This window comes from Nicotiana tabacum, chromosome 19 (assembly GCF_000715075.1).
Source record: "Nicotiana tabacum cultivar K326 chromosome 19, ASM71507v2, whole genome shotgun sequence".
Classification (NCBI taxonomy): domain Eukaryota; kingdom Viridiplantae; phylum Streptophyta; class Magnoliopsida; order Solanales; family Solanaceae; genus Nicotiana; species Nicotiana tabacum.
This window is the reverse complement of record NC_134098.1, coordinates 73,133,022-73,205,110: the sequence shown is the minus strand read 5'-3', so window position 1 is coordinate 73,205,110 and position 72,089 is coordinate 73,133,022. Positions and strand designations below refer to the sequence as shown.

The window sequence follows — 72,089 nt, the reverse complement described above, 5'->3', positions numbered from 1 at the left end:
ATCCAAGCTCCGATAAACTCAGTTTGCTGGACTCGGGCAACAAAACAGTACATGGCCTTTCCATTAACAATGTGATGGAGAGAAAGCACTAAAGGAGCAAAGGAACTTGCCAAGTTTGCACATATGCAATTCCTCTCCTTAAAAAGGATATTAGATAGTCTCCAGGAAATTCATTGCAGATACATACATTTGTTATTAGAAGTAAAATCATAGAAAGGTATCATGGGTGACAAATGCAGTTCTAATGATATTCAATACAAAAGATAACTATGTTCAGTTGATTTTCAATCGCGTTTCTTCAGTTCATCGATTATTTCTTATTTGGAACTTAGTTTTATCAGTATATATATAACTTTTGATATTGTAGATTGAGATGCTGAAAGTTGTGATTTCATTCTTACTATAACATGATCCTGATTCACATAATTCTAGTTTCAACTTTCAGCTGCTCTTCTATATTTAGCACTTCAATTACTTACTCTGATCGCAACTTTTCTTCAAGAGTATAGTAACATGTTGCAGTTACTTCTTGTATATAGTAACATGTTGCAGTTACTTCAAGAGTTTCTGACTCCTACAATTGTATTTTTTCCTCTAAGAGAAATATTTTACTCAAATGGGGAAAATACAAATGTCATTTTCAATACAAGTCAATTTCCTCTCGAAGTATCTGAATTTATTTTTAAGGAGGCTTGCTTCAATTAACAGGCAAATAGTGTATTTATAACTTTTAGTGTCTCTTATGCCTCACCTTCTAGTATTACTATATATATGGCATATTTTATTGCTGATTTTTTAACAAGCAATATTTGAAAAAATATCTTACGTTATTGGGAGAACTGATTAGACAGAACATGGTATGTCTCTAGCTTACCGAGGATATGACCCTAGATAGGAAGATATGAAGGTCGAAGATTAGAGTAGAGGATTAGTAGGTCATCGAGTTTAGGACTTCGTATCTGCTACATTTATTTCGGTTATTTGTTTTTTGTTTTCCGTACCAATACTAGTATTATCGTTTCAGTATTTTCTTATTCTTGGTGTCCAGTAACATCTGTTGTTCCCCTTGATTGGTTTTATTAATACTTTGTTATTTTATTGTTAATGTTCTTATCTTTAGTATTTCCGATATGACCAGAAAATTATTTTTCTTGAGCAAAAGGTCTTTCGGAAACAGCCTCTTAGTCCATCCTGATCTCATAACGTGGGATTACACTGGTTATATTGTTGTTGTTATTTAATAATTCCATTGAAGGGTCATGTTGAGTCTTCCTACGCCTGTTAGATAAACTAGGATGGCCAATGGCTTCCACGATAGATCTATCAACTTTACAAATACTAAAGAAAGTGCTATCTTAATATCTTTTCTTTAGATACAAGTGTAGGGGTCCAAAATTACCTTTGATATGATCAAACCATGTTAATATTAAAGAGGCATTCACGGACTGTCACGTGTCGTCTGTGCAACTTCGGTAAAGACCAAAGGACTGTCACGTGCCGATGAAGCTATTGAAGACCAAGGTCGAAGAGTCGGCAAGATCAAGATCGAAGATTAGGGTCGAGTTCGAACACTCACCGTAAATAGAGTGAATAATATCTAGTTTTAGGATAAGACATTAGAGAAGAATATTCTAGTGGATATTCTCTGTACCTGTACTATTAGGGTATTCTAGGTATATGTTTCCTATAAATAGAAAGAGACACAAGGGTACGAGTGAGAAAATATTCACTTGTAAGAAAACACATGGACTTTATAGAGAGAATCTGGCTTTATTGCAAGCACACGAGACATACCTTGTCACGACCCAAAATCCAATTAAAGGCCGTGATGGCGTCGGACACCACTGTCAGGCAAGCCAACCATAATCAATTAACTTAATTACCCATTTTAGTATTTTTGAAATAAAAATTTCTTCAATGAACTTGTAAAGATAAAACTCATAGAGTAAATGATAAATATTTTTAGCAACTAATTTCTAAACAATTCACAACCATTCCCAAAATCCGGTGTCACAAGTACATGAGCATTTACTAGGGAATTAAAAATAAAATACAACATCTCTCCAGAATACAAATTAGACAGGAAAATATAATAACTCTGAAGGAGACTCTGTTAGCTGTGGATTGTAATATATAATCCAACTCACCTATGTCCCCATAATTATTAACCACACCTCTGCGCCCACAAGGCCGCTATACATATATGTACCTGCACAATAAAACGTGCAGCAAGTACAGTATGAGTACGAAAACAACGTGTACCCAGTAAGTATCAAACCTAATCTCGAAGTGGTAGAGACGAGATAGCCGACTTTGACACTCACTATGGGTCAATAATAATAATTGGAATAAATTGTAATTATTCAAATCAGCATGGTTCACAGAGTTAAAAATAATTTTATTCAATTAGCAGAAATAATAAAAATCCTTCAAATGCAACAATTTTCCAATTTATTTATTTAAATCATGCAATTTCAATAAAACTTCCAATTTATCAAATAGCTTTACAAGCTGCAATTTAATTTCAATAAAATTTTAATTTATCAATTAAATATCATTTACAGGAATAACAATTAATTCCTTAACAAGCAAGAATAATAATTCATTAAATTCTAGGGACTTTCCAATTTATCAATTAGCTTCGCAAGCTGAAATAAATTATTAAAGTATCATGTAATTATTAATATTAAGCACGATTTCTGCCGAGGACGTACGACCCGATCCAGAGTGTCGTGTACACTGCCGAGGGACGTGCGGCGCGATCCATAGATGCATCTATCCTGACGAGGCGTTCGGCCCGCTCCACAAGAAAGGAGGACATTTTCTTATGTACCTCCGGAAGGAGAGTATATTTATTATGAGATAAATTCGGGAGGAGAATAATTTTTTTAACAATTAATTAATTTCAACAAAAAATCAAGCTTATGAGATTTTCATCCTTTAATATCTTTATCTAACAATTCACAATATATTCATATATATCAATTAATATTAATTAATCAAAGAATACAATTTACACAAGTAATTCATGCTTTGAGTCCTAAACTACCGGGACTTTAGCATTAATAGTAGCTATGCACAGACTCTCTTCACCTCGTGCGTACGTAGCCCCCGCAATTAGCAATAATTATTCAATTTAATCCCTATGGAGTAATTTTTCCCTCACAAGATTAGACAAGAGACTTACCTCGTCTCAAAGTCCACTTTTCAATTATTGCGTCACGTAAAATTCTCGATTCGATGCCGAAAAATCCGAAACTATCCAAAAGTTATATAAAATAATTAATATATGTTCAATAAATTCGAAATTCATCTATTAAATAAATTACCCTATCCAAAATGGTAAAATTCCTAAAATTCACCCCGGGCCCACGTACTCGGATTCTCAAAATTTTTGGATGAAAACGTTACCCATAATCTCAAGAACTTGAATATACAATTTCTACCCAATTCCATAACTATTTTCATGGTCAAAATCTCATTTTTATAAAAATCTAGGTTTTTCATCTAACTCTTTGATTTCTATGATTTACTAGTTATAATCTAATTATAATCTATGTATTTAACTCAAAGAGTGTAGAATTAACTTACCTCCAAGTTGATAGTTGAAACTCCTCACAAAGAGCTCTGAAATCGCCCAACAATGAATGAAAAATAGAAAGAAATGGACTGAGTTTTCGTCCGTTTTAAGGTTCTGCCAAGACAGATTTTTCGCACCTGCGGAAGGAGTACCGCACAGGCGGCTTTCGCACCTGCGGAAATTCCTCGCAGGTGCGCATTTTCCTTCTTTTCCTGGTTCCGCACCTGCGGAAGAAATGCTCACTTCTGCGCAAGCGCAGGTGCGCCCATCCCTTCGCACATTCACATTATTCCGCTTCTGCGCACAAGGCCATCGCACCTGCGCGTTCGCATGTGCGCCAAATGCTTCGCATCTACGATGGCTGGGCAGGTTTCTCTCGTTCGCACCAGCGAGCTCGCACCTACGGTTGTCCAAGCGCATGTGCGATTATGACAGTAGCTGGGAGCTTCAGTCCTTGCTCAATTTTCCAAAATTGGTCCGAGCCTCGTCCGGTTAACACTCGGGACCCCATGGGGCCCCTCCCGAACATACCAACAGGTTTGAAATCATAAAACGGACTTGCTAGAACTCTCGGAACGCGTAAAACAACATCAAATCTAAGAATTATACCCTAAACCAAATTGATTTAAACTTAAGAATTTCAAGTTCTTCAATTTACTTTCAACGCGCCGAAATATACTTAAACTACTCGGAATGACACGAGAATTTGCGTGCAAGTCTTAAATCAATATACGGAACTATTCCCAAACTCGGAATTCCAAACGGACTTCAATTACTCAAAATCCTACTCCAAACCAAATTTAAAGAATTTTAAACCTTCAAATAGTTAATTTTCACTATTAAGCACCAAAACGCTCTCGGGTTATCCAAAACCCGATTCGAACATACGCCCAAGTCCGAAATCATCATACGAACCTATTGGAACCGTCAAATCCCGATTCTGAGGTCGTTTTCTCAAAATGTTGACCGAAGTCAAACTTGTCCATTTAAAGTTAACTTAAGGAACCAAGTATTCCGATTTCAACCCAAACACTTTTAAATCCCAAACCAACCATCCCCGCGAGTCATAAATTAATAAAAGCATGTTCAGGGAGTTTTATTTTAGGGAACGGGTTTCTAAAAGTCGAAACGATCAGTTGTGTCATTACATTCTCTCCCACTTAAATATACGTTCGTCCTCGAACATGCTAAGGAGTGTTCGAGAGTTATCCAAAATTATTGTTTAACACCTCGCGCACCTACCCGTGCTACAACACCCAGTTGAGCATATTAACTCGAGCCAATCTGAAAATCCTCCCCTTTATTTAGTCAAATAAGCCTTAGAGCCCAATTCTAACATCCAGAATTCTCCACCATGCCTGTTTCCAACCTATGAATGTCGTATCAATCATTACACGATGCACCAATACAGGATTGCACACCTTTGTTGAATTTAGACCATGCATCGCATCATTCACATGACTATAATAACATTCTCCGATAACAATATCCAAAATTCCACGAATCTGATGTTCACAACACACCTCATGATATATATATGTCCTGTTCCAGCTCTTGAACTGCTTCCACGATGGAAGAAATGTATAGAAATTCATAACCAACTGCTGAGTCAACAAATTATTGAGTTTCTCCTTCTGGCAAGAACCGTTGCCATATTATGGACCAAATAATGGTATTTGCTATTTATTATACTTCATATAATCCGATGATACTGATCCCGGATCCAATAACCTCGTCTTACTTAGTATAAGCTGCTCAGGCAATAAGTCACCTCAGACATGACAAAAAGTCTCATATAACGCCACAATGAGCTAATAAGCTACGGACTCGATTGCGATACATAAGGAAAACAGACTATGGAAAGGATTACTCAACCCACGTGACTAATTAAACAACTGAAAAGGTGTCATGAACCTTCCTCAGAAAAATGGGACACAAAAACACACAAAAAAGAATATAGGGAACTGTACTCAACATCACACTGTTGCAGCGTGCAACCCGATCCGCAAAAAAGAATCTATATAAAAAAAATACTTACCGAGCTAGGATGCTCATTACTTACAAAATATACGAACATCGGACACAAGCACGCTAAGTGCATAATACCATCTTTGGAAGGACCGACAACGCCATACGCTACAAAACTTAAGCACAACTAAGGTGCGATATATGATCTGAATCTCGAGAGCCATCCTGCTCACATAACACTATCGCTATGCGGAACCTCAACACATAAGAATTTTATCAAGTCGCTTCATAACTCACACGACACAATATAGTATTACATGAAATAACCAACGACGAAACGACATCCAACGTCCGAATACTCCTCCATAGGGAGCTTTTATGCTGAAATGAACACATCCGGCCTGATATAGAGCCCGTATTCATATTTAAATCTATCCACAGACCTCAAGTTGATTCTGATCGCACTGTACTAGGCTAATAACCTTTCAAGGATCCATAATAAACCTTTTTCCCATAACACACAAGAATAGCCATCATAATGGGAACAAACTTCCACAGTCCACAGCCAAATGAACCGAGCGCCCTCTATGCATAAATTCTCGAATCAGCGATATTACCACAATCTTCATACTTGGTTTCAATCTTTACTCAATCAAGTGACTACATATCACTCTTACACAATCTTTCCATGAAACACACTCCCACGACCTTCCGCACCAGGTAACAAGTCTGCACATCCATGCTACCAGTTACACTAATGATGTAAAGTATATCAAGAATCCACAAATTAATACACAAGGTCTCTTACGCCTGACATCGACTTTAGATGATGCCAAAAACAATACCATCTTACTTTAAACATCTAAATCCCTTTCCTGCTCATCCGAGCTCATGACATCCTTGTCAACACCGGACCGAAATCTTAAATCCTCAACTTTCGAATCCTATGCTACTTAGTACCCTTAACCACACCAATGCGCAGGAGTACAAGAATTTCATCATAACTCCCGAACCACTAATAGGGTAAACACTTCATCATATAGAAACCATCTTCTTAACTCATTTCAAGAGAATCATTGCAACACGTGACTGAATTCCCATATCCGTAGAAAATACCTGCCTCAAGTAGTGGTCTAAACCACTATAACTCTTCTGGGATCCCTCTACACATAACATGTCATAATACTTAAATTTCTCCAAATAAAATCAATTACGGTGGCCGTCAAGCCTCGCACGTACCGTCAGAAATCACATGCATAGTTCAATGTGCTGAAGGAACTGATCATTGCCACCATCATGCCGATTCAACCATTGTTAGTCGACCCGTCTTTTCTCAATTTATTCTCAACTTGCCTTAGAAATAATAATAGCTCCATTCATTACATCATGAACTCAAATCCGTACTCATCCCGAGTGACCTTATTTCACGAGACCACGCTATTTCAAAACTCACTAATCATCTCATATCCCTCCTTGTGCGCACTTTCACATCTTCAATTGGTATACCCATTCTGATACTTATTTTATGAATCCGAAGTTATTTTCTTCCGTTTCTCTATTGCTACACCACAACCTGAAGATAACGCAGAGTACTCCAAGCCCCATTTCATAATTTGTTGCAAAAGCTCGATACTCAACCATACTATAGACTCGAGATCCTTAGACACCACACTTTAAATTTTTGAATCCACTAGGACCATTATTGAGAGTCACTTGCTCTGACTTGTTCCCAAACATGATCAATTCCAAGGCCCTGCTAGCTCATGGACACTTTATCAAGGAAACATCCGACTATTTCACTTTCCTGTGCATTATATATACACGAAGCATAAACTCTGAGTCTTCCAAAAAAAAATTAAATATGAATTAATAAGGCCAAATATGGCACACATTCCCTAAATACTTTGCTCAAATTACCATTGATGTTTTCTTTCCTTTAGTTGCAATGACCCACCAATACACCGATAACCAGAAACCGCACAAGTTGATACTACGCAATCCAATCATAGACGGTGGGGCTCTCCCACTTAGCTTGAAGCTACAATTACAATTTTTTTTTTGGGAATCCATCGAGATTCTTTCTTTATTGTTAACATGATCCTGCACACGCAACTCGCCAAATTTTTCTCAAAATCCTTCTATTAACCTTTAATAAATACTCCGAACTACTAGCCACATTTACATATTAAATCTCTTACCGGGTAGCCAGTAGAATTCTTCACAGAAGCTTCGTCAACACCACACGACCGCTAACCTGCTCACAGGAGATAGCCCACTTGTGAAAATTACATGCTGATATATTCCAATGTCGCTGCACTGAGTGCAATTACTACGAAATCAATAGATCATCCTGAGTCCGAGCTCATTCACTAGCTGCACAAGTCCGTTCACTCCTCATGGACGTCAACTAGAGGTGCGACAATACCTTCCAATCCAAAGTCATGTTGTATCCTTCTTCATATCAAGCAACTCCCTCCTGTTGTATCCAATCTTCCTCAATATAGCAGCTAATATTACAACTTAAGTCCGTAGACCTAGTCATTATCCATTCTACATCCCAAATCACTCCAAACGTTCCTCAAGACGTGTAATCATCCTACCACGTAACCCATGTGCTACCTTGGCACTCCCCCACTTTGGTCAACCATCTCCTTTAAGCAACTACTCTGCTTCTATTTTCTTACACTTGGCCTTTTCAGAGCCTAACCACCCCAGGGCACCTACTATATGTCCTTCCTCATCCTTCGCTGCCCAGTTGTTGTTTTAACTCAAAATCCGTCTCTATAGCACTTGAACCAATAGCTCGTTACCAGCTTTAAACCTTTCTGACGATCATCCTTCTTGAGACATCAACACTAAAAACGCTGCTTCGATCCTGAATCACTGCACACCACGACCTCTAACGATTGTTTCCCCTATACAAATTCCTAACATCCCGTCGTGAAGGCGAGTTGAAGAAAACCATAACACCGGTGAACTTTAACGCATTTTACAAGGCGATGACACCATATCAAAATTGAGAATTCTACCACACTCGAAAATATCAAGCTTCGTTACTTCATCAACCTCAAACCCGAATATTCATAGTTCGGTTGCCTTTTCTCTGCTGGAATTAAAACATGGAACCTATGAATTATGCACTGAGAAAAACCATCTTTCAAGTCGTTTACTGCCCTGACACATAGATAGGCATTCTACCATTACATAAACACTATGCGATAACAACGCATGAATCGTCATAACAATCAATGCCAAATCTCAGAACCTTAGGTACTGTTGATACTGAACTGAAACGATAGAGCGGCCTTTCGCAAGGCGACGGCAATAGCCCAATTAATTACACAGGGAGAATCATCCTGTACTACATCTATAGTACCATTAAAAATTTCCTCGATCCCCCAATTTATAACAAGCACTTCACGTCGCATAAGATTGAATAGGAAGGAAATGTAGGCACAAGCCTCAAAGGAATCGAATCGCACGATGAGGAATCAAAAAGGAAAGTATTCCTAACAACCCTGTAGCCTCTCGAAGATAAGCACACACATCTCCATACCGATCCGCAAGACTCTACTAGACTCGCTCATGACTCGTGAGACCTACGTGAACCTAATGCTCTAATACCATGTTGTCACGACCCAAAATCTAATTAAAGGCCATAATGGCACCGGACACCACTGTCAGGCAAGCCAACCATAATCAATTAACTTAATTACCCATTTTAGTATTTTTGAAATAAAAGTTTCTTCAATGAACTTGTAAAGATAAAACTCATAGAGTAAATGATAAATATTTTTAGCAACTAATTTCTAAACAATTCACAACCATTTCCAAAACCCGGTATCACAAGTGCATGAGCATTTACTAGGGAATTAAAAATAAAATACAACATCTCTCCAGAATACAAATTAGACAGGAAAATATAATAACTCTGAAGGAGACTCTGTTAGCTGCGGATTGTAATATATAATCCAACTCACCTATGTCCCCATAATTATTAACCACACCTCTGCGCCCACAAGGCCGCTATACATATATGTACCTGCACAATAAAACGTGCAGCAAGTACAGTATGAGTACGAAAATAACGTGTACCCAGTAAGTATCAAGCCTAATCTCGAAGTGGTAGAGACGAGATAGCCGACTTTGACACTCACTATGGGTCAATAATAATAATTAGAATAAATTATAATTATTCAAATCAGCATGCTCACAGAGTTAACAATAATTTTATTCAATTAGCAGAAATAATAAAAATCCTTTAAATGCAACAATTTTCCAATTTATTTATTTAAATCATGCAATTTCAATAAAACTTCCAATTTATCAAATAGCTTTACAAGCTGCAATTTAATTTCAATAACTTTTTAATTTATCAATTAAATCTCATTTACAGGAATAACAATTAATTCCTTAACAAGCAAGAATAATAATTCATTAAATTCCAAGGATTTTCCAATTTATCAATTAGCTTCGCAAGCTGAAATAAATTATTAAAGTATCGTGCAATTATTATTATTAAGCACGATTTCTGCCGAGGACATACGACCCGATCCAGAGTGTCGTGTACACTGCCGAGGGACGTGCGACGCGATCCATAGATGCATCTATCCTGCCGAGGCGTTCGGCCCGCTCCACAAGAAAGGAGGACATTTTCTTATGTACCTCCGGAAAGAGAGTATATTCATTATAAGATAAATTCAGGAGGAAGAACAATTTCTTTTAATAATTAATTAATTTAAACATAAAATCAAGCATATGAGATTTTCATCCTTTAATATCTTTATCTAACAATTCACAATATATTCATATATATCAATTAATATTAATTAATCAAGGAATACAATTTACACAAGTAATTCATGTTTTGAGTCCTAAACTACCCGGACTTTAGCATTAATAGTAGCTACGCACGGACTCTCGTCACCTCGTGCGTACGTAGCCCCCACAATTCGCAACAATTATTCAATTTAATCCCTATGAGGTAATTTTCCCCTCACAAGATTAGACAAGAGACTTACCTCGTCTCAAACTCCAATTTCCAATTATCGCGTCATGTAAAATTCTCGATTCGATGCCGAAAAATCCGAAACTATCCAAAAGTTATATATAATAATTAATATACGCTCAATAAATTCAAAATTCATCTATTAAATAAATTACCCTATCCAAAATGGTAAAATTCCTAAAATTCACCCCGGGCCCACGTGCTCGGATTCTGAAAATTTTCGGATGAAAACGTTACTCATAATCTCAAGAACTTGAATATACAATTTCTACCCAATTCCATAACTATTTTCGTGGTCAAAATCTCATTTTTATAAAAATCTAGGTTTTTCATCTAACTCTTTGATTTCTAAGATTTACTAGTTATAATCTACTTATAATCTATGTATTTAACTCAAAGGGTGTAGAATTAACTTATCTCCAAGTTGATAGTTGAAACTCCTCACAAAGAGCTCTGAAATCACCCAACAATGGATGAAAAATAGAAAGAAATGGACTGAGTTTTCGTCCGTTTTAAGGTTCTGCCCATACAGGTTTTTCGCACCTGCGGAAGGAGTACTGCACATGCGGCTTTCGCACCTGCGGAAATTTCTCGCAGGTGCGCATTTTCCTTCTTTTCCTGGTTCCACACCTGCGGAAGAAATGCTCGCTTCTGCGCAAGCGCAGATGCGCCCATCCCTTCGCACCTGCACATTATTCCGCTTCTGCGCACAAGGCCATCGCACCTGTGCGTTCGCAGGTGCGCCAAATGCTTCGCATCTGCGATGGCTGGGCAGGTTTCTCTTGTTCGCACCTGCGAGCTCGCACCTGCGGCTGTCCAAGCGCATGTGCGATTATAACAGTAGCTGGGAGCTTCAGTCCTTGCTCAATTTCCCAAAATTGGTCTGAGCCTCGTCCGGTTAACACTCAGGACCCCCGGGGCCCCGTCCGAACATACCAACAGGTTTGAAATCATAAAACGGACTCGCTAGAACTCTCGTAACGCGTAAAACAATATCAAATCTAAGAATTATACCCTAAACCAAATTGATTCAAACTTAAGAATTTTAAGTTCTTCAATTTACTTCCAATGCGCCGAAATATACTTAAACTATTCGAAATAACACGAGAATTTGCGTGCAAGTCTTAAATCAATATACAGAACTATTCCCAAACTCGAAATTCCAAACGGATTTCAATTACTCAAAATCCTACTCCAAACCAAATTTAAAGAATTTTAAACCTTCAAATAGTTAATTTTCACTATTAAGCGCCAAAATGCTCTCGGGTTATCCAAAACCCGATTCGAACATACGCCCAAGTCCGAATTCATCATAAGAACCTATTGGAACCGTCAAATCCCGATTCCGATGTTGTTTTCTTAAAATGTTAACCGAAGTCAAACTTATCCATTTAAAGTTAACTTAAGGAACCAAGTGTTCCGATTTCAACCCAAACACTTCCAAATCCCCAACCAACCATCCCCGCGAGTCATAAATTAATAAAAGCATGTTTGGGGAGTTTTATTTTAGGGAACAGGTTTCTAAAAGTCGAAACGACCGGTTGGGTCGTTACATACCTTTTTACTAAGATTCTTGCATAACTTTTCCACTTGATCCAAGAACTACTTGAATATTCGAAAGCTCATCAATCATTCATCACTGTCAGAAGGAATATCCACAAATCTCATCCCTTTTCAGGTGACTCGCATGTTCTTATTTACTTAAATATCATTCATTGCTGTTTATTATTATTTAATGTTATCTTTCACCTTTTGGGCCGTTGAATATTGTTAGAGTTGTCCACATTTATTGCTATTCGGTCAAATATACACATTATCTACTACAAAATCGGTTATCCTGTCTTTTGGATATTAATATTAGCTAAGATTGACTTTACTTTATTTAAACCTAATTGGTTGAACCCGAATCTAAATTTTGGATCAAACAACAAGCATATTAAGAAATAGCAAGATCATCCATTTAGTATAATGAATCACATAGTCACCTAAAATTCAAATAGAGGTTCTTTTCTTGAAAATTATTGTTTTATTTTTAAATTTCTTAAGTTAGAGACTCTATTTCCATCAAGCGATATCATGTATTAAATGAATCCTTCACAAAATTTTATAATCGCCATAACTACCTAGAACTCGCTTATCTCGTTACTTCAAAAGAAGTTGTCTTACAATTAGGTGATTTTCTCAATTACGCAGAGTAGGTGAGATTAATTTGTTTAGTATTTAAACAGCTTGGTCAATTTCTTCACCCAATCAAGACTGCTGAGACTGTTCAAATTATATATTCGACCTTGAATCACTTAGAATTTGTGGAAGGTTCATAATTTAAGTACTATGCTAAATTGTTATTTACCACTCCAACTAAAAACACCTATCTCATGTTTCATTTAAATTGTTCCTTAATTACATTCACTAACTTAAAAGGAAAATATTTTCTGCACCCTTCGATAGTTTGGTTTATTCTATTATAAAATGAGTATTTGGAGACCTACTTTTATACATAAACAAATTATCTCTACTTTTAATATCATTTTCATTTTATAATAAAATTTTAATTCTTATAGTATGTTGCAATATTGTATAAATTCGCCAATGATTGATACGAGCTAACAACAAGAAAACAAACCAAGGCTGTGAATCTCACGGGCCTTTTCAAGCGCGTGTAGCATTGAATTCTGAATATGAAACGTTAACAAACAAAACTGTCGGCGATTAAAGAGAGACTCAGTGTGTGTTTCTGTACGAATTCCCTGTTGACTGATTGAGTGAAGCTGTGATTCAAGTTCAAGAGCCCCTTCTACTGCCAAAGGTGAGACTCACAGTCTCAGATCAGAATATACTTTTTAATTTTATCCATATAAAGTATAGCATTTACATCAGTTCAAGTTGAAAGTAGTAATCTGTGTAAATCTTGTAAATTTTCTTCTTATTTGATTTGAAGAAGAGGGTGTTGCATCAATGAGTTTTAAAGCTAATACCCATTTCAGAAATTAGTTTAGATTTTGTAATATTGATTCAATTATGGTTAATCAAGATCATTCATCTCCTAAACCCTCAAAACCCCATTTCTTGAAACACAAAGCTGCACATTATTCTGAGACTAAAAATCTTGACTTTTCCACATGGGTATCTGAGAACTCTGTTAAACTCATTGTTATTTCACTATTGACTCTTAGTGTGGCAGCCCTTTTTTATTTTCGTACTTCCAGTGTACCCTCCTCACTCCTATGCTTCCAGAATTCTCACCAAAGCCAAATTAAAAAACCAGAGTTACCAAAACTTGATCTTGATTCAGTAAAGCCAATTTTAGATAAGTCCTCTCCGTTTTCGTCGTTTCGCTCAGAGCAATGGATTGTTGTAGCTGTATCAAATTACCCCTCCAGTTCACTCCAAAGTCTTGTTAGGTTAAAGGGTTGGCAAGTTCTTGCAATAGGCAATTCAAGAACCCCGAAAGATTGGAGCTTGAAAGGTGCAATTTTTCTTTCTCTGGAGCAACAAGCGAGTTTGGGGTTTAGAGTGGTGGATTTCCTTCCTTATGATTCGTATGTGAGGAAGAGCGTCGGGTATCTTTTTGCAATCCAACATGGTGCAAAGAGAATATTTGATGCTGATGATCGCGGGGAAGTGATTGGTGGGGATCTGGGGAAACATTTTGATTTGGAGTTGGATGACGCCACTGTTAAGAAGCAAACGATTTTGCAGTACAGTCTTGAGATTGAGAATAAGACTGTTGTCAATCCTTATATACATTTTGGGCAAAGGTCAGTTTGGCCTAGAGGATTGCCACTGGAAAGTGTTGGTTTTGTAAATCATGAAGAGTTCTATACTGAAGTGTCGGGAGGAAGGCAATACATACAACAAGGAATATCAAATGGGCTACCTGATGTTGATTCAGTTTTTTATTCTACAAGAAAGACTGGGTCAGAAGCATTTGATATTATATTTGATGAACATGCCCCGAAAGTGGCATTGCCTCAAGGTCTAATGGTGCCAATCAATTCATTCAACACATTGTTTCACTATAATGCGTTTTGGTCGTTGATGCTCCCAGTGTCAGTCAGCACCATGGCTTCTGATGTCTTAAGAGGTTATTGGGCACAAAGGTTGTTATGGGAGATTGGCGGCTTTGTTGTGGTGTATCCTCCTACTCTACATAGGGATGACAATGTTGAAGCATATCCATTTTCAGACGAAAAAGATTTGCATGTAAATGTGGGTCGCTTAATCAGATTTTTAGTTTCTTGGAAATCTGAAAAACAAAGGTCGTTTGAGAAAATCTTAGAATTGAGCCATTCAATGGCACTAGAAGGGTTTTGGAGCGAGAATGATGTCAAATTTACAGCTGCATGGTTGCAAGACTTGGCCGCTGTTGGGTATCAGCAGCCAAGACTGATGGCAGTACAGTTAGATCTGCAAAAGGCAGCTGTCAAACGTGGAGATAAAAAGGAGTTTGTCCCCCGAAAACTACCTTCTGTACATCTTGGTGCTGAGGAATCAGGTACAGTAAATTACGAAATTGGGAACTTGATAAGGTGGAGGAAGAATTTTGGCAATGTTGTGCTAATTATGTTTGTTACTGGGCCCGTGCAACAAACCGCATTAGAATGGAGATTGTTATATGGCAGGATCTTCAAAACTGTGGTTATACTGTCAACACAAGCTGATGCAGATCTTGCTGTTGAGCAAGGACAATTGGATCAAGCATACAAGTAAGTTAACGACATCATTATTTTCTATTTACACATTCATAACACAAAGTATTTCTTCCCATCAGTTTGCATCATATTTTGTATGTCCAGCTAATTCTTCGATACTTACATTTTGATATCACCGAAAACACACTCCCTTCCAGGAAAAAATGGCCTACTTTATCTTTTCCAAGTAAACTTGACATGTTTCCTTAATGAAATTGTTTTTCTCCCTCCAGCTTTCAAACTAATCAATCAACTATGTCTAACCCATTAAGTTGGTCGGGTATATGAATCGTCTGTACACTTTTTTTCTCTATTTGCAACCATTTCATCCCTATACGAGGTAATTTTCTTAAGACATAGCAGGGGTTATCTAAAACCAGTGTTGTCAAAGGTGCGCTTATAACGTGCTTACGCCCTAAAGCGAGGCCCAAAATATGTTTAACGCTTCGCGTCACTTAGTGGGCACTTTAGTGTCGTCATCAAGACTCTAAGGCATACTTTTCCTTGCCAATGAGTGTAATATTGAAGAGGAGACGCTAAACAATTGATATTTTACTTTATCGTGATTTTTTCCCAATTTCGTTTTCCATATATTTTTTATTCATGCTTATAATTATTAGTCTTGGACGACACATACATATTTGCATTTTTTCTCCCTTTGCGCCTTTTTTCATTAAAAAAGCCTACGCTTTATTTGCGCTTTGCGCTTAAAGCCCCAACGGATCTTAGAGTTTTTTTGCGTTTTTCGCCTTTGATAACACTGTCGGTATTCATGTGATCTTGCACATGTGATCCCTGCATTCATATATAGTCTCTCAGTCTAGAAAGAGCTTTTAGACTTCTGATAAATACCAGGCTTAACATAAGTATAACAACTAGAAGCTTTAATCCGTCCTAGTTGGTATCGCTTATATGGATCCTTTGCTTCCATTAGGTTTTTTCGTCCACTAGGTATGCATTGATTCCGAGATATTGTTGGTCTTTTGAGACAACCTTCCTCCATTGGCACCTTCAATCGTCATAATATGGTACCGTGTATTTGGAAATGTACGATATGGCCAAACAATCTTCGGTTTTCCTTATCATTTTATCCTTTAAGTGTGCTACTTGTATCATTTGTTTAGTGTGATCATTTCTACTTGTCCAATTTTGTATACCATACAACCAAAACCTAACATCTGTATTTTTACGACATTCATCTTGTGGAAATGGGCAGGCTGAATTTCCATGTAACATTATTGGTTGCCTCTGATCTGTAACTCTACGTAGATTGTTTTTATATTGAATCTCGAGTAGCAATGTGCTTAGGGTGGGAAACAGAGTTACAGAGGTTTGCGCATTTATTAAAAACGGCTGGGATGGGAGCCCAGGGGTTGTATGAGCTGGCTAACAGTTATAGGTAGTATTCCTTAATGAAGAATATGTTAAGTCCTATTTATGGTAATCTAGCGACACCTTCGTATGAAACTGGTCCTTCTGCAAAATATTCTAGTAAGTAGTATCAACACATTCCCTTTTTGGGGGTAAATGGTTCATGTTGATTTGTGCATTTCATACTACTGTATGGCCATTTTCTGTAATTCATAATAAGACGTGTTTAATACAATTAGTACTTTGAATTTGTTTGTTACTTTTGTAAAGGTTGATTGGTTCCATGTGAAAGGAGCCGATTTGTACATTTGTTGCTGACACTCAAATCCATTCTCAGGTATCTTCCAAGGATATTCGAAAGATTTAATAGCACAGAAGGATTTCTCTTCCTACAGGACAATACAATTTTGAACTACTGGAACCTTTTGCAAGCCGACAAATCTAAGTTGTGGATCGCCAATAAGGTAACATATATGACCTTTGCATCATGAAAAATAATTATCCTAAAAACAAATATTCATCCCTCAATCAATTGAATCAGATGCCTACATCTCGAAACATGATCAACGGAAAGGACTCCTCATGGTTTGTTAAGCAAGCAGAGATGGTGAAGAAAGTAGTAAGCACAATGCCAGTTCACCTACAAGTCAATTACAAGGAGAATGGCCCAACTGATCAGACCATCGCCTTGTGCGGCTCTGAGGTGTTCTATGTTCCTCAACGTTTCGTTCAGGACTTTGTTGATCTTGTAGACTTAGTTGGTGATCTTGATATACACCACAAAATTGCTGTACCCATGTTCTTCATGGCCATGGATTTACCTCAGAACTTTGACACCTTGCTGAATAAAATGGTTTATAAGACAGGAGCATCGTCGACCAATTTGTTAAATCTTTATTCAGCTCAAGTACCAGCTGTGCACCCATTGGTTGTTTCCACTGAATCTGATTTTATAAAGTTGATAAGACTCATGGCAGCTGGTGATCCTTTGCTGATGGAATTGGTTTAGGATCTCATGTTAGTGTGAAGATACTGATATTTTAGAAGACAACATCATGTAAAATAGAGTTAGTCTTCCAACTACTCATTCCCAACTTGGAGGAAAAAGAAAAAGGTGGAGTTTATAGTTCTTTTTTCTTCTTCAAAGATGGATCTCTATCAGTTTTTCAAGTGTGTATTCTTATAATCATTGGTCATTCCTCTGTTTGTTATCCACCTGTATACACATTGACAATTGAAATACGCCCTTATTTGATTGATTTTTTATTCTGGACTTTTTATCTTCTGTGGGTTGTGGGTATTAGCTGATATTGCTACTTCTGAGGAGCCTCGGCTAGGATTAAACGCCTTGGGTAAATTATCTCTAGTGGAGTTATAAAGTACTCGCCAACTTCCTAATAGGGAAAGTTGTTCACATTTTGATGGAAACAGGAAGTAGTACCCATTACCATTAGAGTTTTTTACACACTTTATTCTTTTTTAATTATTATTTAAAAAAATAGCATCATTTACTGTTTATTATATAAAGAGCACTTTTTTTTTTCATTATTAGCATATTACAAAAATTAAGCCCAACATTTCTTCACTCCATTTTTTAAAATCTGATGCATATGTGAATGCTATATAAATTCAAGATATATTGATTTATACGCCTTTTATACTTTGTATATCAAGTATCACTTTAATTCAAAATGTATTTTTATGTATATAATTTTTGTATATTTATTTGTGAAGTGCCATCTTATTTTAAGATGTATTTTTAATGTATATTTCAAATATATTTTATATGTCAAGTGCCATTTTAATTCAGGATGTATTTTTTATATATATGTTTTTTGTATATTTATATGCCATCTTAATTAAATTTAAGATATATTTTTCTTATGTATATTTCACATGTCTAAGTGTCATCTTAATTGAAGATTTATTTTTTATGTATATTTTTTATATATTTTATGTGTTAATTCAATATATATATTTTTTATATACGTTTTGTATATATTAATGTATATTATTATCGAAGTAAAATCTTTATGTTAAGAAAGGAAGAAAGAAGGAAGAGAAAAAATTAAGAAAGATAATTAAAAAGAAAACGAATGGAACAAATTTAGAAAATATAGCAGAAAATAAAATTAAGAAGATGAAGAAAAAGAAGGAAAGCTAATAGATAAAGAGAAAAAAAGGCATGAATTTTATACAAAGAATTATTGACTTTCCATTCAAATTTCTTATGTTTAGAGATTAATAATTAATATTCTTATTTTAATGGAATTGTGTGCTACAAATATAAATATTTTTCTGCCACAACTGTAATATTGGATTTCATGCTACGAATTTGTTATATTTCTTTTAAATTGTAACAGTTATGTAAAGTTTCCCGGTAATAAGGTGTACAACAATTATACAAATGACGGGGATTTCCATTTTTGTTCATGTTTGATTATGGAAATGGATAATCTCATCTCAACTGAAATACTTCTCAAATAGAGCAGTAGAAATAGCAAGGGCGTCTCCTTGAGCCTTCACAGGGTAAAGCTCTGTACTTTCTTGCCACTTATTTGAATATGCTATCCACTCTTTTCTCCATTCCTCCAACTTGAAGTCCATTTTTTCTTCCAAGCTTTTAGAAAGGAGCTTGAAATACATTGATGCTCGTGGAAGATAGTATGCTTCCAATAAGCCACTCCAAAACTTGTTTGCTGAGTGAAGACAAGTAAAATATCAAATTTCTTAACAATTTTTACGATATAAAGTAAATACAAAGAATACGAATAATCTGATGGAGAAAAAACTTACCATAATCATGAAGTTGACTCTGATTGTACTTTGTGTTGTCGAACCACATAGTTACTTGTGTCCTTGCATTCCACTCGTACTAAAAATAAAAACTGAAGGATCAGTAGACAGTCATGAAGAATTAGATTACATACAAAGTCTACGACCAGCAAATGGAGGAGAAGCTACATTCACTTGTCTGGTTCTTTTCATCGTCTGTTTTTCTATTATTCTACAAAGGCAAGAGACATGCTAAGACACTACCAGCTAAGTTATTTCAACTTAACAAATTTCACTCTCATTCTTCTTTTCCTGTTAAATCAAGTTACTCAAGTTGATAGAAGATACAAGAATCTTCATTTAGCTCTTCATAAAAATAAAAAAAGAATCTTCATTTAGCTGTTCTGACCTGCTTCTTCTCATCAGAATTCATAGCCAAATTTTTGGCACTCTCCAGCCACGTTCCAAGTAGAAAATTGTCATCAGCTGCTAGAAGCCTGTCAATGTCCTTGATGAGTTGAAGGAATTTCTGACTATGCAGACTCAATGCTTTAGAATCCTCACGGCGGAAAGCAGATATTGCATCCAAGTAGACCTGGTTTGCAAGCTTGGAAAGTGACTGTCTGCTTAAATCCACCAAATCATATCTGTTGAAGCCAAATACATAAGTAGTATTCTCCCAATGCCTTTCTCTTTGTTAAGGAATTTTAAGTTTCTCTATGAGTTATAACAATTACTCTCTCTATTCCATTTTATATCACAATCTTTCTTTTTGTTAGTTCCAAGAAGATTAACAACTTTCTATATCTGGAAACTCCTTTTTTAAATTGATAATAGTGTCTGGGCCAGTTTGCACACAACTCAACTATTCCACTAGGTACCTACTATCTCCCCAACACAAGCACCAGATAACTCTACCCGCCAAGGATTAGGCAGATGAGAAGAAATCACCTAATGTTTTATGTCTCTTTGAGATTTGAACTTTGCTCTCCCATGATTTTCACCCACTTCACCGACTGTTATACAACACCTTTCGGTACTTATATGTGAGAACTCTTTATTATTAACATTCTCATTTTGTCTAAATAACATGCTCTCATGAAATTGACATGGCATATTGAAGACAACTAGAATATAAGGGTGCTTTTTTTACATAATATATATTTAGCTTGTATGTCAGCAATCTCTTATTTTCTCAAGCTCCATTTCCAATAAAAAATGTCATATAAATTGGAACATTGGCAGCAATTCCGACTAATCAGAAAGTGCATGCCCTATGATGTGAAAGACAGTGGGAAGCCCACAAATGTATCAAATGGTCTTGAAAAATAGGTTTTCGAATTTGACTTGTATTACCCACTGCTTGAAATAGCATATATACATATCCCTGACTTTCCGTTTTTCATTTCTTCACGGGTTGTAAGTTCAATGGAAACAGTACTTCACAGTTAATAATTACTTATTAAAATGTTCTACTCCTTCCTCCCAGCTTAGATGTCACATTTGTTTAGAGACGACTATTAAGGAGAAGTTAGTGTTTTATTATACTTGCGGAAAGTGGATTCTGTGGAAATGAAGTTGTCTTTACAAAAAAATTGCAATCAATTTTTTTTGAAATTGAACTGTTTTCGATATAATTATGGAATGCATCTATAAAATATTGCTAACATACAGTATCATCTGGGATAGTGGCTCCTCAAAAATGTCACTTAACCAATAACTGGAATTTAGCTAAAATTGTTTTTGTGATTCTTAAAAAGAACGGAGAACAATGAAGATATTATCCAATCGCGGGTTTCACTCAGAAAATTCTGAGCATAAAAGGAAGCTGCTAAAATCAATTTGCAACTGTTAAAAGAAATCCACTAAACAGAACAGATGCTTTCTTTTAAAAATCACATAGACCTGTTATTCAGACTATTTGTTGAAGATTTGCTTCAGTTACTGTTGCAATTTTTTGGCATAATAAGTTAGCTTAGTTTTAGGATGAATCTAATGTTTTGAATTTAAATTTCTGTTAGATTTTTTAGGTAATTCTTGTTATGCAGATTTTTCTGCATATTATGCTCTCAAGTTGGCTATTTAAAGCCCTCTATGTTTGTTAAAAAAGAGAGACAATTTCAATCAATAATTTTAATAATCTTGCTGCCCCATCTTTTACAAAACCAACAGTGGTATCAAGAGCCCCATTGGTTTTACGGGATCTCTGAGTTCTTCCAAAGAACCATTTTCAAATCATTTTTAACCAATATCTATTTTTAAACCCATTTTCAAACATGGTAAGCAACAATCTCTCTTTGAATGCCCCCAAACTTTCACTGGTGAAAACTATCAGATTTGGTCAGTGAAAATGAAATTATATCTTGAAGCCTATGATCTATGGGAAGTTGTAATGGAAGATAGACCATTACAACTACTCCCTGCAAATCCTACCCTTATCAAAATTAAAAATCATTCCGAAAAGAAAACCAAAAAATACAAAGCCAAAACATACGGTGTTAGCTTTGAAGGATGCGAATGGGAAGCTATGGCCCTATTTTTGAAGATAGACAGTAGGAAAAAGGAGATGAAAACAATGATGCGATCAAAAAACAAAAGCACAGTGGTTTCACCAAAATTAAAAGGAGTTTATGAGAGAAAGAATCTGAAGGTTGGAGTGAAGTACAAAGATGGAATCCCAAGGAACAAAGGGAGGCAACTACTTATTAAAAGCTGATGAAAATACACATAATTTCCTGGAATGTAAGGGGTCTTAATTGGGGCAGCTTTCAAAGAGTGGAGGGCAAACATTTACTGTCTGCAAGAAACGAAGATTGAGGGGGACTATGATGGTATTGCAAAACAACTGGGTAGCAGTAGGTGGATTGATCATATACAGCTAGAAGCAGAAGGGACAAGGGGAGGCATCTTAATTATGCTCCATGCAAGAGAGTGGAAAGAAAAGATCTTTGGTTAGAGTTGGGTGCTATGAAAGGATTATGTAATAGAAATTGGGTGGTATGTGGTGATTTCAACACCACTAGATTTGCAAATGAAAGGAAAAATAGAAACTCATACAGTACAGCGATGGCAGATTTTTCAGAAACCGTGGAAGAACTGGAATTGATTGATCCTCCACTTATGGGGGGGCCAATTCACCTGGAACCAAGGTGACAACTCTAAATGTGCTTCTAGAATAGACAGATTTCTCTTCTATATGGAGTGAGATGAGGAATTTAGTTTTATCAGACAGAGCCTTTTCCTAAAAGTAATATCTGATCATACACCAATCTCTTTGAAAGGTGGGGAATGAGAACTCAGCAAATCTTATTTTAAATTTGAAAATTGGTGATTAGATGTTGAAGAGTTTCCCTCAAAAGTGCAGACTTGGTGGAATTCATTTGTGATTGTTGGTAGGCCAGATTTTGTGCTAGCCACCAAATTAAAGCTCCTCAAAACCAAGCTAAAAGGGTGGAATAAGGAGGAGTATGGCAGTCTAGAGAAAAGGAAGAAGACAGTTCTCAGTAACATCTCAGTCTTTGATCAGATTCAAGAAAACAGAAGGCTCACAGAAGCAGAATTACTGGAAAAGGCCCTCATGTTAGAAATTCAGGAGTTAGCCAAGCATGAAGAGACAGCATGGAGGCAAAGGTCCAGATCCTTATGGCTAAAACAAGGGGACAAGAATACGAAGTTCTTCCACAAAATGGCTAATGCACATAGGAGATATAATCACATTAATAAGCTGGAGGTGCAAGGGCAAACGACCACAAACTCTGAAGAAATCAAGAAGGAAATCATAAACTTCTATCAGAAGTTGTACGCTAAACCTAAAATATGGAGGCCAAATTACAATCTTGATAGGGGGACCTTTCTAACAGAGGAGGAACGTTTATGGTTACAAAGAGAGTTTGAAGAACAAGAAGTGGTGGAATGCCTCAAGTCCTGTGCTTCAGATAAAGCACCGGGACCTGATGGCTTCACCATGGGTTTTTTCCAGAAATGCGGGCCAACAGTCAAGGAAGATGTCATGTTGACCCTGAAGAATTCACTCTAATGAATACTTTGAGAAGAGTTTAAATGCATCCTATGTGGCTCTTATCCCAAAGAAGAATGAGGCCAGAGAACTTAAAGATTTTAGGCCAATTAGCTTGATTGGAAGTGTTTACAAGATTATAGCCAAAGTCTTAACTGAGAGGCTGAAGACTGTAATTAACAAGCTCATTGGAGGTCATCAAATGACTTTCATAAAAGGAAGACAAATCATGGATGCTTCTCTTATTGCTAATGAGGTGGTTGACTCTAGACTCAAAAGCAAAATCCCAGGTGTTCTGTGCAAGCTGGATATAGAGAAGGCCTACGACCATGTCAACTGGAAGTTCCTCCTGAGGTTAATGTCTGATATGGGCTTTGGAACTAAGTGGATTAACTGGATCCGTTTCTGTCTTAGCACTGTAAAATTCTCTATCTTGATTAATGGCTCACCCCAAGGTTTTTTCTCTTCAGAAAGGAGGTTAAGGCAAGGGGATCCTTTATCCCCCTATTTGTTTTTGATGGCAATGGAAGGGCTGAATGAGATGATCAACACTGCAAAGTCAAATGGCTGGATCAAGGGGTTCAAGGTGTCTAACATACAAAATTGCAGCCTAGACATTTCACATCTCCTGTATGCAGACGACTATCATTTTCATGGGAACTCAACCAGAAGATATGCTTCATCTCAGACTGATATTAACAACCTTTGAAGCTGTTGCAAGCTTACATGTTAACTGGGGAAAAAGTAAGCTATATCAGGTAAATGAAGTTCCAAACATACAGAATTTGGCTAATATCTTGGAATGTGGAATACAGAATCTACCTACTAAATATCTAGGCCTTCCTTTGGGATCCAAAAAAAAGTCGCAAGAAATCTGGCAAGGGGTGATTGAAAGGAGTGAAAAAAGACTTTCAACATGGAAGAGTCAATACTTGTCACTCGGAGGCAGGGTAAATCTGGTGAATAGTGTCTTAGATGCACTGCCTTCCTATGTGATGTCCTTATTCTCAATACCAAGAGGAAAAAGATTGATTCCCTAAGAAGAAATTTTATCTGGCAAGGAAATAATGAGAAAATGGCTATTCACTTAGTCAAATGAGATACTCTTTTGTGTTCTAAGCAGGTAGGTGGTTTAGGTATCAGAAACCTAAAGGCACAGAACAACAGTCTCCTTGCAAAATGGTTATGGAGGTATAATTTGGAGGAAACAGCTTTATGGAGAAGGGTGATACAAGAGAAGTATGGTCATGGAGGACCTTGGCGCACCAAACCAGTATCATCCCCATATGGAGTCGGTGTATGGAAAACAATTAGGGGACAATGGAGGTTCATTGCTGATCATTCTAGTATCAAGGTTGGAAATGGGAGAAGTGTTCTCTTCTGGTGTAACACATGGTTTGGGTACACTCCTCTGAATGATCAGTTTCCAGACTTATATAACATTGCTGCGAACCCAAGAATTTCAGTAGCAGAAGCAAAATCCACATATGGGTGGAATATTGTTTTCAGAAGGAACTTAAATGACTGGGAGTTGCAAAGTGTGGCAGAATTCTGGGAGACCTTAGAAGCCTTCCAAGGTCTCACAGAAAGGGAAGATATTTTAATGTGGAAGGGTCACAAATCAGGAGCCTTTTCAGTGAAGTCTGTTTATCATTTCATCAACATTACTTCTAATCCTACTCAAGGATGGCCATGGAAACAAATTTGGAGGGTCAGGGCGCCTACAAAAGTCTTATGCTCCACATGGTTAGTAGCAAGGGGAGCTGTTCTAACTCAGGATAATCTTATTAGGAGAGGAATTCAGCTACAAGCTAGGTGTAGTCTTTGTGGCAAAGATGGGGAGTCAGTTTCCCATCTCTTTATACACTGTCCAGTAACTACTCAACTTTGGCATTTCTATCTTAATTTGGCTGGAATCTCATGGACAATGCCCAATAACACTGCATCTCTTCTAAGTGGCTGGAACAATGGAGGTGCAAATATTAAACAGAAGAAATGGTGGAAGGTAGTTCCTGCTTGCATCTGGTGGGTCATATGGAAGAAAAGGAATGCCAGAATTTTTGAAGATAGGCGTAGCTCTTACCAGAAAATTAAGCTAAATTGTTTTTTGTTATTTCGTTTTTGGTGCAAAGAGAGCTATAGGGAGGATGTACATTCTTTACTAGATTTGCAAGAAGAAATGTAATCGAACAGAATAGGCTACGCAGTCTCAGATCTTTTGGGGTCTGAATGTGGCTCACACAATCTCTTGTAAATATTTTACTCTTTTATAAAAATTGTTACCATTATCAAAAAAAAATTGTGTTCAAAATTTAGTTGCAGATTCAATTTTTTCTAAAATTATTGAATGTGAGACAACAAAAGAAGCTTGGGAAAAGCTAAAAAAAGGAGTACCAAGGAAGTGATCGAGTTAGACAAATGCATAATTTGAATTTGAAAAAGGGATTTTGAATCTTTAGGATGCAAGAAGACGAGACTATCACTAAGTATTCTGATAGGATTTCTTCTATTGTTAATAGAATCCGATTGCTTGGCGAGGATTTTAAAGATGACAGAATAGTTGAAAAAATTCTTGTGACGGTTCCAAAGAGATTCGAGTCCAAAATTTTCTCTTTAGAAGAGTCTAAAGATCTCTCTACCATCTCTATTGCAGAATTAATAAGTGTTCTTCAAGCACAAGAACAAAGAAGAACATTTAGACAAGAAATAGTTACTGAAGGTGCTTTTTATGCACAAAGCAAAAAAGAAAAGGTCAATTATCCTCTTTGCAAATACTGCAAAAAGAAAACACACCTAGAAAAATTTTGTTGGTGGAGACATGATGCAATATGTGGTATTTGTAAACAAACAGACCATGTTACAAAAGTGTGCAAGTTCAAAGACGCTCAACACAATCCTCAAGCACAAACAGCAGAAGCAGTAATTGAGGAGGAGCAATTATTTTAGAGCAACTGAAGCAAAGGAGGAGTGTTGAAGATTTGCTTCAGTTACTGTTGCAATTTTTTAGTATAATAAGTTAGCTTAGTTTTAGAATGAATCTACTTTTTTGAATTTAAATTTCTGTTAGATTTTTTAGGTTTGTTGAGAATTGAGATATTTCAGATTTTTTGAATTCTTGTTATGCAGATTTTTCTGCATATTATGCTCTCAAGTTGGCTATTTAAAGCCCTCTATGTTTAATAAAAAAGAGAGACAATTTCAATCAATATTTTTAATATTCTTGCTGCCCCATCTTTTACAAAACCAACACTATTGGATCATTTTAAGTGTGCTGGAGGAGGACAGTACCAGAGTTGAAGCTCTGATTGGCAAAGGGTAAAGCCAGCAGATGCAGAACATCAGGCGGCTTGTTTCTGATAGTTTGTTGAAGCCATCAGTCACACGTTATGAATTCCGTACAAGAGGAGGGACGTCTAGAAAGATACTTCACCAAGACTTTGCAAAAGAGCAGTGGCTTCTTGCATAGAAGCTGCTACTCTTGCAAGAAGCCACTACTGACATTTGCAGTTTCCCTTGAACACCAATGTCACCATTGTACAACACTTAGCTTTTTAGGGTGCTTTAAAAACTATATAAGTGACTCTAATTTTGTTTCATTTCGATATCACTAAACTTGAGAATATCCTGGCGTAGATTGCGGGAACAAAAGAACCACTTATTTTTGGTAAGTTGCTTTTCTCTTTTGCTAAACTATCTAGGTGTTTGGATTGGCTTTTAAGCTGGTCAAATCAGCTTTTAAGCTCTTTTTAGCTTTTTTAAGTGTTTGACAAAGTTAAAAAATGCTTAAAATAAGTTAAAAACTGCTTAAAACAAGCCAAAAGCAAGAAGCTGGGCAATCCCAACTTATTGCTTTTTAGGTTAAAAGCTATTTTTGCTGAAAAAGCCACTTTTTTTAAGCTAATCCAAACGGGTTCTATATAACATGTCTAGTGTTTAGGATTATACCTATCCAATAGTAGTGTCTTCTTATATGTAACAAAGCTTTCATGCAAATTTTTAAAGCTTCAACCAAATTGACAAATTTGGATCAACTTTAGTGATACAGATGCAGAGATTTTCTTATAAATATTAGTTTTCTTACCCCTCTTTTTAAGAATTAGAATGAATAGTTGGATATAAATACAGGGTGCCTGCAATAAAGGGACTAAAAGTCATTTTTCATCACTTGTGAAAGTCAGAATCAGCCTTTACCTATACGTGAGGCTTCCAGAAAGTTCTTTTCCTGCATCAATGAATAGCTTTAATGCCTTGATGACATCCTCTGTAGAATACCATAGGTGAGGCTTTGGTAGACTGGAGCTCTTTTCAAAGAAAAGGAACCGTCTGTTCAACTGGAACCCTGCAAGTTTTTGCATCCGATTCTGACTGGAACTATCAGTCCCCGAGATATCAGTTCCCGTCTTCCCTGAGGGGTCCCAGTCAGGGAATTCCACAATGTAGTCTGTGTTGTGATCCTACAACATTGCACAGGGTAAGGCGCCAGGGTGAGGAAAGAAACAAATGCCATTGACAAATCATGAAAGCTGGGATGTAAACATTTAGTGCTTCCAAAGAATTTCTTCAGATCATGGCTTTAATATATGATTTCTCTCTTTTCTCTTACGATTATGAAAGATATGCATTTTCTGTTGAAGACAGAAATTAAGTCTGGACGTTTGTATAATGTTCAGTAATAAGATGCTGAGAGATAAAATGAGCAGCTAATTGCATCATAGTTTTAGGTAGAAACATATTGCCTAGTTATCAGTTCAACCAAAACATACATATGATCTAAACTGATGACTCCATAACAGCAATAATCTTAGCATATATGGTATAATACCTTAGAAGCTCCAGAATATTATAAGTCCTGATATACAAAGACATGATTATACCATTCTCCTTAGCATCACAAGATGCAGAATTAAATGCTTAAGCACTGACAATTATGAAGAACTTACAGCTATTCCATCAGTGCAGTTGTAAATTGTATGATAAAGGATGTCCCAAGCAGCTTCAATTTGATCGTTCACTTTACCATAACGTCTGTGAGAATAGGATTTCAACCATCCCTATGCAGCAAAAGAAATAAATTCTGATGTGAGGACCGGCATTAAGAAATTTTCGCTTTAAATGTTCCAATAAAAAGCCAAAAATATGAAGCAGTAAAAAAGAGTTTTAGGAGATTAAACATAGGCGAGGCTAGTGAATATGAGTTTAAGTGACAAATCCACTGTTGCAGGCGTTTTTGAGAAGTTTTATTCAGACAATGTCCCTGTTTGCCTTTTTAATCACTAGTATAAAAGTTTTTTACTTTATCAAGGAGAAAAGAAGACAAGTAGGTCGCTCCAATGGTAAGAGAACACCACTTCCACCCAAGAGAGTTTGGGAGTTCAAGTCACCAAGGGAACAAAGTGAAAGGGCCACTGTTGACTCCTGGGCAGGGGGTTTAGGCCTTATGGGATAGGGTTTAAGTGACACAAACTTAATGCATGCTATTCAGGGCAGGGTTTACCATATTGAAATAAATTTAATGAGATAAGAAATGGCAAGACGCATTAAATACACACCGGTCAGCACAACTCAGGCTTCCTTTTGAAGTTGACACCAAAGATGATAAACAATGTCATAGGCACAGATATAACACTGTTCTAATGCTTTTTTTAAATATTTTGTAAGGGAACACTCATCCAATGTTTTATATGCTTTAATTTCAAATTTTAGGCAACATAATGATATGACATAATTAAATGGTATAGTAATAGTGTATTCAAAAATCAATCTTAAAACTGCACATCCTCATATGATAAAAAAGCATTAGGAGTTTTTTGGTTTCTCACAATATAAAACTAGCACAATCTTAGATGGATTGATATTGAGTGCAATAAGTATCAAGAAAACTGCATCAGGCATCAGCATAAATCATCTTTCAGTAAAACAGAAAACAACTACTGAATTATATCACCCTTCAAGATGCACCTGGTAAGTGGTAACAGCTTGATATAGAGAAATAAATGAGATAGTATTTCCAGATAAAATATGTCTAAATGTCAGTAAAACTCATTAAAGATAATTAAGCTTAATTCCGATTTCTGCATTCATATAGGAAAAGGAATATAGAAACATGAGCTTTTTGACAAAAAATGGATATGAACACAACAGAGAGTCTAATCTGTTCAAACTTCATTCTCAAGACACAGCTACTGCTTTTGTGTGTAGCAAATAGTTTGTTAATGTCGAAATATTTTTCCTAATATCAAAGTTAATCTCTACCATTAAGATTGAAAATCATCTTTGGTCGAAATCAACATATTTTCACAAGGTTCAAAATATTTTGTAGTTTCAAAAGATTGCAGGAGAAATTGACAAATAGCAAAGGAATATAGCAAAGAACAAGAAACAAAGAGTTCTTGGCTGAAAGATAATTCACTTCAATTTTTTTGGGAAGAAAGTCAATTCACTTCTACAGGTTTTACAGTTTTGTATTCTAAAGTAAAAGTTTATCCTTTTGTAACAAATTTGTTGTATAACGAGCTTAGTAGGGATACAGTTAAAATAAAGAGGATATTGAATTGAAAAGGCCCTTACAATAAAATGAAACAAAAAATTTCCTGTGGGGATAATTATCATAAATTCTCACGACATCTAATTCACAAAAGGTTGTTACCTGAAGTTGAAAATTATCCCCTCTAAATGCCATTTCGGACATCAGCTCATAGACGACTGGATTGTGTTCTATTCCTTCCATGCACATACCAACACCAACCTGCCGAAGAGCACCCAGCAAGAAAAAATAGTAACGGACATTTGACAAATTCAAGGTGTTAGTTTATAGATATGTATAGTGTAGTCTTGTACCACAATGGAAGAGGAGTAATATCTCCTTGTAGTGTATAGCTATAAATAGGTACCTCTTGTATTGTATTTATCATCCAATATCAATAACATATTTTCTCTCGTGCTTTCTCACATGGTATCAGAGCATTAGTGAGAAAAGATCGTTGTGCGTCATTCCAGCGTTAACCGGGAAGAAAGAACTTAGTCATCGTGTAATTTTTCCGGTGACCTAAGGCTTGTCTAAGTGAAAGTCACTTTCTGTCGGTGTTGTGCTAAAATCAACACCACTACGAGGTAGATCACCCTCCGACTACCAACCCCTGAAATTTTATCCGGCAGAAAAGCCGCCACGCTCCTCCACGCGCCGGCAACAACTTTTCCGGCGAGGGTTCCGGCCATTTTTTCGCGAAGCTTCTTCAGGACAGTATGCTCTCCTCAAAATTCCGAGCCTACCCATCTAATTCAAATCAAATTCCGGCCATTTTTATATTTTTCCGGCGTCAACAGTGACCTTTCTGGCCATTTTTTGAAAATATTTCTTCAGGACAGCTTGCTCGCAAAGGAATTCCGAGTCTATCCATCCTTGTTACAACAAATTCCGACAACTTTGAAATTTTCCGGCGAGAACAGTGTTTCTGGCGCAGAACAATGTTCTGTTTTCCTGCTGTAAACAGCGTTTTTCAAGCTATTTCTTCAGTTTTCTCACAGGAGTTACTTATTTCCACTATTTCAAGTTAACCATACTACTACAAATTGTAGCGACATGGGAACCGATGCTTTGAATAGTCGGATGGTTTCTTTAGCAGAGTATATTGAGTTCCTTCAGTATAAAGCATGTAAGCAGACATCTTCTGAGATAGCTTCTGTTGTTCAAACAGGTAATAGCGTGACTTGTTTCTCCCAATCTTCATCCTCTGAGTCTTGGGTCATTGATTCAGGTGCATCAGATCATATTTCTGGTAACAAATCTCTTTTCACTACTATTTTGTATTCTCAATCTCTTCCAAAAGTCACAACGGCCAACGGGTCTCAAACCATGGCAACTGCAATAGGTCAAGCAAGCCCACTTCCTTCCTTACCTTTAGATTCAGTTCTTTATGTTCCCAATAGTCCTTTTAATCTCATAGCTGTTAGTCGCTTAGCCAAATCACTTAAATGCGCTGTTTTATTTCTTGATGACCATGTTTTTATACAGGAATGCAGTACGGGGCGGATCATTGGTACCGGACGTGAATCAAACGGACTTTATTACCTTATCCTTGCTAAATCACATGGACTCACATCTTGTCTTCCTTCTACAACTTGTCCTGTTACTGATTCACCAGATTCATTACATAAACGGTTGGGATATCCCAGTTTGTCAGAACTTCAGAAAATGGTATCTGGTTTATCTCACTTTTCAGCTCTAGAATGTGAGTCATGTCAGCTCGGTAAGCATACCCGCTCCCATTTCCCTCGGCGTCTTGATAATCGAGCAGAGTCACCTTTTACTTTAGTCCATTCAGATGTTTGGGGTCCTAGTCGGGTTAGTTCCACCTTAGGATTCCGTTACTTTGTCAGTTTCATTGATGATTATTCCAGGTGCACTTGGATATTTTTGATAAAAAATCGATTTGAGCTTTTTTCTATTTTCCAGACCTTCCACGCTGAAATTCAAAATCAATTTGGGGTTTCTATTCGCACATTTCGTAGTGATAATGTCCAAGAGTATTTGTCTTCCCCATTTCAGCAGTTTATGAAATCTCATGGGATTATTCATCAAACATCTTGTCCGTACACATCTCAACAAAATGGGGTAGCTGAAAGAAAGAATAGACATCTTATTGAAACTGCTCGTACCCTACTCATACAATCTCATGCTCCGTTGCGTTTTTGGGGGATGCCGTTCTTACATCTTGCTATCTTATTAATCGTATGCCATCTTCAGCTATCCAGAACCAAGTTTCATTCTCTGTCATGTTTCCCCATTTACCTTTGTTCTCTCTTCCACCCCGTATCTTTGAAAGCACTTGTTTTGTCCATAACCTTACTCCAGGAACAGATAAGTTAGCTCCTCGTGCTCTTAAGTGCGTATTTCTGGGTTTCTCGAGAACACAAAAGGGGTATCGATGCTACTCTCCTGACCTTCAGCGGTACCTTATGTCCGCTGATATTACCTTTTTTGAAACCCAATCATACTTCACAGGTTCGGGTCATCACTTAGATATTTCTGAGGTACTACCAGTTTCATCTTTTGGAGATTCAGTCACTCCAGCTCCACCACCTACAGCTCCAGTTGTAGCTCCACCACCTATAGCTCCAGTTGTAGCTCTACCACCTATAGCTCCAGTTCCACCACCTACAGCTCCGGTTCCTCCACATAATCCAGTTCAACCTTCTGCAGCTCCACTACTCTTGACTTATCATCGTCGTCCACATCCAGCATCAGGCCCAGGTGATTCATGCCCCGCATCAGATTCTGCACCTACTGCGGACTTGTCTCCTCTTAGTCAACCAATTGCACTCCGCAAAGGTGTACGATCCACACTTAATCCTAATCCCAACTATGTCGGTTTAAGTTATCATCGTCTGTCGTCACCACATTATGCTTTTATATCTTCTTTGTCCACTGTTTCTATCCCTAAGTCTACAGGTGAGGCACTATCTCATCCAGGATGGCGACATGCTATGATTGACGAGATGTCTGCTTTACATGCGAGTGACACTTGGGAGCTTGTTCCTCTTCCTGCAGGTAAGTCTACTGTTGGTTGTCGTTGGGTTTATGCAGTCAAAGTCGGCCCGGATGGCCAGGTTGATCGGCTTAAGGCTCGTCTTGTTGCAAAAGGATATACTCAGATTTTTGGGCTTGATTATAGTGATACTTTCTCTCCCGTGGCTAAAGTAGCATCTGTTCGTCTCTTTTTGTCCATGGCTGTTGTACGTCATTGGCCTCTTTATCAGTTAGACATTAAGAATGCTTTTCTCCACGGTGATCTTGAGGAAGAAGTTTATATGGAGCAACCACCTGGTTTTGTTGCTCAGGGGAGTTTAATGGTTGTGTGTGCAGATTGCGCAGGTCACTATATGGTTTGAAACAGTCCCCTCGAGCTTGGTTTGGTAAGTTCAGCACAATTATTCAGGAGTTCCGGCATGACTCGTAGTGAGGCTGATCACTCTGTGTTTTATCGGCATTCTGCTCCTAATCTGTGTATTTATCTAGTGGTTTATGTTGATGATATTGTTATTACTGGTAATGATCGGGATGGTATTACTAATCTGAAGCAACATCTTTTTTAGCACTTCCAGACTAAGGATCTGGGCAGATTGAAGTATTTTCTAGGTATTGAGGTCGCTCAGTCTAGCTCAGGTATTGTTATTTCACAGCGTAAGTATGCCTTCGACATTCTTGAGGAGACTGGAATGATGGGTTGCAGACCTATTGACTCTCCTATGGATCCGACTGCTAAGCTTCTGCCTGGACAGGGGGAGCCTCTTAGAAACCCTACGAGATATAGGAGGTTGGTTGGCAAATTGAATTACCTCACAGTGACTAGACCTGACATTTCTTTTCCGGTGAGTGTTGTAAGTCAGTTTATGGATTCTCCCTGTGATAGTCACTGGGATGCAGTTGTTCGCATTCTTCGGTATATAAAGTCAGCTCCAGGCAAAGGATTACTATTCGAGGATCGAGGCCACGAGCAGATTGTTGGGTACACAGATGCTGATTGGGCAGGATCACCTTTTGATAGACGTTCTACGTCTGGATATTGTGTTCTAGTAGGAGGTAATTTGGTCTCGTGGAAGAGCAAGAAACAGAATGTAGTTACTCGATCTAGCGCCGAAGCCGAATATCGGACCATGGCTATGGCGACGTGTGAGTTAGTTTGGGTCAACCAGTTGCTCAAGGAGTTAAAGTTCGGAGAAATCAGCAAGATGGAACTAGTGTGTGATAACCAAGCTGCTCTTCATATTGCGTCAAATCCGGTGTTCCATGAGAGGACTAAACACATTGAGATCGACTGTCACTTTGTCAGAGAAAAAATACTTTCAGGAGATATTGTTACAAAGTTTGTAAAGTCGAATGATCAACTAGCAGATATTTTCACTAAGTCTCTTACTGGTTCTCGTATTAGTTACATGTGTAACAAGCTCGGTACATATGATGTGTATGCACCGGCTTGAGGGGAGTGTTAGTTTAAAGATATGTATAGTGTAGTCTTGTCCCACATTGGAAGAGGAGTAATATCTCCTTGTAGTGTATAGCTATAAATAGGGACCTCTTGTATTGTATTTATTATCCAATATCAATAACATATTTTCTCCCGTGCCTTCTCACACAAGGAAATGGATTAAAAAAACTCAATTACATCATAATAGTGTAAGAGGGATTTAGAATCATAAATAGTTTAAACTTCCGAATAATAACTTCAGAAAGAAAAAAGAAGAATAAAAAATAGGTTTTATGAAATGATAGAAATTTTACCATTGTTGAGTTCTCACTAGTGCGGGCATCGATAGGACCAGAAGCCACTGCATCTAACACACCATACATTTCGATGTTGCCTCCAAAGTTGTGCAGCATACACCTTTTATATTTTGTAACATTGGGAAAAAAATTGTTGATATTCAAGCTTCAATAATAAGTGAAAATAACATTTCCAGAAACCAAACTATATACAGCTGCTTCTACAAAGAACCCTCTGATTACCAGATATAAGGAGTGCCATAGAATTGAGAGGATGATTTCCATATTGGTTTGACATCAGCAAAGAGATCAAGAACTATCATCTTGCCACGTGGAACAGAATGTAGAAGTGCCTGTTTAGAAGCAGAAAGTTAAAATTATGTAAGAACAATCGATGTTAATTATAAAATCTGATGGGAAAAATAGGGGTGCGATGTTTCGTTCTGTCCTTTTTGTTGATAAAAGAGTGACTTTACCAATATGGCACGAATGAGGAGATCATTTTGTCCTCTAAATTGAGTGTTTTGTAGCATCAGAAAAATCAGTGTTTTCCATTCACGTAGGTAACATGGGCAATATTCTTCTGAATAGGTAAGTAGTCACCACGTAAATGAGAAAACCTGTCAATCCCTTAGATGTTTAGAAAGTGTTATTTAGTACTATCCAAGTACACTGCATTACTGAACAAAGAAAGCTCCCCAAGGTATCCATTTTTTTAATGACCGACATCAAGAGCACGATACCATCACATACCTTTTCTTTGATAAGTGATACTATCACATAACTAAAAAGGAGATAAAGAAATGTAAGAATCTCGCACTCGCATATACTTCAAATCATGGACAATTCTATTTCTAATTTTCTCCTGATACATCTCACTCAGTGTTTCAGCGGATATATGCATATAAGCAGTGGCAGAATCAGAAGCGCAGATGGAATTGCGTGTGGGCCAGTGACATAGCATGAAACATTTAGTAACACCTTTCTGAGCTGTAAGTTGTGAAAAAAATAAGATCATAACTTGACGAAAACAAGACACCTATATATATAGGTGTCAAACACTGTCCTATGTGGGACGATATGCAACCTAAAATAATCTGACATTCTAACACTAACACTTCAATTCTAACAAGCACCCTCAAACTGAAATGCGGGGAATCAACTTGACTTCACTTATTTTGTTTAACATAGAAAATTAAATAACCACATAATAGTATTGCCAGGACAACTATCAGAAAATTTTGCCAGAAAGTCGTCGCAAAAGTTATGGTCGAAGGAATCTCGATGGAAAAGTTTTGATTGCCACAGACTCGACGAAAAAGTACATAGCAAAGTGACTGTAGTAGTAGGCGCAAAAGGCGACCTCACCTCAACGGCAACCAAAGAAAAGAGCCATTGGTGCAACCAGGATGGTTACCTAAAATATGCAGTCATCAGAAAATGGTGCAGTGGCACTGGAACAATCATCAGAAATCCACAAAACAATAACCAGAGAAGAGGCACAGTGCCACTAAAGCAGTCACAGTAAATAGGTCTGGTGACCCCAAAATGATCACCCGAAATAGGAAAGGTGTGCCAGAGTAATCACCAGATATAAGGAGCGGTACCTCTGGAACAATTGCCACAAACAAATAAGAATAGGTGAACTATGAAAAGAGTGTTATAAAATTAAGCAAAGAATGAAAAACTTTGCTCGTGCAGACAACATAAGATTGCCATCCAGTAAGACAAGAGCAGAAGCTACTTGGTTCTCAATCAAAACCGCAGAAACTGATACCATGTGAGAAAATAAGAGAAGAGAGAAATGTATTGATGACTGGACAATTTGAATACAAGACAAACCTATTACTCCCTCCCTTCCAGTTTATGTGAACTTATTTCCTTTTTGGTCCGTTCCAAAAAGAATGACTTCTTTCTAAATTTGGAAGCAATTTAGCTTAAACGTCCAATTCTACCCTTAATGAAAAGCTTTTATAACCACACAAATTCCAAAAGTCTTCATTTTTTTCTTAAACTCCGTGCCCAGTCAAATATGTTCACATAAATTGGAACGGAGGGAGTAATAAGTATCAAATCAAATACATATGATATTATCAAATGTCAGACAATATATAACTAAAGAATTTACAATAAAAAAATAACTTAAGAATTTATAACAATAACACTTAACATTGTAACACAACTGATAAAAAATTATGAAGCAATAAATGGATTTACTAACTGAAAGTACAAAATGACATGGCGGTCTGACCATATCATATAAGGAAATAAGATTACTTTTCTACAGAATTGTACCTCCATCTGCGGTGGCTTCCAGTATTTGGAGTCAGAATAAAATAGCCAACCCTGCATATCGCCAATCAAATAGAAGTTCGTTCATGACTTCATGCAGCAATCCCGAATCACAAAGCTAGCTTTTAATGTAGACTAGAGCAAAGAGGCCAATCACAAGAAAAGTTTGTCTCAAGGCAAATTTTTATACAAAAATCAATACCAGGTAAATAGATTCATTGACAAATGAACTCTCATTCACCACAAGATTCAGACTTAATGACATAATAATCCATCTGTAGTTTGCTAAAAACTAATGAAAGAAAATCTCTTGTTATTGATTCAACTTTTACTCTAAGCACCTAGGATCCAAGATTCACATGCATAATGATATTTTGTAGAAGTAATAACACTGTTAGTTTACAGATATGTATAATGTAGTCTTGTCCCACATTGGAAGAGGAGTAATATCTCCTTGTAGTGTATAGCTATAAATAGGGACCTCTTTTTTTTTGATAAGGTAAAATTGTATTAATCAAAAGGGAGAGAACTCCCGTGTACACAAAGTATACCAAAGACGTAGAGAATTTACATCAGAACATGATTCTCTACAAAAAACGTCCAATCTTCTATACAAGTAGGGGCTAAGTGAGTGCACCAAAAAGCGATCAAAAATAAAAGGCTATTCTTAAGATGTGAAAAAGGAGACTCAATCTCCTCAAAAGCTCTCCTATTTCTCTCCTCCCATACTACCCACATGAGAGCTAACGGAGCGAATTTCCACGCCTTTTGCTTTCTTCTTCTACGGAAACCGCCCCAGCTATATAACATTTCCTTTACAGTGCTTGGCATCACCCATTGAACACCAAAGAGATTCAGGATTGCCCTCCACAAAGCTGAGGACACAGGGCAATGCAACATAAGGTGATCAACTTCTTCTCCTGAGCTTTTACACATGTAGCACCAACTAACAAGTGTAATTCCCCTCTTTCGGAGATTTTCAGCAGTCAAAATCACTCCCCTTGCAGCTAGCCATGCAAAAAAGCACACCTTCGTGGGCGCCCTAGGAATCCAGATCGAGGAGTATGGAAAAGTGGTCTTCTCTCTCACCAACATACTCTGGTAAAATGACTTTGCGGTGAACAAACCATCGCCACGCAAGCCCCATCTCCCAGAGTCGCAGGATGGCTAGAGCATGTCTTGCCCGTATAGCAGTGCCATCAAAACTTGAAGCTCCGCAATCTCCCAATCTTGCATGTTCCTCCTGAATGAGAGGTCCCATACTACCCCTCCTTCATGCTCCTTGCGAATTTGTTGGACCCTCAGTTCCTTCTGGTTTGAAACTCTGAAGACGTGCGGGAAGGAGACCCTCAAAGGATCCTCTCCACACCACCTATGATTCCAAAAGCTGATTCTCCTTCCATCCCCCACCCTGTAAGTGATGTTGCCACTGAATGCTTCCCAATTCTTCATGATACTCCTCCACATGCCACACCCGAAAGGTGTTGTGATCGCCTTGGTCCTCCAACCCCTTCCCGTTGAATCATACTTTTCTACTAAGACCTCCCTCCATAGAGCATGCTCTTCTACCCCGAATCTCCACAGCCACTTTCCCATTAAAGCTCTGTTAAATACCCTTAGACCTTTCACTCCAAGTCCACCCCACTTCTTTGGGGAAGTGACTGTTTGCCAATTCACTAGATGAAACTTTCTAGTTACATCCGCCGCATCCCATAGAAAGTTCCTTTGGAGTCGCTCCAGTTTTTCTGTGATGCTCACCGGTGCTTGCAACAGGGATAAGTAATAGGTTGGCATACTCGATAAAGTGCTTTTGATAAGCACTTCCTTACCTCCTTTTGACAAATACCGTTTCTGCCACCCTGCTAATCTTTTTTCAACCCGCTCGATCACTGGATTCCAAACCGTAGTATCCTTATATGAAGCGCCCAAAGGGAGGCCCAGGTAAGTAGTGGGAAGGGAGCCCACCTTGCATCTGAGAACACCAGACAAGGCATCAAAATTAGTAACCTCACCTACCGGGAAAATCTCACACTTGTCGATGTTGATTTTGAGTCCTGATACTAACTGGAACCACTGCAGGACCTGCTTCAGGTAGGTCAACTGATCCATATCGGCATCACAGAAAACCAGTGTGTCATCAGCAAAAAGCAAATGTGAGACTCTTCGGGCACTGAGCACCCCAATCGGAGCTGAGAATCCTCTCAAGAAGCCTCCGCCAGCCGCACGATCCATCATTTTGCTCAGAGCATCCATCACTAGAATGAATAACATGGGGGATAAGGGGTCACCTTGCCTGAGACCCCTGGAGCTGCCAAAGAAACCACACGGGCTACCATTAACCAGGACAGAGAATCTGACTGAGGAAATGCAAAACTTTATCCATCCCCTCCATCTTTCCCCAAACCCCATCCGCATCATAATGAAGTCCAGGAACTCCCAATTGACATGGTCGAAAGCCTTCTCAAGATCTAACTTGCATAGTAAGCCGGGTTCTCTATTTTTCCTTCTGGAGTTTACAAATTCATTTGCCACCAAGGCAGCATCCAGGATCTGCCTACCTTCCACAAACGCATTCTGGGAGGACGAAACAGTCATGTCAAGAACCTTCTTAAGTCTGTTGGAAAGCACTTTAGAAATAATCTTGTAAATGCTCCCCACGAGACTAATAGGCCTGTAGTCTCTGATACAAGATGCACCTTCTTTCTTAGGCACAATAGTAATAAAGGAAGCATTGATACTTCTCTCGAAAACACCATTCGCATGGAAGTATTCAATGGCTTCCATCAACTCTCCCTTGATGGTGTCCCAAAAGAGCTGAAAGAAAGCCAATGAGAAACCATCAGGCCCGGGGGCCTTATCACCAGCACAAGACGACACAGCCTCGTGCACCTCCTTCTCCTCGAAAACCCTTTCTAGCCACTCGTTGTCTCCCTCCCCTATATGGTTGAACTCTATTCCCCCCAAAGTCGGCCTCCAACTAACTTCTTCTTTATATAAGTTCTCATAAAACCCCACTATCGCCCCTTTTACTTCCTCCTCTCCCTCAATCCTCACCCCATCCACAACTAAGGACTCTATGAAGTTTCTCCTTCGATTTGCGACCGCCACCCTATGAAAAAACTTGGTATTCGAATCCCCCTCCTTTAGCCAGAGCGCCCTCAATTTTTGCCGCCAACTAGTCTCCTGAGCTATTGCTAACTCGACTATTTCCCTCTTAACCTCCCCCAATCTCTCTTTCTCAGATTCGTCTAACTCCCCCGCCCCTTCCCCTCTTTCTAAATCCCCCAATTCATGCATAAGCTCCCTCATTTTAACCTCTACCCTCCCAAAAACCTCCTTATTCCACCTAATAATATCTCCCTTGAGCAATTTGAGTTTCTTCGAAAGCCGGTATAAAGGTGTCCCTGATACCCCATAGCTTGTCCACCATTCTTTCACCTTGTCACCAAATCCTGGCACCTTCAACCACATGTTTTCAAATCGGAAGGGAGCACGCACCCCCCTCCCTCTGCATCCATCTAGCAAAATAGGCAAATGATCTGAAGTCAACCTAGGTAAAGGAATCTGCAGCGCATTCGGTACCAGCTCATCCCATGAGGGAGATGTCAGGAATCTATCAATTCTAGACCTTGAGTTGGACTCCTCCGCCCTGGCCCAAGTAAACCTTTCCCCTGACAGAGGAAGGTCAATGAGAAGGTGATCATTGATGAAGTCAGAAAACTCCTCCATGGCCCTCGAAAACACACTACACCCTAATCTCTCCTCCGGGAATCTAATAGTGTTAAAGTCTCCCCCTAGAACCCATGGAATGTCCCATTCCCCCATAATATTGGCCAGTTCCCTCCAGAAAGACACCTTGGACCCTTCCCCTACCGGCCCATACACTCCCCCAAATCCCCACTCCACCCCACTCACTCTATCTTTGACGAGGGCTGCCAAAGAGAAAACTCCCTTCCTAATCTCCTTTACCTCCAAGCTTCTATCATCCCACATAAGTAGGATGCCCCCCGCACTTCCCGCTGCTGGGACCCAGTCATATTTCACCCAACTACCTCCCCAGACACTTCTCACGATCGCATCCGACAAAACTTCCATTTTGGTCTCCTGAAAACAAACTAGGTTGGCACCCCACTCCCTAACTCCCACTTTGATGATGGCCCTTTTGTTTGGGTCATTCATCCCCCTCACATTCCATGAAAGGATCTTAACTTCCATAAGCGACAATAGCCCCCATTTCCCCACCTCCCCTAGCCGAGGTCCCTTTCTCTTTGTCACACACTCGCCCCCTTCTCTGATACACCACTACATCCCCCAAGTTATTTTGCTTAACACCTTTACCCAACTCCCTCCCTGCACCATCGTGAAGAGATTGTTGCTCAATCTCCCTCAACAGTTCTAACACCCTATCTTCCTTCCCTGCAACAGATACACCTCTTGTATTGTATTTATGATCTAATATCATATAACCTATTTTCTCCCGTGCTTTCTCACATGGTATCAAAGCATTAGTGAGAAACCCGTCGATGTGCATCATTCCAGCGACTTCTGGGAAGAAAGACCTCTTCGCCGTGCAATTTTCCGGCGACTTAGAAGGCTGTCCGTAAGCAAATCACTTTCTGTTGGTGTTGTGCAAAAACCAACAACACCACAAGACTCCTCAGGCTCCGGCGACCAAACCCCAGTCAACCCAACCGGAAACACACGTCCACGCGCCCTCACGCGCCTGGAAAAGAATTTTTTTCCGGCGAGATCTGACCCACGCGCCGGAGCTTGAGCACTGTTCCGGCCAGATTTTGAAAAAATTTCAGTTGAACAGTAGGATCGCCTAGTAATTCCGATCCTACCTTCATTGATTTTGTTTCATTCCAACCACTTTGAGTTTTCCGTCAGCTACAGTAGATTCCGGCAAGCTACAGTGTTTCCAGCGAGAACATTGTTTCTGGCGCAGAACAGTGTTCTGTTTTCCTGCTGTAAACAGCGTTTTTCAAGCTATTTCTTCAGTTTTCTCACAGGAGTTACTTATTTCCACTATTTCAAGTTAACCCTGCTACTACAAATTGTAGCAACATGGGAACCAATGCTTTGAATAGTCGGATGGTTTCTTTAGCAGATTATATTGAGTTCCTTCAGTACAAATCATGTAAGCAGACATCTTCTGAGATAGCTTCTGTTGTTCAAACAGGTAATAGAGTGACTTGTTTCTCCCACTCTTCATTCTCTAAGTCTTGGGTCATTGATTCAGGTGCATCAGATCATATTTCTGGTAACAAATCTCTTTTCACTACTATTTCGTATTCTCAATCTCTTCCAAAAGTCACAATGGCCAATGGGTCTCAAACCATGGCAACTGCAATAGGTCAAGCAAGCCCACTTCCTTCCTTACCTTTAGATTTAGTCCTTTTATATTCTCAATAGTCCTTTTAATCTCATAGCTGTTAGTCGCTTAGCCAAATCACTTAAATACGCTGTTTTATTTCTTGATGACCATGTTTTTATACAGGAATGCAGTACGGGGCGGATCATTGGTACCGGGCGTGAATCAAACGGACTTTATTACCTTATCCTTGCTAAATCACATGGACTCACATCTTGTCTTCCTTCTACAACTTGTCCTGTTACTGATTCACCAGATTCATTACATAAACGGTTGGGATATCCCAGTTTGTCAAAACTTCAGAAAATGGTATTTGGTTTATCTCACTTGTCAGCTCTAGAGTGTGAGTCATGTCAGCTCGGTAAGCATACTCGCTCCCATTTCCCTCGGCGTCTTGATAATCGAGCAGAGTCACCTTTTACTTTAGTCCATTAAGATGTTTGGGGTCCTAGTCGAGTCAGTTCCACCTTGGGATTCCGCTACTTTGTCAGTTTCATTGATGATTATTCAAGGTGCACTTGGATATTTTTGATAAAAAATCGATCCTGAGCTGTTTTCTATTTTTCAGACCTTCCACACTGAAATTCAAAATCAATTTGGGGTTTCTATTCGCACATTTCGTAGTGATAATGCCCGAGAGTATTTGTCTTCCCCATTTCAGCAGTTTATGAAATCTCATGGGATTATTCATCAAACATCTTGTCCGTACACATCTCAACAAAATGGGGTAGCTGAAAGAAAGAATAGACATCTTATTGAAACTGCTCGTACCCTACTCATACAATCTCATGCTCCGTTGCGTTTTTTGGGGATGCCGTTCTTACATCTTGCTATCTTATTAATCGTATGCCATCTTCAGCTATCCAGAACCAAGTTTCATTCTCTGTAATGTTTCCCCATTTACCTTTGTTCTCTCTTCCACCTCGTATCTTTGGAAGCACTTGTTTTGTCCATAACCTTACTCCAGGAACAGATAAGTTAGCTCCTCGTGCTCTTAAGTGCGTATTTCTAGGTTTCTCGAGAACACGAAAGGGATATCGATGCTACTCTCCTGACCTTCAGCGGTACCTTATGTCCGCTGATATTACCTTTCTTGAAACCCAATCATACTTCACTGGTTCAGGTCATCACTTAGATATTTCTGAGATACTACCAGTTTCATCTTTTGGAGATTCAGTCACTCCAGCTCCACCACCTACAGCTCCAGTTGTAACTCCACCACCTATAGCTCCAGTTCCACCACCTGCAGCTCCAGTTGTAGCTCCGCCACCTATAGCCCCAGTTCCTCCACATAATCCAGTTCAACCTTCTGCAGCTCCAACACTCTTGACTTATCATCGTCGTCCACATCCAGCATCAGGCCCAGGTGATTCACGCCCCGCATCAGATTCTGCACCTACTGCGGACTTGTCTCCTCTTAGTCTCCGCAAAGGTGTACGATCCACACTTAATCCTAATCCCCACTATGTCGGTTTAAGTTATCATCGTCTGTCGTCACCTCATTATGTTTTTATATCTTCCTTGTCAACTGTTTCTATCCCTAAATCTACAGGTGAGGCAATATCTCATCCAGGATGGCGACATGCTATGATTGACGAGATGTCTGCTTTACATGCGAGTGGCACTTGGGAGCTTGTTCCTCTTCCTGCAGGTAAGTCTACTGTTGGTTGTCGTTGGGTTTATGCAGTTAAAGTCCGCCCGGATGGCCAGGTTGATCGGCTTAAGGCTCGTTTTGTTGCAAAAGGATATACTCAGATTTTTGGGCTTGATTATAGTGATACTTTCCGCCCGGATGGCCAGGTTGATCGGCTTAAGGCTCGTTTTGTTGCAAAAGGATATACTCAGATTTTTGGGCTTAATTATAGTGATACTTTCTCTCCCGTGGCTAAAGTAGCATCTGTTCGTCTCTTTTTGTCCATGGCTATTGTACGTCATTGGCCTCTTTATCAGTTAGACATTAAGAATGTTTTTCTCCACGGTGATCTTGAGGAAGAAGTTTATATGGAGCAACCACCTGGTTTTGTTGCTCAGGGGGAGTTTAATGGTTGTGTGTGCAGATTGCGCAGGTCACTATATGGTTTGAAACAGTCCCCTCGAGCTTGGTTTGGTAAGTTCAGCACAATTATTCAGGAGTTCGGCATGACTCGTAGTGAGGCTGATCACTCTGTGTTTTATCGGCATTCTGCTCCTAATCTGTGTATTTATCTAGTGGTTTATGTTGATGATATTGTTATTACTGGTAATGATCGGGATGGTATTACTAATCTGAAGCAACATCTTTTTTAGCACTTCCAGACTAAGGATCTGGGCAGATTGAAGTATTTTCTAGGTATTGAGGTCGCTCAGTCTAGCTCAGGTATTGTTATTTCACAGCAGAAATATGCCTTCGACATTCTTGAGGAGACTGGAATGATGGGTTGCAGACCTATTGACTCTCCTATGGATCCGACTGCTAAGCTTCTGCCTGGACAGGGGGAGCCTCTTAGAAACCCTACGAGATATAGGAGGTTGGTTGGCAAATTGAATTACCTCATAGTGACTAGACCTGACATTTCTTTTCCGGTTTCTCCCTGTGATAGTCACTGGGATGCAGTTGTTCGCATTCTTCGGTATATAAAGTCAGCTCCAGGCAAAGGATTACTATTTGAGAATCGAGGCCACGAGCAGATTGTTGGGTACACAGATGCTTATTGGGCATGATCACCTTTTGATAGACGTTCTACGTCTGGATATTGTGTTCTAGTAGGAGGTAACTTGGTCTCGTAGAAGAGCAAGAAACAGAATGTAGTTGCTCGATCTAGCGCCGAAGCCAAATATCGAGCCATGGCTATGGCGATGTGTGAGTTAGTTTGGGTCAAGCAGTTACTCAATGAGTTAAAGTTCGGAGAAATCAGCAAGATGGAACTAGTGTGTGATAACCAAGCTGCTCTTCATATTGCGTCAAATCCGGTGTTCCATGAGAGGACTAAACACATTGAGATCGACTGTCACTTTGACGGAGAAAAAATACTTTCAGGAGATACTGTTACAAAGTTTGTAAAGTCGAATAATCAACTAGCAGATATTTTCACTAAGTCTCTTACTGGTTCTCGTATTAGCTACATGTGTAACAAGCTCGGTACATATGATGTATATGCACCGGCTTGAGGGGGAGTGTTAGTTTACAGATATGTATAATGTAGTCTTGTCCCACATTGGAAGAGGAGTAATATCTCCTTGTAGTGTATAGCTATAAATAGGGACCTCTTGTATTGTATTTATGATCTAATATCATATAACCTATTTTCTCCCGTGCTTTCTCACAAACACAATGGACCAGTAACCACCTCAGATCAACCTTAAACTCGGGACAATTTGAGCTAAAATCTTAAAAGTATGAGAAACCAACTAGCATCAAAGACTTCCAACAAAACAATTTTTTTCCGTATCTAAGCACTACCCTGATCGATAACACGGTCCCAGCAGTCAATGGCATTATTTTCCTTGATAAGGTAAATACGATCAATGGCACTTAAATCCAGGAAATTCCTTGAGAAAATTCATGAAATAAACCATGATAAAAAGTTACTGTCTCGAATTGGTTAAAATAGCAAATAGCCAGGATCCATACCTTGTAAATATTGAAAGTATCTCGATCCCTATAATTAGAAGATTCCTAGGGGTGTAATTAGGTGTTTTTCCTTTCTAGAATACGTGTAAATACTAATTAAATCCCAACGGTGAGCTCACATTTCTTATGTTTTTAACTTCCAAAACATTTTTCCATACTACGAGTTTTAAGATGCCAAAATTAACAACAGATCATAATAGAGCTCAAATAATGCTAGATATCATTACCTTATCAAAAAAATAACAATAATGCTAGATATCATTAAACAAATAAGTAGCCAAGTAAGTGTAAAAGTGGTAAGAATAAGAAGTATACTTGCATCAACCACACCGCATTGTTATCTGCTTTTGACATTGCTTTGTACACAGCAGACCCGAGAGATGAAATATATGTCGGATCATCAGTAGGTGGAGTGTTCTCATTGAAAGTATCACTGTATAAACATGCCAGTTCTCAGATTTTGAATAATAAACCAAAAATTGAAGAGAAATTTGTATTTGCCTGTTCTAGGCACTAAGAATAAGCCTTGAGTGGAAGTTAAAAGAATTCTAAATTTGATGCCCTAAAACAGCCCGATGAGATCCCTTAGCTGGGCATTTAATGTCAAGATCAAGAAGTTTTTGACTTATTTTGCAAGACCCTGGTACAAGTTCCACCGTTATATGTTCGGATCAAAAGAGTTGTGACTATCCCCCTTTTTTTTTTGAGAAGGTAACAGATTCCAATATATTGATAAAAGTAGTCCGTAGCACAAAGATTGTGCTAAGGAGTAACAAGTTACAAGACCCAAAAATTGACAAAAACTAGTCTTGTAACAGCTACAAGGAGCCAATGAGATCTACTAGAGACTCTACATCTTGTACAAGAGCTTCTTTACACCAATAATAAAACAAAAACATACAGTTCATCTTATATGAATCATCTAGGAGGAGAGATTAAGCTTGAAGGGAAAAAAAAATAGTATTACTAGTACTTACAGGCTGCAAAAAGGTGATCTTACATTTAAGGGTATAAAAAACAAGTAGGACCATTGTCTTTAAGTTATAAATCTTTATAGCCCCATATCTTTCCTAATCAAATTAACTGAATTTTCCAGTTCAATCAATAGAGTCACTGACAGGCAGGGCAGAGAATATATAAAAGATACGAGCAATAAAATCAACTTTTTCAGGCTTTAAAAAGTGAAAAACTTGAAACTGCTTGTGAATTTTTTGTACTTAATTTGGCCAGATGAAGTAGTTTAGTGGAATGATGGACTACCAGTTGTAAATATTGGTGATGTCTCCATATTCTGCAGTGAACATACAAAACATGAATCACAAAAGAGTCAGCTGAGATCAAATGACAGGAAATACACAATTATAGGCTGCAAAACATTTAACTCTTTTTTCTCAAAGGAAAACCCAGGAAGTAGACCCTGCATCGACTTGCCAAACAAACAATATAAATAATGATTCATGAACTATAACCAACAATATGACTGAATCAGTGAAATTGGGAATTTGCATCACCCAATCCTGCCTAAATATGAGCATCACAATAAAACTAGATATACTACACCATATGTGCTTTGGCTTCTTCCTCGGCAGGAATTGAGGTCGACAAGGTATTTGATCCATTAAAGCACCTTATAATGCAGTTCGCGTAGTGTTAGGCACTTGGGGGGGGGGGGGGGAGAGAGAGAAGAGGGAGAACTAGATGTTGAAAGTCATTATACCAGATCACAAAAACTAGCAACCTCTAGCACATACTATCAACAAAAACAGCAATATTCAAGTATTTTAAGCTTAATTGAAGTCATCAATGATCATAAAAATTCTAATGGTATATCAATTACCACCACCCTCATCGGCTTTCTAATACTTAACCCAAGATACTTTTTCTCCTTCAACAGGTGTCTGTCAGAATAGAAAATGCATCAAGCACTTTATACGCTTTCTCCCTCCCTACCATGTTATCTATATTTAACTTAAGTGCAATTAATATCAAAACCATACAATCATATTAGCTTTTTTGCTTCGAATATGGTTATGGGTGTCAAGGATAGAAAGGAAACAATTACACTTGAAGATGAAAATAGAAAAAGAGGACAGAAGCCACATCTCATATAAGCTTTCATTAGGGCATGACTGATAAAATACAAGTGCTAAGTGTTAAATAACTCATGATTTTAAAGGCACAAATACAAAGCATGCCATAGTCTAATTTGGAGTGAGAAAAAAATGGGGAAATGCTGAAAACTGGACTCATGTTATATGACTAGTAGAATCTAGCAGAACGGTAAATACCAAATTCAAAAATCCTCACCAGGAACAAACCCATGCTCCCATAAAAAATAATAACAGACTGACAGAATACAACTCCAGAAGTAACATAGCATGGCTAAATACAAATTTTAGGGTCCTAATTCCCTGAGGACCTCCCAACAGATATGTAGTCAGGGTTAAATAAGTTCATCTTGTTGGAAAAATACTGATTCAAGTGCTTTCCATTTATCTCTTTTCTAAAACGTGCTCAGGCATGTGCTTGTCATGTATGTGATTTTTGCCTTTCTCTAAGCCTCATCGTATTTCTGTTTTCTAGATGTACCAGGTAGGCAAGAGTATGTGAATGACTATGGTTCAAATCCCATTTCATTCCTTGCATCTCTTAACTTAATTTAACTATCGCTATCGTATTTTGCAGATTTGCCAGGATATTGTAAATCTGCTGTCTAGGAGTGGTTTCGCCTTTCAGAAATTTATATGTTTAGAAAAAAGACAGAACTCCTAATTTTTATTTGTATTTGCATAATATTGGCACGAGATGGTTGCACATCTGGGCCGGTAGTCGTGGGAGAAGAAGACAAAAGGCATGGAAGGTTGCTCCATTAGCCCTTATGTGGATCGTATGGAGAGAGAGAGAAACAGGAGAGCTTTTGAGGGGATTGAGAATGTTTTTGCACACTTGAGAACTAGTCTCGTGTCTTTGATAGCTTTTTGGTGCACCCATGAGATCCCAACTTGTATAGATGACTGGGTGTCTTCTGTAGAGAATCATGTTTTGTTGTAGATCCTCTACCTTTTTGTATACCCCTTGTATAAGGGAGTTTTCCCTTTGTGAATAATACCATTTACCTTATCAAAAACATAATATTGACACGAGATGAGTTTAAATGGGGTAACGTGGTCACTGAGGATTCATATAGCTGACCCCAACTTGTTTGAGACTGAGACATAGTTGTTGTACTAGGATATTCTAAGTTGGAAAAATTGTTTGTGACAATGTGGACACCTGAGTTCCCCAAAATCTGGTGCAGTGTCATCTCTTCATACTGTCTACTGGTCAAGATTTTAGAGTTATAGAGCTGTTGGGAACTCATTGGTTTCCCCAGTGAAGCGTAGTGGTCATGCAATTTCTTGTTTATTCTATTTCTTTCCATTAGTTCATTTAACATAGCAGGTGGAAACAGATAAGGGTAATATGTTAAAAAGCTTTGGACCCTCAATGTTCTATGTTCAAAATGGAAAAAGATAAAGCAATAGAACAAGAATAAAAGAGGTCAAGAAGCTTCACAAAAGTCTAGAATCCTTTTACATTTTTCAAGACCAAAAACTTTTATCTGTATTCTGTTTATTAAAGACGAATCCTTTTCAACTGAAGGACAGAAGTATTACTCACCCTCAATCTGTTTCCGGATAAATGCCTCTCCAATTTCAATAAATAAAGGATCGGAAGGGGCAAGGAGAAAAGTACAACACCATCGAGGGTCACCATTAACAGTGTTCCTAAGAAAAGTATAAACTCCATCAGGTTCAAAACAAGCAAATCTTCCTAGTATCTGACAATAAAATTTTCAGCCAAGTTAGATGTACTTTCTTAGGGAGCACTTCAGAAACATGAAAATTTTAAAATTACCAGGGATAGAATTTTTACTTTCGGAAACAGAAAGCTAAGTGAGTCCTTAATACTTCTAGCTCTTCAACATAAGAAAGGTTAGTCGGAATTCGTACATTGCTCTATACGAATATAAAATTGGAAAACTATCGTTCTTTTTTAGATTATAGAAGAGAAGTTGGTCAAAAACTAGGAGGGTAGAGGAAAAAAACTAAAGGACGCATCTCACTAGCTGTCATAAGCTTATCATCTAACGAACATCACAGAAATCGAACTTAATTTAGAAACATGTTGAAGAAAAGTTCTAAAACTTGGCATGGAGAGTGAAGCGAAGGGAAAGAAAGAGATTGTGAAATATTTGCATATCCTCAAAATAAAAGTAATAGAAAACAATGTTATGAAAAGGACCAGCAAGACGGAAATTTACTAATAGAGACAACAAACTTCAAAAATTGACATACCAGTCCCCAAGTCTTGTAATATTTGCAGACGGGAATATCTTTTTTAAAGCAGCTGGAACATTTCCAGAGAATGATGGAAGCACTAGCAGCCATTGGAGAAAAATGAAGACAAGAAAATTAGTTTGAGCAATCACATTGTGAATTGAAGAAGTAAATAACAGAAACACCTTCAACTTAATTAAAACACCGGGCTACGAGAAGCCATGGTCTGCTAATCAGAATTCGAACATAAAGAAGAAAGACAAAATTGGTGAAAGATTCCTTTGGAACCAAAAACAATGGCATACCTGGGGTCATGCCCACCTCTTGCATCCGAGATAATATCTGTTTCTGCAATGCTAACTGAATATTTAACCAGTTTTGAGATAAAGGTCCACCCCATCTGCAGTGCAATATAGATTTGGAGTGTAAATATCCAAAAATGAAACACAATAAGATACAGAGAGCAATCCGCAGCAAACTTTGAAGCATAGATACCATGAGGAATGTAATACAAATAGGGATGAATTTAGTCGCATCTGCTGTATGAACACTTTAAAAGTGTAGATAAGGACCCAAGGGTGTGGCCTAGTGGTCAATGAAGTGGGTTGAGAATCTGAGATCTTAGATTCAAATCTCAGAGGAGACAAAAACACTAGGTGATTTCTTCCCCTCTGTCCAAGCCTTGGTGGATAGAGTTACTAGATACCTGATGGGAGGTAGCAGGTAGCCCGTGGAATTAGTCGAGGTGCGTGCAAGTTGGCCCCGACACCACGATTATAAAAAAAAGTATCGCTAAAGATGCATGCTTTCATCTTCATCCTCAAAAAATACAAACTTTAACGAGGAAAATGTCGGATTGTGCTAAGACAACTAATCCCCGTGAGGGTAAAAAATGACACCTGGTCTTTCTTACCTCAACAACGAAATGGTAAGACACAAATAGCAAAGGATAATAGGCAGCTAGGGAAAAAACATGGAGACGAATCAGCTTAGCTTTGCAAAAAATTGAGGCACAAATGATTCTTCAAGCTCTTATAACATTGGTAACAAATAGACCTTACATATGACTCCCATCTCAAAAAGAATCTATTAAGAACAAGAGGCCACAATAGGATGGAAAATTTTATAAGTAGACCTAGCCTATCACCTGTTGGCCTTCCAATCATATGAGAAGGATTGCATGCATCAATCAGATGACAAGTAAATTTAGAATTCATTATAGATCTTATAGGCGAGCTAAACTCACTTAGATGTAGCTGAACAGCCTAAGATAGGCCGAGCTAAACTCACTTAGATGTAGCTGAACAGCCTAAGATAGGCCTGCTTTAACACATCTGAAATATCCTCCTTTCCTAGGTACTGAACCCTTTAACTTTGAGCACCATCTACAGAAGTTCAAAGTCAATTTACCGCATGACATTTAATTCACAAAATATTTACAAATATATGCCTTGGTCTCACAAGATACCTGAACCAGATAACATTTGTTACAACATATGGTTTACCAGCATTTGTTGTGGCTGGAAATGCCCTTGATTGAAAAGACAAGTTAGAAACAAGGGACGGGTTATGGTACTCACGCGTGTAGGTTTCCCATGCGAGCCCAAGCCAGGAAGGCAGGTCCACCAAAGAAATCATTTAGATCTTGGCTAGTAATATTATAATCCTGGGCATAAACAAACATGAACCAGAAAGTGCTTATAAGCGTCTAATAAAGCTTCTTATAAAACCATAACAAGCTGTATCATGAGCGACAATTAATCAAGCACTATGGTAGTTGTCTCCTACACACTATCAGTAATAAGAACACCAAGGTAAACATCAAGCAGATATAATCTCTGTAGCAACATAAGATATGGACATAATGACCATAAAAGAACTAGGAAAGTAACATTAAGCAGATATTGGGACATTGCTTTTCAGCACCAAATAAAATAGCCAAGAATTAATAGCATGAAGGGATGTATATTCAGTAAATTTCAGAGAAAAATGCTGCATTCTCAGAGAACAAGATTTTACCTGATGGCATATGAAACCTTAACTACTCGGCACAAAGAATAAACATTTTAATCAACAAACTTTATCTGAAATAAGGCCCAAGTTCTGGCCTACTTCATAGAGGTAGATCCAAGACAGAAGTGCTAAGTTTAGCAATAGAGAAACAACGCATATGTTAGCAGAAAGATAGGTTTATAGCATTTGTACTATCACAACTGATTCCGTTAACATATACAAAACTCGTGCTCTTGCTCAAAGGTATCAAGTAATCAAACAGCTTGTATGACTTTCCCCATTTGAATATCAGGCAGAAATTGCCATGGAAACAGCCATTTGGCTCTAAATTAAGCTAGGGGAACCCACAAAATCCAAAGCTATAACAATACCAAGAAAACTTTTTGCCAGATAGCTTCTTGCCCCGTAAACGCTAAAGGTAAGTTGATTCCTTGAAGTGCCATCCAATCTATTTCTTTCTCCCACCTTTGCCAATCCCACCAAACAAATGAATCTGCACGGGAAAGTAGGAATATGCTAAGCTGTTACACTAGCAGCATCTCAAAAAACTAATAAAAAGTAGAAATACACGAAATAGTTCAGAAAAATGGCTGAAATCAAGAGGTATCTACATCTCTATTACTTATTATCAAGTAAAAGGGTTTTCAATCAGTCTCAACTTAAATCTGAACAGCTTAAATCTACTGGAATAGTTCAGAAAAATGGCTGAAATCAAGAGGTATCTACAGCTCTATCACTTATTATAAATGCTTTGATATATGAACTTAACATTCTTGATAGACATGACTTCAATGTCAAACTCCTGATAAATTGTCCATGACCAGAGTAAGACTGATTACAGCCTTGGAAAAGATAAGGATGACAAACCGTCAACTGATCTGATTTTCTTCTGTATTTTGCTCTTTGGACATCATCTTCTAATAAGTTTGGGTACAAGAGAGAATTTACGGAGAGAACCTTGGTATTGCATAAGATATCCAAATAATAGCCCTCAAACACCACATGAATAACATACAAATAATATGTGGCTTTAGCAATGCACAAATATGTAGGGGAGGATTGAGGAACATCATGAATTGTGGTTTCATCGTCCTACTATCAGATGAGAAAAGGACCGAGTTCTAAAGACGACAAGGAATAATCACTAGAAAAGAATAGCAAAAGAAGGCATCAATATTACTAGCACAAACACAGAGAAATTACAGTGGTATAAGGCTTTCAAACAGGATATCAGAAGATAGATGCTCACACTGTAAATATCAACTAAATACCGTATTATGTTCTCCATTATTTATGTATTGAGGGCAGACCTACTACCAGTATTTCGGTGATGGTGCATTTTTCACTGCACTTTAATATGAGACAACAGTTTATGCATAAAAGGTTGGTTTTTTTTTTTTTTTTTTTGAGGGGAGAGAGAGAGAGAGAGTTGTATTCTTACAGCTGGATGTGACGACATTTTGATAGTAGTTCCATGGTACTGGCCGTTGGATCGTCACTCCATCTGCTTCTACAAGAGGCAGTGATCCTGGCTTGGGAACTGAAGCTAACTGAACACCGCCTGTCTTGTCCCATGAAATATGAGCACCACACCTATACTTTAAATACCAGTGTAACCCCGATGTGATTTCAACGGCTGTAGTTCCTTGAATCCTAAGAGAAATCAAATCAAAGATAGACTCATCACCTAATTTAAAAGCAGAGGTGCAGTAACAACATGTTCAACTGTATCTGCTCACTGGATAACTAAGTTTTAACTATTTTAATTTTGTCTTCTAATTTGACAAGAAAATCTGGACTACAGGTGCCAAAAGAGGCTACGACAGTCAACTGTCAACCCTTAAGACATACATGTATCATGTTCAAAAGCTCGTAGTAATTATGAAGAGTGCCAATTGACATTAACAAACTAATCTGTTAAAGAACTTCGCCGAGAAACTTGCCCGAAACAAGTCAGACTTTGCAGAAAATCAGCGGCCACCTAGCATGGCGGCAAAGTTGGCAATAGTATGAACCAAGGATTTAACCCAAACAATAATCAATAAAACAATGTGCAGCTGGAAGAAGTAAATTTAGGAGTATCAACAGTCATTGCCTGCTTAAAGGAAAACACAAATTTTCTACAGTAAAAAGAACACTTTTCGCAATCAGAGAGCAATAGACATCAAAAAGTGTAACATAGCGAGATCCTTGAAACCATTTGTTACCATACAATATCTCAGGTGAATTTCTGCTTGAAACCTTGTAATTGGTTATACGAAAGCAGCTTCTTCCACCACAAAGATCCTACATTTACATACAAAATGTCATGTATAATTGCAAATTGTCAACTACCAAGTCAATTTGGCGAGAATGAAATGCAGCTATAGTAAAAAATATAGGAAATAAATGATCCTAACTTACACCGGCCTAAGATGATACTTGAAACATCATTAGATTAGAGAAAAGAAAAATTAAGAAAAGCCACTTAAATACAATTTCTTACCTTATACTTATTCAAGCAAAGATATTGTATACTATATACACAGTGATCATATAAGTAAGGATCATTTACCAATTCCAATTCTGATGGTACTAACAAGTGTAATAATAGAATAATTATTTTATCACAAAATATTTGTGCCGGTGGTTTTGAACTTATTTGTGAACCAATTAATAGTTCACACAAAGGACATATACTGATGCCATGTATAACTAAAACAGTTAAGCGGTTCTTCAAAAATATGATGTTACTTCAACAATCTTGAGCATTTATGGATTAAACCAAGAAAAGCAGTAAACTTCAAGTTACAGACATAATGAATTACCAATTCCTAAACAAAAAGGGAATAAATGGGAGAGACCAATAATTTGAAAATCCAAGGAGACAATTGTTCAGTACCTTGGAAACAATCTTGAATTCAAAGCTGTGCAAATGGGCAGGAAGTAGCCTCTGCAAAACACCCTTAGCTGCAGATTCTTGCACTATTGGTGGTGCCTGTTTGCTGTGCAAACGCCTTAGCACAGATTCTATAGCATCTAATTCCACTGTTGCTGATGATGCTGTACATAGAAACACATAAAGAATTGCAAGTAGAAACCAAGACTTCAAATTGACCATACTTTTCTTGGAATTTGGAGCTTCAGAAACGAGTCTAATTATTGTTGATCATATAATGTTTATTTTGAATAACAAATGGTGGAGTGTATAAGTTGTGTCTTTTTGTTTGGTAGGTTTTTGGCTAAGAACATTTGGATTTTTCAACTTAAGGTTTATTAACATGGGAATCTGAACATTATAGAATTAGACCCCATTTTAGAATAAACTTACTTTAATGTTCTTATTGTCTGGTTCCTCAATTTATATGATAATGGAGAAGCTTCTTGCTTTTCTTTTTTACTCCACCTTTATGGGGATTTAGATAGAGGACCTAATAAGAACGGATGACGTTGACTATTCTTGACATAGATCAAACCAAATATGGAAACTCGAAAAATTGGTCATATAATCAAATTGCCTACTAATAGATGTGAGTATGAGAAGTTTAAAAGTTATAAAAAGAAATTGCAGAAGTTATTCCTAGATTTTTAAGTGGAGGAAAGTTAATCTTTTGCACATGACTTTCCCTTTTCTTAATCAGTTTGGCCTCTTATAAATCTTTTTTATTAGTAATAAAAATTTATTTGTATGTTTATAAATTCAAGACATGCATGTCTTTTATACACAAATTTATCATTAATCATATATATTCTTACTTTAATTTTAATTGTTAATGTTAAAGTTCTTGATTAGATGAAAATACCATACACTAAGTAAGTATTTACCTTTACTAGTTAATTTGGTATTTAGATTGTGAAAATAATTCCATTTCCTATTGAAAACAACACCGAATCCTTTTATTTTATGCTTTATTGTTGGTGATTTTACCGATTAATTTGATATTTAGGTTGTGATAACAATCCATTTCCTAGTTAAAGAAATATCAAATCCTATTTGTTTTTTATGCCCGTATTATTGGTACATATTAATTTTGTATCCGAACACACCCTAAATATAAAATCGTTATGAAAATTGATTTGGATAAGACTACTCGGCATAATCTTTTCATATAACATGATATAGCTTCCAAAAATAACATTATTGACCTAAATGAGGATGATTAACGACAATGACAATGACACATAGAGCCATAAAATATGGTACGTAAGGGAGTAATACGATAATTGGTAAGGTATCAAAATGTAATTTGCAATTAGGATTATTTAAAAGATCGTGTTAACACGACCTGGCATATGAGATATTCAAAGCCAAAATGCATGAAATCTTTACTTGAGGCATTATCGTAAATTTCATGATTATTGGTCTCTTTCTTAAATGCGAACATATTCTATAAATAACATATAAAAACTATTATGAAAACATTAGAGCACTTTTATAAACTTATCTTATACAACTGACAATCAAGTTTGACTCTTATAAGGAACATAATGATTCTAGTGTCACCCTAGCATAATTAGATTAGCTTAGGAGTGTGTTGGCCAACTTATTCCAATAAGGGTTGTGGTTAAGTAGTAAGTATCCCTTCATCCTTAACCAGAGGTCTTGAGTTCGAGTCCTTGGGTATAGAGTCGCCTTTGTTAGGGAACGCTTTTACCCCCTAATGTGGTACTTTCCGGCGTGAATCCGGATTTAGTCGGGCCTCAATGTGGGTACCGAACATCGGATGAAAAATCAAAAAAAAAAAGAAAAAAGTCCAGGCCTTTCCTACAATTTGAGAGCACAAGAAGGACAGTGGCAACACAATTTTTAATTTTTTTTTTTTTTTTTTTTTTGGCTGATGTTGCTTTTCAAGTGGAGCACAAGAGTTTTTTTTTTTTGTGACAAAAAGAATTTGAGCTTTAAGCCTGATAAGATCAGAAGGAGGGGGAAAAATGGACGGAACCCAACTAAATTCTAGAAGAGAAAGCTATCTGACTTCAAGAAAATTAAGGACGAGAGTAAGATGAACAGCTAAAACTCCTAAGTATTGGTCACGTAGCTAAGTGAATGTGTCGATCCAAAAAAGAGCGTTTAATATTACTGGTGTCATGTTATATATGTTTTTAGAATTATCTTTTATGTGGTATCAATTTGGTTAGCTTCCGTGAGGTATTTGTTATCGCTTACTAGCATACGTAAAAAATTTAAAATTGTTTTATTGACTATATCTTATCATGTATAGACTATAGACTAAAAGCCACATATTATATGACCAGTAACTAATAAATGGTAGTGGAACACCGTTGGGTCCAAGTTGATAGTAGGTAGGTGTATGGAATAATTTTGAAGTAAAAGAGCCCGCACCCTTAGGTCTCCACTAATATCCTTGTTTTGGATATAGATCAACCGATTGAAGCATCGAAAGCAGAATAAATGGTCCACACTACCAATTGATTCTTCAAATGAATGCAAATAGAGCCGAGCAAAGGAGCCTCACCAAGCATATGGTAAAGAAAATCAATAAATTATTATAATAATTACGATCGCGGGACTTTGTATATTGTAGGCATATCAAAGTCGAGGAGGTTGAAAGGGTAATGCGTAAAATGAGCAGGGGAAGAGCGACTGACGAGCGAAAACACAACACAAAATTATTGCTCGCTAGTCAAAGATAGTATAGTTTAATTATCGTCTCCACAAGGATTGGATTTAAACAGTGTTCGAATAATCTTCAATTGATTACTATCCAGAAAAATTAACACTTGCTTTGATGACTATTACTACGATTAACTACTAAAAATTAAGCAATTAATAATTGATCACAAAAGACAGCAGATGAGCAACGAAGAAATATCAATAGGAGAAATAAGGGTAATTGACTAGATATATCCAAGGGGTGGTGCCTTGATGCATGCTATTTGCAGATGATATAATATTAGTTGACGAGACGAGGAGCAGCGTTAACACTAGGTTGGAGGTTTGGAAACAGACCCTGGAGTCTAAGAGTTTCACAGCTAAGCAGGACTAAGACAGAGTACCTGGAGTGCAGGATCAGTGGTGTAACTAACGAAGCAGACGTAGAAGTGCGGCTTGATACATAAGTAATTTCAAAAAGAGAGAGTTTCAAGTATCTTGCGTCTATAATCCAAGGCAATGGGGAATTAACGAGGATGTGACTCATTGTATTGGGGCCGGATGGATGAAATAGAGGCTCGCTTCCGGTGTTCTATGTGATAAAAATATGCCACTTAGACTTAAAGGTAAGTTATATAGAGTAGTTGTTAGGCCGACTATGACGTATGGAGTGAAGTGTTGGCCAATCAAAAGGTCTCATGTCCAAAAGTTACAAGTATCGGAGATGGGGATGGTGAGATGGATGTGTGGGCATACTAAGAAAGATCATATCAGACATGAAAATATTTGGGACAAGATGGGAGTGGCCCCCATGGTAGACAAGTTGTATGGAAGCGAGGTTGAGATGATTTGGACATGTAAAAAGGAGATGCCCAGATGCCTCAGTGAGGAGGTGTGAGAGGTTAGTCATGGTGAGTCTGAGGAGGGGCATATGTAGGCCTAAAAAGTATTGGGGAGAGGTCATAAGGCAAGATATGGCACATCTTCAGCTTATCGAGGACATGACTCTTAATAAAAAGGTGTGGAGATCGAGAATTGGGGTAGAAGACTAGTACGTAGTCGCGAGCGTATCCTTCTCTTACTTGTAGGATTAATAGTGTAACATCCCGTACATTGGCATTAGGATGCATCGTAGTAAATCCATATGATCTTGAAGGGATTAAGGTCATTCATGAGGTTATAGAGGATTTGTGACAGTACTATTGTAAGACACCGTAAGTTTGACAACCTTGATATCGTTGGATACATTTTGATATGGTATTTCTTTTAACTGAAACATTTTTGTAAAAAGTTTGATAAATATGATTTTATATAGTTATCAATATTACTACTTCCGGATATACTTTAAGTTATACACATGATATAAATGAGATTTTCTTTATTGTAAAGATAGAAATTAGTTTCTCACAAGAAAAAAAAGGTTATGTTTTTACCGTTTCGAGAATAAAGTGTACGAAAATTTGTACTCTTTACATGAAATTAGAAAAAATTAGAAGTTGATAAAATATATATATATATATATATATGTACCTAGAGGATTACACGTGTAGAATGGAAAGGGGGTCTCTAGTGTATGTATTAATTTTATATAGTACCATGATTTATTATTTTAATAGTAGTACTTTTGGATAAGGAGAAGATTTCTAATTTTTCTTCACATTATCTATGCTAGCTCACGTGATAATGTCTATTCAATTAGACATCTATATATTCTTATATTAATAAAAATTATTAGATGAGTCAATCAGCCTTGTGGATAGGATCAAAGTCTCTTTTCTTTAATTGAATTAATGACCCACCGTTATATGCTTATAACCCATGTGACTCATCATTTTGTTTGTTGATATGTCTTCTTGAGAGTTAATAGCTAAGGCTTTTGGAAAGGAAGAGTTGTTGAATTATACAAGACCCGTATGCAGTAACATTATCGTCTTCATCTCTATATCAACGTACATCAATTTAGTTCACGTTCTCCTCCTCCCTCTAAGATCAAAGATTGTTATCTTCCTCCATCGATTTCATGGTTATAACATCGGTTTCCTCCCAATCTTAGCAAGCCGAAGATTACCTTGTAATGAAGTAAGGTGTCGGAAAGCTTTAAAGAAGGTGATCCAAGTCTGATCCATCGTCTACGATCTTCTACGAGCGATTAAGATATGTATTTGTTAAGAACTCACGGGATAGTGATCGAAAATCGTGAGTTCAAGTTATAATAGTTGTTTATAAGGAGGTTACTGTTGTATTCTTGTGGTATGGAGATGGTAGGGGTTTGTAACTTGTATAGAGCTTGTTAGTTATTAAAAGGAGGTCGGGTTGGAGTGCACCATTGTATATATAGAGCATCGGGAGCTCGTCGCTCTTTGATTGCTTGACTATATGGTCGTATAGTTGTAATATTTGGTTGGGCTATAGTTATGTTGATATTAGCCCGTTTTAACAGGTTTATTGTATATTGGAAAAATTGACTCGTTACGGTCATTTGGAGATTAAATCAAGGTATGTAGAGCTATTCTTTGACTCGTCGCTATGGCACGACGTGTGTTGTTTGTTTCTTATATAGACAATGAGTGTCTAGAGCTGATGAATGTGTTGCCTTCATATTATAAGTCTTGTGAGCCTATTAAGAAATGGTATATGTCCAGAATCGGCGCACTCATGTGTTTACTCATAGAGTCGAATTCCAAGTTGTTATGATGGAATCAATGTTTCCCTTTAAGTATGAGGATGTGGATGGTATACGAAGTATAATGAAAGAGGTCATAGAGCGTTGTCAAATATGAAAGACGCTTAAGATAAACGATAGTATGTGATCGAGATCTAAGAGGTTGTCATAGGACAGAGAGTGATGTTTACCCGAAAAACAGATAGAGTTGAATTTATACATAATTCCAAGGATACGTGGTGTAGCTTGATACAAATCGGAAAAGTATGTAGAAAAGTATCGAATATTGACTGTAAAAAAGGAATGAAATACAAACCAAACTGAGTAAAAAATGATCTATGAACAAGCAAGATGAATCAATGTCCAAGGTTCACAAAAGGATAATCTCTATATGAATCTCAATAATCTTTTCAATATGGGAGTGTGTAGATGCCTGTTTTCAATATCCTTTTACAGAAATGACCGTCATTCTTCTTATAGTGGAGAAAATCCTACTTTAGATATAAAAAAAATACATAGTGGGGATCCCAAGATAGATTAGTTAATTGGCTTTTCCTTAATTCCCGACGAGATTCTCTCCCTTAGTGCGGCTATAACGGCTCTTGTCTCTTAGCTCGATCTTGATCGGACTTGGTATTGATCGATCTTCAAATTTAGAGATCGATATTGACTCGGGGCCCGGTATTGACTCGGTCTCAGTGTTGGTTGATCTCGTTATTGGTCGGTCTCTGGCTCTTGAACTTGATAACACTATTTCACATCATAGTTCGATTTGGATCTGAGCTCGATAGCGACTTCGAGCTCGGTATTCGATCGGTCCCTGAAACTTGAGCTCGGTATCCTGACTTCAGATCTCTTCTCGATATCATGAAGACGACCTTCGATCCATTATGTTCCAATTTTGACTAATAATACGAAGGTCGAAAATGATTTTGACCGTATACATATAGTCCCCTCGTTTCTCGGGAAGGATGTGATGAGAAACGACATGATTTTTCAATGGCACGACTAGATGTACACTGACGTTTGCATCGAGCCCGACCATGACGTACGTGATAGATGTCCCGTCAGTTTAGTTACCAAGGCATTAAATGCATGTCAGATGATGGTCGGCCACTGCTGATATTGAACCGTCATTGCCAACTCTATAAATAGTTCTTCTCTTTACCATTTTTTTACTTTTAGATCTCCAATCTCCAAATCTTCTAAGTCCCTTTTCGCATCTTCTGAGTTCTTCATCTGTGAATCTGTGATTTTCACTACAAAATCTCTCTTTAGAACACCAAATCTTGTCATCTCCCTCTATTTTTAATCTTCAAATCCAAATGGCGAAAACATAAAAAACTGTTCCTCGAAAAGAAGACGATTCTTCTTCACGGCCCGCCGGCGACAAAACACCGGTGGAGCCACGACTTGAGGAATGTATTCCCGTGGGGTGCGTCCTCACTTCCGATTTTAAGACCGACAAAGCCTCGCCGATCCCCGGTCGATGCGAGCCGGTATTGAGGTATATGTGCTCGATAACGGAGGGATACCTTAAACATGTAAGGATAGATTGCCACTGAAAAAACAAAGAAGTGATAATCCCGGGTCTCGAAGAAGATATTACTACTTATGTGAAAGGGTTTTTAAGTGTTTACACTTACCCTTTCACGTTGGGCCCCTTCGACCCCGTTGTCATCGATTTTTGCCGCAAATACCAAATAACCTTAGGCCAAATCCATCCTTATTTTTGGCAAATCATTATTCTGATTCGCTTCTTCATGAACAAAGTCGAGGGGATGCCTTTCACCCTCAACCACCTTATCAGGTTGTACAGCCCCCGCCTCTATCGAGGTGGGTTAATAAAGCTCCAGTGCCGGGCTACCAAAGTGTTATTCTCGAGCATAAATGAGGACAAAGACTGAGACTGGATGGATCGGTTCGTTCGGGTGAAGACTTCCGACCTAATCCCAGTCGAGAAGATGCCATTTCCCGAGCAATGGAACATGAAGTGTAAGTACAATCCCCCAGTTAGTTCCTATTAATTGTTTTGCTCCTTTGCTTTTTCTCATCGATATCCTTTTTTTCGTGATGTAGTGATTGCTTGGATGCCCGGTGCAATTCCTAACCTCAAGAGCTGGGTTCGAGACCTAGCTTCGACCTCTACGTACGCCGAGCGCTCATGGCGCGATCTATCAAAGGGCCGATGGGAGGCCAAAACTCATGGTGAGGCCCTTTTTTTGCGTCTTTGATGATTTTGTTTGAAGCATTTCTTACTTAATTTCCTTTCATACAGGCCTTGGCAAAGATGCTATCATGAGGCCCTTATCTGGTCAGGGGGAGGCTTCGATCTCGGCACCAAAATCGGTGAAGGACAGAAAGAGGAAAACAATCTCGACCTCAAAGGATTCCGAACCCAAGAAGAGGATAGCTCGTAAGCCGAGGAAGAACATCATTCTCCTGACCGAAGACTCCGTTCGGCATCTAAGGGATGAAGAGGAAGGAGAGGAAGAAGACAATTTTGAGATGGTAGCCCGAGTGAGGATGAGCACCGAGGCCCCAACGGCCACTGAATCGGTGAAGGCTGCAGAGATTCCATCTCGTGATGAGGGGGTCTCAGGAAGAGAAATGGTCGAAGTCCCCGAGTCATCGAGGATCGAGGCTATCCCCCACCATAATGAGCTAAAGGTGGGTACGACTGCAGGGGCTGATCCCGAGGCTTCCCTAGATGGAGAGAACGCCCCAAGTGATTCACTTAGGGCAATAGAAATTGGAGACTCCCCGCTGCTCCCCTCGTTTTTCGAGGAGATGATTCGAGAGGCTCGGGCCTTGAAGACCCTTTCCATCGAAGGAGGCCACGGAAGGGAGGATCCCTTCCATGATTACTTTACTGGGGTCAAAGATGCTACCGTCCTGAGCGACTTGGAGGTTCTGAGGAAAGACTCGGGTGAGGTATCGAGCCTTTTCAACGAAGTGCAGCAAGCTCTGAATCGGGTAAGCCTTAATTCCCCTTATTGGTATTACCCTTATGTTTATTTTTCTTTTCTAACTTCTTTTCTTTTTTTCTTTTTTTTTGCGGAGGCCTCAGTGTTTAATCGGGAAGCATTTTCTCGGTCTCGAGCTGAGTTGAGTCGATATGAGGTTGACCTTCGAGGGCTCACAGAGGTGTCACGACCCAAAATCCAACTAGAATTATTAAAGCAGTTTAAGTAAAGAAAAATCTCAATCTTATACATTCCCCAAGAACTGGTAGTACAAATCATGAGCTTCTAAGAATAGAGTATACAAATCTGGTATGCAATAAAGACATCATCTCTTTGAAAAGTACATAAATAGAGTTTTATGAATCTAAGGCCACCATGAACAAGAGGCAGCTACAATATGAACGCAAGTACATCTTCAAATCCGGCAACTATCGAGTACAGCAACAACAACAGCCAACATCTGCACGCAATGTGCAGAAGTGTAGTATCAGTACAACCGACCCCATGTACTGAGTAAGTAACAAACCTAACCTTAGGTTGAAAGCAGTGATGAGCTTTTACCAAGGTCGGGTCCAAAACCAATAGTCCACCACAGTCCATAACAACGTAAAGCAAATAATACAAGAAGTACTTCAGAGGTAAAATGCTCAGCTAAATCATGATTTCCAAAAATAGTTCTTCCTTTCAAGTACATCAGTGAAACCCAAAATCGTTTACCGAAGTTACCAAAAATATGAATAAGTTTGATAACAATTATTTTCCCAAAATCCATTCAATAATAAATGAGATATTTCATTTTCTTTCCAGATAACCCGTTTAAAACATATGCATAATTATGCCCATCTGTCAATATATGTGAGAAAATCATGAATGATGTGATACTGTACAACATGAGAAAAAATACATCTATATGCATGAATGTCATGTGTGCATGTCAATGCGATGCAACTCAGTGATAAAATCATATGCATACTCTGAGAGTATCATTTCACGCAGTCCTCCCAGTCACTCAGTCCTCACAGTCACTCAGTCCTCCCAATCACTTAGCACTCGCACTCGGCACTCGCACTCAGTAGGTACTTGCGCTCACTGGGGGTGTTCAGACTCCGGAGGGGCTCCTTGAGCCCAAGCGCTATAATCTGCGCAGACAACTTACGTGCTATAATAATATCTGGATCCACACGGACAACTCACGTGCTATAATAATATTTGGATCTGCACGGACAACTCACGTGCTGCACGGACAACTCACGTGCTATAATAATATCTGGATCCGCACGGACAACTCACGTGCTATAATAAAGCCTATAAGGCCTTCTGCAGGCGGGCAACCTCGATCCACATAATAATCCTCACAATCAGATCCTCGACCTCAATCAGTCATCAATCTCTCCAGTCTCTCTCTCATGGGCTCACAATATCATGAAAATAGCCCAAAAATGATAATATGATGTATCAATAAATAATAACAGAGACTGAGATATGATATGTAATGACATGAATATAACTGAGTATAAATTTTCAATTTAAAACAAATAATTCACAGCAATATAACCTCTGTAGGTCCCAATAGTACTGGCAGATGATACGAGGAATGAATCTCAGCAGGGGCCCATCAGCCCCATCTTTGAAAAGAGAAGAAAGATATGCAGCTTGCTCCTCAACATGATTTTTAATATGATTCTCAGCTCAAATTCCTTTACCATATGACAATACGAGGAAAATTCCAAGATTAGTTTACTATAAAATTCCACGGAAACAATTATGTCATAATTTTCATAGTGCACGCCCACACGCCCGTCACCTAGCATGTGCGTCACCTCCCAACAATTCACATAATACATGTATTCAGGGTTCATACCCTCAGCTCCAAGATTAGAAGAGTTACTTACCTCGAACAAGCCAATACCAATCCTGAGCAAGCCAAGTGATGCTCCAAAGATGCCATTCCGCGCGTTCCGACCTCTGAACGGCTCAAAACTAACCAAAAACAACTCAAATCTGTCTCCAAACGTCCCGAATCTAGCCACAAGCAGTTCAATACAATCAATATAGGCTAAAGAAATTAATTCCACAAGAAAAATACGAAATTATAGCCAAAATTCGAAATCGGCCCAAACCTGACCCCCGGGCCCACGTCTCAAAATCCGATAAAAGTCATAAAATCCTAAAGTTCATTCACTTACAAGTCCAACCATACCAAATTCATCAAAATCCGACACCAATTGGTCATTCAAATCCTCAAAACCAACTCTCCAAATCCTTAGCCTCAAATCCCCAATTTACACCTCAAAAACTGAAATCAGTGGGAAAACATAATTATTGAAGAAAAATGAAGACAAGGAACTTACCTCAAGAATCCCACTTGAAAAGCTCTCTCCAAATCTCTAAAATCCGAGCTCAAAATGATGAAATGAAGCCAAAAATCTCGGACCCCGCTGATATAGGTTCTGCCCAGGCACTTCTGCACCTGCGGAGCCTGGGCTCGCACCTGCCCGCCCGCTGGTGCGAAAACTCTGGGAGCACCTGCGAAAATGATTAACTCCGTCTGCCTCCGCTCCTGCGACCCATGGTCCGCATCTGCGCTATCGCAGGTGCAGAGAAACCATTGCACCTGCGACCCCTGCTGGTCTCTACCCTTTTCGCACCTACGCTCAACCTGCGGCACCTGCAGCATCGCATCTTCGGTCCCCTCTCCGCAGGTGCGGTGACACCAGCAGCTCTCAGACTTCAGCAAGTTCTCAAATCATATTCCAAGTCCGTTAACCACCCAAAATCAACCCGAGGCCCCGGGACCTCAACCAAATATACCAACAAGTCTTATAATATCATACGAACTTAACTGAATCTTTAAATCACCTCCAACAACATCAAAAACACAAACTACACGAATTCCAACCTAAGAAACTTCAAATTTTCCAAATTCTACAAACGACGCCAAAATCTATCAAATCACGTCCCATTGACCTCAAATTTTGCACACAAGTCACATTCGACTTTACGGACCTGCTCCAACTTCCGGAATCAGAATCCGACCCCGATATCAAAAAGTCAACTCCCCGTCAAACTTCCCAAAAATTCAACTTTTACCATTTCAAGTCTAATTCCACTACGGACCTCCAAAAAATATTTCGGACACGCTCCTAAGTCCAAAATCACCATACGGAGCTATTGGAATCATCAGAATTTAATTCCGAGGTTGTTTACATATAAGTGAATATCCGGTCAACTTTTCCAACTTAAGTTTCAACAATAAAATTCTTTCTTCCAATTTGATTCCGAATAACCTGAAAGTCAAACCCGATGATTCACACAAGTCAAAATACATCATACGGAGCTACTCATGCCCTCAAACAAATGTGCGAAGTGTAAATTCTCAAAATGACCGGTCGGGTCGTTACATTCTCCCTCACTTAAATATACGTTCGTCCTCGAATGTGCCAAGGGTTGTTCCAAAAGCCATCAAATCGCCGTGTAACCTTACCATGCACATACCCGGGGGTGATCTCACGTCACCCTATCCCATATAGACCCGACAATACAGCATAACTATAGTTTCTTAATTCAACCTAGCCCATAAATCTTAGAATCTAATTTCCAACATCCGAAATTTCTATAAGATCAGAATCTCGCATCTACACACTGTATAAGTCTGAACAAGCTGTAACAAGCCTTTATCATAACCCAAGATGTAATCACATGATGTACCACATAACTCAAATACTCATAGCGATAATTTCAAATTACAGTAGCTGCTCAAAACAATCCAATACCAGTAATAAACCTCATATCAAACAAAACCTCATTCTAAAACCTTCGTACACTGCCGATGATGAAAGAAACATACAGAACTCATAACCATTCATCAGATCGACCAGTCATGGGATTCCCTCTCATTCGACAAGAACTATAGCAAATTCTAAGCCGACTTTCTATATTATCCCTCCAAACATGCTATAATCAATTCCGATAGTATCCATTCTAGGTCCAATGATCTCATCTCATCCAACACGACCACTCTAGCGACATGCCACATCAATATAATTTGACGCCATAACTCGTGCAATCCGTGCACCAATAAGCAACCTTCCAAATATACTCAAGTCATAGAAAACTGATTCAGATGGGAGAACTGTCCCGCAAACTCAACAAGTACCACCACAACGCAAAAGCTAAGAATCTATCACACACCGTAGAACCAAAACACATGAATCTAACACAAGGGATCATATCTCAACATAACTCCGCTGCAATACGTGACCCCGTCCAAACACTGGTCCATATGAAATACCTCAGCCACCATGCTCAAAATCAATAACCACGCAAAATTCGACATCAAGTACCCAAGGTGCATTACCGTAACCCCGGAGAGCAAATAGTACAATACCACAATCCGAAAAAAACATAGCCAACGCGCAAATAATCGCGCAATACTCAAATACACATCTCGCTCAAATCCCGCTATAAAGCCCAAATAGGACCACACCGTGTGTGCATATAACCCACAAATCGCAACCCCTCGTAGCATAGAAGAGTAATTCACAGATCATTTCAGAGCATGAATAAGCTCAACAACAACCGAATGGCACATCCCTCAATAATAGCAGTACAGAGCCAACCAATCCGACTCGACGTAGAATACCCATCCTAGTCGGTCCTACCAATGGCCCCCCTAAATCGACTATGGGCACCCACGCATGGATAAATAACCCTCTGAATGCCCACAATGACTGAATCATAACACATACAATCGTCTAGCAAGCTTCGGCCATGACTTCACAGTCCACAACCATGAAAACAACCTGCTCTTGAGAACTCCTAGTCACCAAATCCATAGAACACACGAATCCCATATCTGATCCCAACTCCACCGCCAGAATGTCTAACACATCTCTCATACACGATCATCCCACGAGAAATACTTCTAAAATTCTTCCGTGCCACATGGCAAAATTTGAATATCAGTAATCGATCAACTAGGAGAGTGTCGTAATACCAACGAAGTGCCCATAAATCAAAACACATTGCCCTTTCTGAAATGTATACTCTCATCAGGCCATACTGATTAGTAATATCATTTGCCTAGTCATCTGAAACCGCCCATGCTGTCTACGAATTTATATCCTTCCCTTAAAACTGAACTGTGACCTTGCACAAGCAAATCTCAATCCCACACAATACACCACGTCTACCATGCCATCCTGTGAAGAGTACAAAAATCTTATAATCAACTTTGAGTCACAAGCAGAATACATACCCGATCAGTCAGAAACCTTCCATTTGATCTCATCCCGGAGAAAATTCTAATACGCAACATATTCCTCACGTCGATAGGAAATATACTCCTCGAACCGTTGTAAAAACAATTGAGAACTTTTTGAAACCCATTTGCACATAACCAAGCTATCAGAACCGAATCTCTATAACTCAACCCAGCCACGTTGGTCGCCAAAATCCAAGAGCATTGCCATAAAGCACCTGTAGAAAACCCCCACATCATAAGCACCCAGAGAATCGATCATATCCATTACTATACTGATCCAACCTACTACCCGTTTGTTGTATTTTCTCCGAGTTTCTTCCGAATCTGTCTTTAGATTGATACTTCTCCTTACTAAAACGTCACGATCTTTAGCCACATCTCACCCCACAAACCTAGCATAGAACCACAACGCTCTACGACCCATAAGCAACTGTATTCTTCTTAAGTACCTTCAAAATACCACAACTGTAACACTCACTCTGAGAATACCTTATGTAAATTTGAAATTGTTCTTCTTACCTTCCTTATACTAAAATGTAGAATCCATAGTCATACAGAATTTTCGCAAGTCCAGGCACCACCAAACGCAAATATCAGATTTTATCCACACACAAGTCTGGAGAATTTCTCAATTTCTATATATAAACCTCGAACCTATTGGAACTTTCTCGAGAGTCACCCACTTTGTTCAAATCCAAATTACACCGCCCAAATGGGCCAAAAGACATGTGCCCCATTAGCACAACAACACTCAAAAAAGTAACTCTACTTTAACACCACCTATCAAATTCATACTCCGTGCACACTGCATTATTCACCAATAACCACTCAATCATTTCATGATTCCCATATACCCATATAGTGTAATACAACCCATATCCAGAAATCCCCTTACTCGAGTCATCCTCAATCTCAACCCATGCAGTCATACTGATTCACCAGTATACCTCAAACCGAAACCAATACAACACATAATCGTGCAATCAACTCGTCGATAGTAGACTCCCCTACTTGGCTCAAAGCCATAGATTCAAACACTCCATAATTCACAATACCCATACTCTATTACTGCCAGAATCCCGCACTGAAATTTATCTAAATCCTTCGTAAGCTCATGTAACACAAACCATATAATACCTCAAATCATCTGCAAATCTCGCATTCATCCTCGTGATAGTCAGGTCAACTGTTACAACCGATCCAAACTGAAATCGCACAATTATCATTCACTAGTAAATGAGAACTCTCTACAAAACATCATAGGGATCACACAACCTCAGGATACCCCGCAGGAGATAACCCACCGGCTTGCCTCAAGCTGATATTTCTCTATACTCTCCCACAGTCACGACTACTACGCAATCACTTAATCTTCTCGATTCTGAACTCATCAACAAAACATGAGAATCTACTTCACTCCATAACTAAACAACATGAGAGATCCCTCAACACACCCATAACTCGAGACCATATGCCAAATCAAGACAGAAATCAGACATAGTCCTTGCTACATCTCAAGTAAACTTTTGTCGTCATATTCGAACAATCTGAACACATCTCGCAGTTACATCATACTCACCACATAGTCATCCAATCACAAATTCCACCAATAGGGACACCAATGGACCTATAAGTCCTAAAAGCACGTGCTCATACAATCAAAATCTCCGTGCTCAAGCTACCGTCAAAACCCGACCTCAAGTCCTCCAAACTGGCCCATCATCAGCACGCCAAAATCATATCTCGCACCTCAACCATGGAATCACAAGCCGCCGGCACACAGCCGATACCGAGCGCTCATGTGCGCATACGAATGCGTGGAAGGAATTCAAAGAGTTATACTTCGAGCTGAATCAATGCCGCACGATAAGGAAAGAAAGATGGAAAGTATATCCTAAATGTCTTGTAGCCTCTCAAAGATAGGTATGGACTTCATCATACCGATCCGCAAAACTCTACTACACACTTGCTCATGACTTGTAGAACCTATAAACCTAGAGCTCTGATACCACCTTGTCACGACCCAAAATCCAACTAGTCGTGATGGCACCTAACCCAACCCGCTAGGTAAGCCAATTATTAACTATCCAATTCCATTAAAAATTATTAAAGCAGTTTAAGTAAAGAAAAATCTCAATCTTATACATTCTCTAAAAATTGGTAGTACAAATCATGAGCTTCTAAGAATAGAGTATAAAAATCTGGTATACAATAAAGACATCATCTGTTTGAAAAATACATAAACAGAGTTTTATGAATCTAAGTCTACTATGAACAAGAGGCAGCTACAATAGGAACGCAGGTACATCTTCAAATCTGGCAACCATCGAGTACAGCAACAACAACAGCCAACATCTGCACGCAATGTGAAGAAGTGTAGTATCAGTACAACTGACCCCATGTACTGAGTAAGTAACAAACCTAACCTTAGGTTGAAAGCAGTGACAAGCTTTTACCAAGGTAGGGTCTAAAACCAATAGTCCACCACAGTCCATAACAACGTAAAGCAAATAATACAAGAAGTAATTTAGAGGTAAAATGCTCAGCTAAATCATGATTTCCAAAAATAGTTCTTCCTTTCAAGTACATCAGTGAAACCCAAAATCGTTTACCGAAGTTGCCAAAAATATGAATAAGTTTGAAAACAATAATTTTCCCAAAATACTTTCAATAATAAATGAGATGTTTCATTTTCTTTCCAGATAACCCGTGTAAAAACAAATGCATCACTATGCCCATCTGTCAACATGTGTGAGAAAATCATGAATGATGTGATACTGTACAGCATGAGGAAAAATACATCTCTATGCATGTATGTCATGTGTGCATGTCAATGCGATGCAACTCAGTGATAAAATTATTTGCATACTCTCAGAGTATCATTTCACTCAGTCCTCCCAGTCACTCCGTACTCACAGTCACTCAATCTTCTCAATCACTCAACACTCACACTCGGCACTCATACTCAGTAGGTACCTGCGCTCACTAGGGGTGTTCAGACTCCGGAGGGGATCCTTCAGCCCAAGCGCTATAATTTGCACGGACAACTCACGTGCTATAATAATATCTAGATCTGCACGGACAACTCACGTGCTATAATAATATCTGGATTCGCACGGACAACTCACATGCTATAATAAATCCTATAAGGCCTGCTGCAGGCGGGCAACCCTGATACACATAATAATCCTCACAATTAGGCCCTCGACCTCACTCAATCATCAATCTCTCCAGTCTCTCTCTCATGGGCTCACAATATCATGAAAATAACCCAAAAATGATAATATGATGTATCAATAAATACTAACAGAGACTGAGATATGATATGT

General features: G+C 38.3%; 3 protein-coding genes across 7 annotated transcripts in view; 2 read left to right on the top strand and 1 right to left on the bottom strand.

Moving 5' to 3' along the window:
* The window catches only part of LOC107832568 (polyamine oxidase 1), a 6,719-nt gene extending 6,431 nt beyond the window's left edge, over positions 1-288 (top strand). The window contains exon 9 of one of the 2 annotated variants that reach the window (XM_016660430.2): positions 1-288. This exon is cut by the window's left edge and continues 258 nt beyond it. The gene's annotated coding sequence lies outside the window, so the exon portion shown is untranslated. 2 annotated transcript variants of the gene reach the window in all.
* Positions 289-13,162: 12,874 nt separating this feature from the next.
* LOC107831937 (putative glycosyltransferase STELLO1) lies at positions 13,163-17,887 on the top strand. The gene is made up of 3 exons (XM_016659733.2): positions 13,163-15,262; positions 16,956-17,082; positions 17,160-17,887. Exons 1-3 carry the CDS (start codon positions 13,575-13,577, stop codon positions 17,625-17,627), a joined length of 2,283 nt encoding a protein of 760 aa, XP_016515219.1. The 5' UTR covers positions 13,163-13,574; the 3' UTR covers positions 17,628-17,887.
* Positions 17,888-18,911: 1,024 nt separating this feature from the next.
* LOC107811032 (alpha-N-acetylglucosaminidase) lies at positions 18,912-55,722 on the bottom strand. Of its 4 annotated transcripts, none has more exons than XM_075238002.1 (19): positions 55,158-55,722; positions 54,489-54,562; positions 53,718-53,929; positions 52,648-52,769; positions 51,844-51,929; positions 50,569-50,663; positions 50,282-50,363; positions 49,605-49,711; positions 47,205-47,235; positions 46,260-46,377; positions 36,946-37,014; positions 34,912-35,021; positions 34,687-34,789; positions 30,055-30,153; positions 28,349-28,459; positions 27,600-27,862; positions 19,803-20,040; positions 19,415-19,493; positions 18,912-19,317 (listed from the first exon to the last, which is right to left on the bottom strand). In XM_075238002.1, the coding sequence occupies exons 1-19, from the start codon at positions 55,374-55,376 to the stop codon at positions 19,082-19,084; spliced, it is 2,454 nt and encodes an 817-aa protein (XP_075094103.1). In that variant the 5' UTR covers positions 55,377-55,722; the 3' UTR covers positions 18,912-19,081. The 4 variants fall into 4 exon arrangements, with proteins under 4 accessions (XP_075094103.1, XP_075094104.1, XP_075094106.1 ...); XM_075238003.1 differs by having other exon boundaries at positions 36,964-37,014; XM_075238005.1 differs by having other exon boundaries at positions 36,964-37,014; positions 54,484-54,562; positions 55,158-55,659.
* Positions 55,723-72,089: the final 16,367 nt, after the last annotated feature.

Excerpts from the sequence above, each read along its gene's own strand:
- LOC107831937 (XM_016659733.2), top strand. The coding sequence starts at position 13,575 with ATGGTTAATCAAGATCATTCATCTCCTAAACCCTCAAAACCCCATTTC. Across the intron at positions 15,263-16,955 it reads CAATTGGATCAAGCATACAA|GTATCTTCCAAGGATATTCG; the intron begins GTAAGTTAACGA and ends ATCCATTCTCAG. Across the intron at positions 17,083-17,159 it reads AGTTGTGGATCGCCAATAAG|ATGCCTACATCTCGAAACAT; the intron begins GTAACATATATG and ends CAATTGAATCAG.
- LOC107811032 (XM_075238002.1), bottom strand. The coding sequence starts at position 55,376 with ATGGTCAATTTGAAGTCTTGGTTTCTACTTGCAATTCTTTATGTGTTT. Across the intron at positions 27,863-28,348 it reads ACTGCACTGATGGAATAGCT|GATCACAACACAGACTACAT; the intron begins GTAAGTTCTTCA and ends GCAATGTTGTAG. Across the intron at positions 19,318-19,414 it reads GAGTCAACTTCATGATTATG|CAAACAAGTTTTGGAGTGGC; the intron begins GTAAGTTTTTTC and ends GTCTTCACTCAG.